Here is a 72,089-nt window from a genome sequence, read left to right on the forward strand (position 1 = left end):
CAAGGACCAAATACAACATACCTCAATTTGTCTGAAAAGATCAGATCATTCCAAGTGAAACTTCAGCTTTGGCAAAAAAAAAAAGCATGAAAATAAAATTAACATGCTGCTACCTTATCTGCTTTCTTTGAGGAACAATATGACATTGAACCAGACAAGTGGATTATGATAATTTCTGTGGAAGAACACTTGCACATGCTTGCACACAGAATTTAAACACACTTTTCAAATCTACCCAAAACCCCATTTGCATTTGCCAGAAGCCAAGTCATAGTAAAAGTTGAAGATGTTCCTGACACAGCACAAGATGAGTTCAATGAATTTATTAACAGCAATGCATTGAGAACCGATTCTGAATCAAGTGTTTGTAGTGATATTCTGTTCTGTCTGAGACTGTACTGTGCCTTATTCTTCCATTTCCAACAACATATCATTGTGAAACAGCGTTTCCCAGATTGTTGGTTATCAAGTCTCATTACAGAAGTAGACTTGCTGTGGAAGATGATCTTCGTTGTGCTCTTGCAAAGACTGCCCAAGAATTTCTGATCTGGTGAGAAAGAAGCACGCTATCTCAATCTTCACACTGATGTTGGCTTTTTACCCATATTGTGGCAAAATGTAACAATGTAGTTTACTGTTGTTATAGGAAGAGTGTTACCCATGCTACACTGTGCTTCAAGACAAAATTTCATCTACTTATAATTATAAATAAATATTTACAATATTTACATATTATTTTATGATTAATCACTAGACTTCAAATTGTAACAATAGTAATACATCCTGCATATCAGATATTTATATTATTATTCATAACAGTAACAAAATTACACTTAAGAAGTTGCTATGGAAATAATTTTATGGTTGAGGGGGTCACCACTGGAGGAACATTATCAAAGGGTAGCAGCATGAGGAAGCTGAGAACCACTGGCTAGAGGGAAGTGTGTATCAGGTATGCTTAAGGTATTCCATCTCACCTTGCAAGAAGGACTCATTTCAGATCTTTGAAGTGACTCCATGCTTTAATAAACTAGTGGTTTAATTCTTTGTTGCTGCTGCTGGTGTGTGTGTGTGTGTGTGTGTGTACAAATGTGTGCCTTATCTCTGGACCCTAACAAGCCACACGGGCTCAGAGATTGCTAGTTTCCCCTTGGAGGGCAGATGGGGGACCAAACTTCACAGTCGGGACCCAAATCACAGTTTGCTTCCACCTTCCAGTGTCCTCCCTACAATGGTGACAAATTGTTCTGCTGTCAGCCATAATCAATTTCTTTTGTTTCTCACCTTCTGAAAGCAACTATGTGGCTGTGAATCCTTTGGACACAAGCATGATTTCATACTAATGCTTTCCTTCTTTTGGGTGATAGGTTTCTCTCTGTTTCGTCTTCATCCCGGTTAAGACGTAACAAATGGGCCTCTGTAAAATATATTTTATTTTCAGTCTTTTTTCCACTAGAACAATTCCCAGATATGATAGGTGAGAGGGAAAGGCAGGGCTAAGAGGAACAGAAATGGTCTTTGGACTGTTATTTGGGATTTTGCATGCCAGTTTGGATCAATAAGAAGGAAAGCATGGCTGCTATTCTAAAATAAGTCATGCTTCACCAGAGACTGAACAAAAAGTGTTGCCAAAATGCAGAAGCCAAACTTTATGCCTTCAAGTCGCTGCTGACTCGTAGTGATCCTGTAGTCACAAAGTGGAGTTGGAAATTCTTCTGCCATGACTGTATTAGTAAAAACTATTTATCTCCCTGACTGCCTTAGGGAAATATCAATTCCTGAAAACAAAGATCAAATATTGTTAAATGGAGGTGATGCTATGGGCAATTGAATATATTTTTAGCAAGCTCACAAAGACTTAAAGTTTTCTAAGAACAATGTATTTAAGGAAACAATTTGTCTGAGAGGCGTGCTATATTTCCTTTGGGTGCTTCTGTCTGTCTGTGCTAGTGATGGACATACCTTTGTGTGCTTGCAATATTGCCTGGTTCCTTTCCTGACACCCAGCGTTCCCAATTCCCTTTCCTACCACTCCTACCCACTGTAGCAAACCCACTGTAGGCCTGGCATGGAAAGCCCTGGTGATACTGCCCTAGAGAATAGGGCCAAGAAAAGCCTATGGAGCAGTTCTACTCTGAAGTGATTTCGGAGGCTGCAGGGGAGAAGCTAATTACAGCACATTCAGTCTAACTTTCCATAGGCTTGGGGAGATGTTCTGGGATGTTTTCACTTACCCATCACGCCTTTTTTCATTCAACTTCACTGTCCCCCTCCCCACTGCCTCCCTCTCTCATGTATGAAACTAGCCCATGGGTCAAAAGCAAAGAAAGAAATGTTTCAAATATATTTTTCCTCTTTTTATAACCACTCAGACCAGTGTTTGAATGCAAGGGAGAAGGGACTTAGGGGGTGGGGAGAGGGCGGCTGTTCCGTTTGGTTTTGACTATATATATCTCATTACTATTTTCCCTTTTACTTGTGGACTGCAATCAGTATAAAGGAAAACACAGATGCCGATGCCAAGCCATCAGAGGTGGGCAACGGTGGCAGTATGCCAGCAAACCTCCCGGACTATGGCTCTCACTTCTCCTTCAAGCTCTTCTCCTCCCACGCTCCCTTCGTGACCCAACCCTCCCCTCTCCCTTCCCCACTGACCTCAGCTTTGCCAAAGTCTTCACAATCTTTTCTTTGCTGTAAAAAAACATTCTTTCTCTTTTTTATCCTTTAAAATAATGGTGCCATGAAATATTAACCTTTTTGAGAAGTTTGGCTGACCACAACATCTTCCAATTATGTCCATGTCATGAACTGCATGCAGGGCATTATTTTGTATCCAAGCAAGATACGTCCTTGACAACCTCAATCTTTCCCTGTTTATCATGACATTCCCTATTGTTTTACTTGTAGGGAATTCTGTATTTTTACATTGAGTCCACATTGAAGGTCATAATCTTTTATCTTCATCAGCAAGTGCTTCGAGTAGTCCTTGTTTTCAGTAAGCAAGGTTGTGTCATCGGCATATTGCCAGTTGTTAATAAACTTTCTCCAATGGTGATGCCACATTCTTCTTCATATAATGCAACTTCTCTGATTTGCTAAACATACCTATTGAATATGAATAGTGAATGCATACAAGAACAGTGCATTCCTTTCCTGACTTGAGACCATGCAGTATTCCTTTATTCTGACCACAGAACTGCCTCTTGATCCAGGCACAGTTTGGCTCCATAGGAGTATATGTAGGAATTCTGAAGTTCCTCTTTTTCTCAGAGTTATCCACGAATGGTTCTGATTCTCACAATTGATGTCTCTGCACAGTCAATAAAACACTGTTTTCAGTCAGGACACATCTGAACCCCAGCAGTGGCACTCCTTGTTCCTCATCCTCTCCTGAACCTGGCCTAAACCCCGGCAGCCCCTTGGCAATGCACTGCTGCGACCATTCTTGAATATCTGCAGCAAATCTGTACTTGCATATAATAGCAATGATATTGTTGAATACTTTTCATATCCTTTTCTCTTATTTCTTTGGAATATGTACAAAATGGGGTTTTTTTCAATCAGTTGGGCAGGTAGCTATCTTTCATATTTCCTGGCATAAATGAGCCCTTCCAGTACTTGATCAGTTTTTTGAAACATTTCTGTTGGCAATCCATCAATTTCTGGAGCTTTGTTTTTGAGTAATGCAGAGCAGCGCAAAGTGTGGTCTCATTGGTCCTTGAATAGGTATAACCAACTCTTTAAAAGGTTAAATGTCAACTAGGTCTTTTTATTCTCTTTCTTTCTTTCTTTCGTTTTGTATAGTGACTCTGTGTATTCTTTCCACCCTCTTTTGATGCTTCCTGCATCTTTCTTTTTTTAAAAAACATTTTATTAGGGGCTCATACAACTCTCCTCCTGCATCTTTCAGTAGAATCTTTCAACGTTGCAACAGGGTTTCTTCTTAATTTCTTTCATTTTAAAGCATTCTCAGAATGTTCTCCTTTTGGGTTTGCTAACTGTAGGTCTTTGCATGTTTTATTACAATATTTTACTTTGTCTTCTTGAACTACCCTTTGAAAACTGTTCAGCCATTTAACTTCATCATTTCTTCCATTTGCCTCAATTACTCTGTACTTAAGAGCAAATTTCAGAGTCTTTGACACCCATTATAATCTTTCCTTTCTTGTCTCTCTTTTTAATGACCTTTTACTTTCTTCACATATGATGTTTTTCATGTCAGCACAGCTCATCATGTCTTCCATTATGAGTTCAATATGTTAAATCTTTTCTTAAGATAGTCTCAAAATATAGGTGAAATATTTTCAAGGCTGTGTTTTGGCTCTTATGGGCTTGTTTAATTTTATTTAGCTTCTACCTGAACTTATGGATGAGCCATTTATGGTTTGTTCTACATTCTGCTTTTGGCATTAATATAGCTGCGGATATTGAGCTTTTCATGGTCGTTTCCAAGCAAATGCCGTCCTTTGATTCTGTGTAGTCCATCTGGGGAAGCCCAGGTATAGAGTTGCCTTTTCTGTTGTTGCCAAATGACATCTGTGATGATGAAGCAGTCTCCATGTTAATTTCTATAACATAGGCCATATTTTATAACTACTCTTCATTCCTTTTTATTTTCAACTTTTACATTCCAATCACCAATAACTATAATGTATCTTGATTGCATGTGTGATCTATTTCAGAATGAAATGTTGGTAAAATTATTTAATTTCTTCATCACTGACTTAGTGGTTAATGCATAAATTTGATTGAAAGTTATCATGGCTGGATTTTCTTGTATGTGGATAGATGGTATCCTATCACAGACAGCATTGTACTTCAAGGTGGACTTTGAATACCCTCTTTGATGATGAAGGTGGTGGCATTCTACTTGAGCATAGTAATAGTAGATGTGATATAGAGGCTGTGTGATGCTGTGGGTTAAGTAGTGGACTGTTAACTGCAAGTCAGAGGTTCAAATCTCTTAGGTGCTCTCTGGGGAAAAGAAGATGCATCTGCTCCTATACATTTTTCAGTCTTTGAAGCTCAAGAGAGGTTTAGTGCTCATTAGAATTAAACAGAGAGCAGTGGGTTGGGTTTGGCTTTATAATCATAATAATTGTTAATGCTCTTTTGTTTTAATAAGAAAATTAATATTAGGCATACATTTTTAGTATAGTCAACGCCCAAGCTCACTGTCATAGAGTCCATAATAACCCATAGTGAACCTATAGAACAGACAGAGCTTCCCCTAACAGTTTCAAAGATTGTTTACAGGAGTAGAAAGCTTCATCTTCCACCTGAGAAGTGGCTGGTGGTGATGAGTTAAATGCTGGCCTTGCAGCTAGTAACCCAGGGTTCTTTACACATCCAAAACATTTCAATATTATTTTAATTTCTGCCCAACTAATTCGGACTTGAAATAGTGATAGCATTTCTCCTTTTTGGAATGAGATTAAATTGCTTCATGACTCGGTTAATATAACTTTGAAAGCCCATTGTAGCAAGCTTACTCTCCAAACAAGAGAGTAAAATCCATTGTTGTCGTAATCATCACCATCACATTGTCATCAATCAGTTGGACCCTATGCAAGTTTTCTAAGAATGCAAATCTTGATAAGGGCAGTTAGCATCATCTTTATCCAAGGGACATCTAATGGGTTTGAGCCATCAACCTCGCAGTTCTTAGTCTAATACTTACTTAGTCTAATACTTACTCAGCAATGTGAGCAAGGTCCCTGAGTATCATGATAATTCTTTTAAATAGGGAAAATATCCCAAGTTTTGTGGTAACTATTTCCTGTAATGCAGCTTGCTTAGCTGTATTAGACATTATATCTTCTTTCACCATATCATAGCAATAATTATTCTATATATCTTCACCATCTATAATGTTTAGACATTGAATTCTTCTCTCTATTATACTTTATATCAAAATTGTTTCTGGGACTGTTCCATCTATTAACTTATCCATTCATTTATCCATCTATCATTTAAACCACAAAACCTTGATCTTATTTGGCCAACTACGCAGCCCTTTTTAAGGTCAATCTTGTCAATTGAAGACTTTTGTACTACAGATTATATGAAAGATAAATTCTTCCACTATCATCAAATCCATCTAATCGCAACCATGTAGGACAGAGTAGAATTTCCCCCTGCATGCTTCCAAGACTGTAATTCCTAATGGCAATATAAATCCTCATCTTTTTTCTTCAGAGCCGTTGGTGGCTCCGAACTGTGGACCTTATGATCAGTAACCCAGCACAACCACTACACCACCAGGTTTTCTCTAGGATAAGGTGTAAGTGTTTGCATTAGCGGTCCCTCTGGAAAGTTCCAGGGCCCATCACCTCCACGAGTGGTATTGCCAACTTTGGGAAGTACTGATTTAAACCATTTAATGCATGGTCTGTTCTATATGCACTTTATTCTTATCCATTCATTATTCACTCATATCTATTAAGGACTCACTTTGGGCTAGAGATATTCCAACTGCTGAAGGCACTACAATGAGAAAAGCAATCAGCAACATATGCTCATAACATTTATATGTAGCAGAATAATAGCTAATAAATATTACTGCTGGTTGCAACAACTGCTATAAAGAAAATAAAAACAGGTAGTGCGTACTTGTGGTAAGAGTGTAGAGGGAAAGATGATAACTGATAATTTTCCAAAAGGTGAGTTTCTTCAGTATAATATATTGCTTTCTTTAAGATCTTGGTTTGAGTTATCGTTCTAAAATACTGAGTTAATGGACTGCTGTAGAGATGAAAAAAATCCATGGTACCTATGTGACTTTCATACCCAAGAATCTATCATTGAGTATATGATAAATACATCTATTAACTTTTAGATCTTATGCATGTGCACATAAACAATAAAATATGGCCTCTGTTTAAAAAATACTCTGTTTTTAAAATCAGCCTTAAGTAGCCTGTATGTTTCTGTGAACAAAGGAATGATGATATAAAAAAGTTGAACAGATTTCAAAGGACATCTTGAGAAGACAAAATGAAATACTACACAAACTTGAGAAAATATTTGACAAGAATGTAGGCAAAATGTTGAATGATGGGGGATGCATCGAGAGGAGATGAGAGGAACACACAACGTTACTGAATTAAAAAGAACTGGTTGATATTCAGTCATTTTAGGAGACAGCACATGATCAAGAATCTATGGTATTGAATTAAAAAGTGCAAGCTACAGTGAAGGTACTGAGAAAAAATAAGAATACCAGAAATGACTGAATATCCATTGACATGTTTCAGAAAACAAAGGCATCCTGAAGTATGGACATTTGGAAGAGCTGAGAACTGAAAGAGATCCCTGTCTGTGCGCCTTCCAGAGAAAAGCAATGCAATGAAAGTGTGGACAGCGTCCAACAATAGAATTAACCACAGGAAGGCAAAATGTGCTACAGACCCTACAACAAGCAGATGCAGCAGCATATTACTGGGAGCAAGCTGCCATTATTCAGTCCATATTTGGAGCAGCATCCAGAATGAGGGACGATATTGCACATACCAGATGTTTCTAGGCTTAAAGAAGAGGATATCAGAAATACACTTGCTTTTGTTTAATTGGCTATGGAACAGCATTCATCACTGTGTATCATAACAAATTATTGATAACATTATGAAGAATTGAAATACCATAACACTTAATTATACTCATTTTAACCATTACATATCAAGAGACATTCATTTGAGGAAAACTGGGGCATGTGATATTGCTGTAAATCAGAAATATGTGCAACAGGGTTGTATCCATATACCATATTTCTTTAATCTTTATGTTGAGGAAATAATTTTAATATTTGGACTATATGAAGAAGAACATGGCATCAGAATTCTAGGAAAGCTCATCAACAATTTGTGGTATTCAGATGATACATCCATCCTGATGAAAGTAGAGAGCATATGAAACACTAAATGATGGAGATAAAAAATTACAGTATCAATTATACCTCAACATAAAACAAAATTCCTGACAACTGTCCTAAGCAGCCACATCATGATAAATGGAGCAAATAGTGAAGTTGCTAAGGATTTCATTTATTTTGGATTCACAATCAGTACCCATGGAAGCAGCAATCAAGCAACGAAAGATGTGATGCTTTGGGAAAATCTGTTGCAAAAGAGCTTTGTAAACTGTGAAGAAAGAAATGGTTCACTATGAGAACAAAAATATCAACAGGCTCAAGCTATGCCATCTTCAATTTCTTCATGCGCATGTGAGAGTTTGACAGTGAACAATGAAGACCGGAGAGAGTTGATGCTTTTAGATTGTAATGTTGGCAATGGCTATGAGTCTACCATGGGGTTCCTGAACAGTGAACATATCCATCGTGGAAGAAATTCAACCTGGATGCTTATTAGAAGGGAGGATGCTGAGACTTTCTTTCAGGCCCGGTGGACATGTGATCCAGAGAGACCACTCTTTTGAGACATTCCTCATCCTTGATAAAGCAGGAGCTGTTGGTGGGCACAATGGAGCAGCGCAGACCCATCGTCACACCCAGCACAGGAGAAAGAAACACTGTCCCTTCCTCTCCTCACAATCAACCATGCAAAACCCTACTTAAAAATGATACCGTCTCTTTTTGCCCAGGATTTTCACGAGCTGGAAATGGAATGTGAGTTCCGTTAACAAGAGTAATCTATTTTTATTTTAAAATATTTGTATTGAATGTTGTCCAAACATTGAGTCAATAATTTGGGGGATATTCTAGTCTTTAGTCATACTTACTTCATAATATTTTAGTTGATTACTTTTAAGAACACATCAGTAGTTGAGTTCTGATCAATATAGCAGGAACTCTACTTCTTTTCCTCTTCTCGCTTACTGAGAGAAACCTCGAGTCCCACGGGTGGTAAGCCAGAGTCAGAGAGTGCTTTACATGCTCCCCTGCATCCTATTACGAACACTTCAGTAATGTTTTGCCAATGGGAACTTAAAAAAATATTACTGTATGCCGCTTCCAGGAAACGTTGCTAAATAGAAAAGTATCAATAGCATCACCAACCTGTCCTCTCTGAATGCTGCAATTTGGCTAAGGTGTCTCATGCTTGAGCAACTGCCTTCAACCCTAAATTCACTGCTATCTGTTGGGGAAATTAGAACCACAAGACCAAAAGGGCGGTTGCTTCTAGTGATTATAAAGATGCCCTCTTAGCCCCTAACTTGGTTTTCATAAAATTTATTTTATACTATGTATAATCTACATTAAATTAAAGCTTTATTAAACTGTCGAGCAAAAGTGACTACTGTGTTACCTGCCTCTAAGGACACCTAGTGGAACGATGGATGTAATATGCAGACATCTATGGAACCGTTGCCCTCGTTTGATAGAAGATAGCTTTTCAATGGACACCAGTGTGAGTCCTTTCTTGGAGTGGCGCAATACGGAGGACCCATGGCCACATTGAATCTCATAACAATTAAATTATTATAATCAGTTTTTACCTTGTTAGGTAGTGACATATTAGACATCAAACAAGATTTGTTAGACTCTCTAAGAACCCATCAATCCTCTAAAATTCAGTGATTGAATTCCATGATAAAAATGACTTTGAAACTCTCTCCATTATGCGCCGTATTTCACTGTCATTACTGACCTGTTACTCTTATTAAGATACAATTTGCTCTTCTGCAATTGCCCTGGGACTTGGAATAGCCATTAGTGAATACCTTGGCATTGATATCCATCGCTTGTATTGATCTGTTGGTGGCAAGCTAATTCTACTAACAGAATAAATCACCCAGGACTTGTGTTGTGCTCATCAGTAGGAAAAGCACCAATATTTTGCTCATAAATTGCTTTGACAGAAGCTCTCTTTCCAGTATATTGGATGGCATGAATGTCAGTGATATTTTGATGATGTTGTTTTCTACTCAGCTGGTGTGAATGTGGTAAAATTTTTTAAAAAAATTCTTAAAAGAAAGAGAATCTAAACCTCTCTCTAATCCCCATGAATATAATTTTTCCAACTGGTTCACTAGGAAAATTCAGGAACATTTTAAATACATGTACTTTGTAGTTTTTATTTGCAGTTTCTGCTTAGTAGTGCTTTTAATTTATGCAATCACTGGTTATTGTGAAATGATATTTCAGTTATGTGACCTTTGCTTCTTTATTTTTATGCAAACAGCCTTTTATCAAGGATTAGATAGAAAAGAGAAAACCCACCAGTCTTTTGTTCCGTTAGAATGCTTCACAGTATATGGGATTTAGTACCTTGGAAAGTTCTTGTTATGAATTTTCTTTAGTTTTCAAATCCCTGAGAAAAGTATGCAGATGATTTTTTCAATTTTAGAAATATTTTTCTGTGTTTTCCCAGGCTCTAAAACTGAATATAGCACTTTTGATATCTTATCTAAATTTCTCTAAAATTATATTTCCTTCTCGCACGAATACTATATGTATATACCTATGCACATAGACACATAGATTCATATATATGAATATATGTTCGTATATCCATTTAATATACCTACATAAATACACTTTGCTTGTTTTATTCTACATTGCTTCATCATCAACATGGGATAGATGAAGAGAATTGCTGCTTAAAATAGATACATATGTGCTCAGGCCAATACAGCTGCCGACATTTGAATCTAGACAGCTTTTCATGTAAACCACCACACTACCCAATACAAGGAAGCCTGGGGTTTCAGGAGAGAACAAAAGGGATCTCAATTAAATTGACCTGATTTGAACAATAAATAGAATTAAACCAAAAATAAATGTAGAGTAACAGGAATGTGATAAAGAACATCATTGAATGAAAATAAATCTCATTTGAAAATCATGAAAAAGTCACATCTGTATTTTTTACATAGAAATTCAAATATTAACAGTTACCAAGTCAGTTAACAGATATCAGATAATTAAGAGTCCCTATAAGTTCCTAAAGAGTTGAATTGAACTCTGTGACAATACTTTTGTTTTATGCTGTCCCTAACCAACCACAAATGCTGTAAGAAAGTAAGAGATCCTCTGTAATACTAGACATCATAGTACAAACAACTCATAAAAGCCCTTAATTCAAGTATATGCACATATATTTAATATGTAAATTAATTCCAAGAAGTTAATAAATTAATTGTGAAAAGTTATTTAATAAACAATTCTGATCAACAATGTGGATTAACTTATTATAGAGAAGGGTTGGGAAAGTAGCTAGCTAATTGCTCCAAGTGTCGACTTTGCCTAGACTGTGAGCACATCCTTTAAGAGGGCTGCATCCTTTGAGCCAATGATTCAGGAGGGATTCACCACCTGAGAGCTGCATCAGCTGTTATGTGCATGTCTGACCGAAAATGAGTATGGCTCAGCATATAAGATCGAATCAAATTTCAATCAATTGTGGAAAAGTAAACTCTGAAGGAATATTTTAAAGGGTAGCTTTTCCTTAAGAGAAAGTGAACAAGGAAAGGAAAAACAGGAAAATCAGAAAACAAAAGCATCCATATTTTATTGTTATGTTTTAAACTGAGGTCACCTAATGCAAACTTCACCACCCACTGAATAATAACATGATAAACTTCAAAGGAAATGTAACCATTTGTTTGAGAGCTGGTACCATCAGAGGGTAATTACATTTTGTTATAAAGTTCACTCTGCTTATTGAATACTACATTTTATGGTACGGAAGCATTTTCTATTGAACTCCTAAATTTCATCTCATAAAGGTATCAACATTCTGCTATTCGTATATGTATTTCCACCACTAAATAATACGGATTGATCACTATTTACAAGTAATATGACCCTCCCCAATTCTAATGCATAATTGAGTCTTGAATTGTATTTTTTTTCCCAAAGAATTGAAAGAAATGTTACTATAGCAATACCTTTGAGGCCAACTAAAATACAAAAATGATTCTTAAAAATTACAAACTTTATTTTTGTATAGAATTTTCCCAAACCATATAGGAAAAACAAGGCTGTTGTCTAACATTATATTTATTGCTTGCAATTTAAAACCATGTCAACTAAAAAGAAATTAGTTCAGGACTTACAAAAATTTAAAACATAAATTTTACTAAAGTATCATTTTTACAACACCTACAATTTGAATTTTATTCATTTTTGAGGAACGAACAGAAACCTTTTATCTTTAAGATACAGCAGCATCAATTTAAAAAAAAGTCCTTTGTTGCTTATGTGGAAACCCAAGACAAAGTACTAGTAAGAGTTATGGAAGGGTGATTTGAAAGTACACTGCTGCTAAGTGACATCAACTTGACTCTGATTCTTAGACACATACTGTCACAGATTTGAACTCCCCCCTGCATTTCCTGGTCTGCAATCTTGACAAGAACTACCTGCCAGTGGAATGCAGTACTGGGCACAATGAATTAACTTTTGCTAACATTTAAAGATATTATAAGCAATACATATCAAAATTAATTAATCTTGATTGAAGAATGTATGTCAGCATCTTATAGTCATTTAGATTTTGTCGTTATGAGATTTCTTGGTGCTGTTTAATCCTCCCCCAGCCCCAATTTTTAAATGGCTATTATTGGGAAATGACAAGAGAGGCAAACAATCAACATGTGACTGCTACCTGTTTCTAAGGCATTTCATACACATTTATACAAATTATTCCAGTTTTATTATCCTATTCAAGATCTCATCACTTATGTTTGTAACCCTTGACTCTGTAATTCCAAGATAGTTCTTTGTATATATTACTAAGTTAGGATAATATACAGGCTGGTACTAATTCCACATTTATGATTTGAACTCATATATATATATATATATATATATATATATATATATATATATATATATACTCAACATTTTTACGTGTATATATTACTCAAAATATTTACATTAATATTTGAGTATATATACTCAAAAGTGGAAAGTCATCAAGGAAATGGTTTTTTTCTGCCACACTTTAGACACATTGTCAGGAAAGGGTGGTCCCTGGAGAAGGACATAGGCTTGATAAGGTGGAGGGGCAGCAAAAAGAAGAAGACCCTTAATGACATGGAGCAACACCATGGCTGCGACGGGGGCCCAGGTGCTAGGGTCATGCAACAGCACCTCCAGAGTCATTGAGGGTCAGAGATGCCAGTTATCCTACTTTACTTTGTGTATGCTTTGTCTTGTTTTTTTTTTACAGATTATGTTAACACAGATGCCACATTTATATGATTATTGTAAAAATCATAAAAGGCACTATATCCAAAGTAAATGTGAGAGTTGGGTTTTCGGTCAATGTGGCTGGACAGTGGCTTTCAGTGTTTTGCCAATTGAGGCTTTATAATCCATTATAATGTGACCTAAAGCAATGTAACAAGCTCTGTAGGGGAGTCTTCAGTGAGCAGCCAACAGTTGTAAGATCAGTGTGTAGTGCAGTTCATAGCCCTAATGCAATTGAAATAGAGTTCCCCCATGCCCCCATAGCCCATTTCCTATATAAGTGGACACTGAAGGAAAGTTCACTTGTTTTTTACTGGGTCTGAATCCTGAATTTGACTTATCAGTCTCTCTGGTTCTTTGAACATGAGCCAAAAGCCTGTCACTTTGCCTAACAAGCCCAGGAGCAATCTAACCCATGACCAGATCTATTGATCTTGGATTACCTTGTCTCTCCAGTAACTAGCCTGACTCATTGACCCTGGCTTCATTCATCTCTGCAGCCCATTCACAGCTGTAGTGTTCCTGCCCACCTGGCATTTATCAACCCCTGCATCTGGGATTCAGGAGAAACTTTCAGTTTAATATGCAATCTATGGAATTTAGATGCGATGTGAGATCTCTCGCTCTCTCTCTCAATAGCTTCTCTGTAACTCTGCCTAACAAAGCATATACCATGTGTCTGGCCCAAAACAAAGCAAACCCTCTATTAGCAATTACCATTACTATCATGCCTTGTAGCAGCCCTGGTGGCATAAAGGATTGTACTTTGGGCTGCTAACCACTAAGTTAGCACTTGAAACTATCAGCACCACCACAGAAGAAAGCAGACCAGAAGAAACTATGCCATTTTCTACTCCTGTAAAGAGTTAGTCTCAGAAACCCACAGGGACAGTTCTAGTCTGTCCTACAAAGTCAATATGAATCAGAAATGACTTAGTGGCTGCGAGTTTAGATTAATATGCCTTACTTTTCAATGGCTTCAATGATATCATCTCCTTTTTCTGATATGAATCTTTACTGAACATTTTCTGAAATATGAAGCTTGTGGCAGGCAATCTTGAAAATGACCCTAGTGATCCTTGCCTATTTATACTCATTCTCTTCTGTGATTTACTAGTTTAATTAATGCATGTTTATTATAGGTGTTGAGAGGCTTCATAATGTGCAACTGGGTGGTGGTTTCTATTGATAAAAGAAGATGATATCCATTTCCTGTTAACATAACAAAAACAATATATATTCAGTTCATCTTTATCAGGCTTATTTATAATATTTTGTCACATAAATCTCTGTCATGAGGAATTATTTAATTTAGCAGGCTTCTTATCCTCAGTTGGTATGCAGTTGATTTTAACTTATGGTGATCTCCTGCATGTCACTGTAGCACTTTTTCTGTCGGGTTTTAATGTTGGAATTTTCAAAAGTAGACTGTTGCCTTATTTCCATGTTCTATTATTAGCCAAGCTTGTTTACCCATGTGAGCCAGTCCTCCACTCTGCTGCTTCTCAAGAATCCCATGCCTCAACAGTCAACCAACCAACGAACCAACAAGGGTCCATATAACAATAATGTGGTACACACATCTTAGAGTAATCTGTCATCGAAGATCAAAGGGGCATTTGCTCAAGTACAAAATTCAAACTTTAAGGGGAAAATGGAGTGTAAACAGGAAACACCGGGAACAATGGAATAGATGAGAGTCCCTGGAGGGAATTGCAATAGATGAATAGAAGCAAAAAGTGCACAAATTACCAAATGTGAAATAAATGGTCTTCCTGTAAATCTGCATTCAATTCACAATTTAAAAAATAAATATTCCTAAGCTAAGGCTGAGTTTTTGTATGCATTTCTCTATGGAGTGACTCGATAAAGTGACACTACTCTGTCTTCATATTAGCTTCCAGCTTTATATACTAGTTACACATTGTCATCCCTCATCAGTTCTAAGAGACTGATTATTTGATTTCTCATCTTAACTCACTGGTGTGGACTTTCTGGGGTCTTAATTGAGTTTTTATTTTAATCTTATTTAAGGTTTACAACTATGACCTGGGTACTATTCTCTCCTTAGTAATTTTATTTATATCTATTATTGCAAGGATTATTAAACACTTTCAATTTTAAGTTAATAATCTTGTCAGTTCTCCCCTCCATTCTCCAAGTTATGCCTTTTATCTGCTTACCTGAAAACTCTGCTTGGATGTTTTCTAGACATCACAAAATGGCCATTTCATATATTTTTAATTCTTTCTTTTGATTTAGTCTTGTTCCAATGGTCCCCATCAGAGTTCAATACAGCACCATTACCTTCATGGTGAAAATTAGATCCTTGGAGTGCTCTATGTGACAGCCATCACAAAGGCACATAGTACGAGGTGTAAATAAGAGCTTAAATACCAAGCCTGCACCTCTTCTATCTGCAACATACTTCCAATGTGTTCACTCCTCTCCATCTCCACTGTCACTTCACTAGTCCAAGCAATATCAACTTTAACCTTCAACCACGGATATTTGGCTTATCACTGTTTCTCTTTCCAATGCCTTGCTCTCTTTATCCAGCAACTAAAGGACATTTTTTAATGACTTAAAACAAATTGTATAGTCTCTATGTTTACATAGCTTCCCACAGTATATTTGTGGAAAGGAAATCTTTCCCATGCTTCAAAAAATTCCCCCGAATCTGGTCTATGCTTCCGTATCTCACTCCAGCTTTTGCTCCACTTTTGCTTCAGGTACACTATCCTTCAAACAGTTCCTAGAAAACAGAAACGTTTTCCCCCCATCTCACTGATTTTTATCCTCCCCTCTCCCCATATAACTGTAATGCTCTGCCCTTATTGTTTACATAGATGGCTCCCTCTTTTCTGCAAGTCTCAGAAAGTTCTTTTGTGACATAAGACTTGATTCAAAAATAGCTCAGTATTAGATTCTTCAGGTAATGGCAAATGTACTTGTTAGTACATAACAAATTGGTAGATTTCAATTGCTTGTCTTTAATGTGTACCACCAACAATAACTCCAACACTTCATTTGAACAGATCCACGCCTTTCCCAGCATCTAACCTTTTATTTAACATGAGTTCACCATCAAGTTGATTCTGATTCAGTGACCCTATGGGACAGTCACATCATCTGCTTTATTCCGATATTTTAATATTCTGATATTTTAATATTTGTTGGAGCAGACAGCCTCTTCTTTCTCCCACAAATACACGAGGGTGTTGTTGAACCAACAGGAATCACTAAATAGTAATATCTTATAATAATTACTTTTAAAATGTCTTGTAATTATGATACTCTGGGGACCATTTAACATCCAACTTCTGCCCAGAGGGGTTTCAAAAGACTTGTGGGAATTTTTAATCCAATTTTCCCACAAACTTTTGGAAGCCACATCCTACATGCAACATATTTTGAAGTTTTAGAAAGAAGACCCACTGAATACTATTTTTATACACTGGAATTAAAACTCAATAGATATAACTAATGACATTCAGAAATTAAATTGCTAAACAGAATATGGGTTAAAAAGTATATAGTGTGATATAAGATTATATCCAAAAATTTATTATACTACTATAGTCTATATTAAAAGCAAAACAAACTCCACCAATATTTGCCCTACTTCTTGTTTTACTTTCTTCTTTTTTATGTTCTCAAAAAGAACACATAATTTTATGCTTTTTCTAATCATTGACATGGGAACCTTGTTAGAAATATATTTTAAAATGCAAAATTAGGACTTTGAATGGATTCCATGGTAAAATCTTATATTACTTTATGCTAAAATATTGTTATCTCTTGATTATCTAGAGTTTGGATGTAATTGAATGGTAATCAAATGTTCTGTTTAAATGAAAGGTTTTCATGTTGCTGTAAGTGGTTCTGTGGCTCACTGCTCTAAAACTTCAAAAATTAAATATATATATATATATATATATATATAGCTATTTATCCAAATAAATTAGTTATTTATTTATTAGTTTAAATATCATTTTTGGGTGTTCTTACAACTCTTATAACAATCCATACATCAATTGTATCTAGCATATTTGTACACATGTTGCCGTCATCATTTTCTAAACATTTACTTTTGATTGAGCCCTTGATATCTACTCCTCTTTTTTCCCTCCTCCCAACCCACCTTCATGATTCCATCATAGATTATAAGTGATCATTATTTTCATATCTTACAATGACCTCTGTCTCCCTTCCCCTACAGTTTCTGTTGTTTGTCCTCCTGGGAGGTGGTGGTGGTTATGTGTTGACCATTGCTATCAGTTTCCCTTTCCTGGCCCCCTCTCCCCACTTTCCTTCTACCCTCCTGTTATCATTACTCCCGTTCCTGCTCTTGGATTCCATGAGTCATGAGTCTTGCGCCCTAGCTTCACTCTTACCTGCAGTGAAAAGCAGTACTGGGTTCAGGATAGTTGAGGGTGAGGAAACACCAAGGAACCAGAGGAATTGTGTGTTTCATCAGTGCTGTACTGTGCCCGGTTGACTCATCCCTTCCTTCTGACCCTTCTGTGAGGGGACGTCTCATTGTCTACAGATGGGTTTTATTTCTCTGCTCTGACGCCCTCATTCTCAACAATATGTTTTGTTTGTTTCTTTGTTTTGCGTCTTCGGATGTCTGTTACTGATCCTGTCAACAGATTCTGATCACACAGACTGTGTGCTTCATCCATGTGGGCTTGTTGCTTCTCCCAGATGGCCATTTGTTGAATTTCAAGTCTTTAAAACCCCAGATACTATATCTTTTGATAGCCAGGTATCATCTGATTTCTTTGCCCCATTTGCTTGTGTACCCATTTTGTCTTCAGTGATTATCCAGGGAGTGTGAGCATCACAGAATGCCAGTTGGTTAGAACAAAGTGTTCTTATATTGAGGGAGGGCATGAGCAGAGGCCCAAAGTCCATCCACTACTTCAGTGTATTGTCATATAAATATATGTACATAGGTCAATACCTCTATTTTTGTAAATTAATGTAATTACCTATGTACACAGCTATGCTTATACCTCTATGCATAGCTTTGCTTCCTAGAACTTTCCTCTATTTCCTTTTATCCTCCTTCTGCTCCAGCATCACACTTTCCCTTTTCTGTCTCTTAGTAATTTCTCTCAGTGATATTTCTCTTGCTCCAATACTGCTAGGATCTCTACATCCTTTTATTTTTCATGGTTTAAGGAATTTTTATTAAAGCAATAATTTTATATTCCAAATTATGTTTCCCTGCTCAGTTAGCAATTCTGTCATCTAAGACAGAAGTGACACTCTGAGCTATTCCACAGTAAAGAATTACAAAATTAAAGAAAGGAATGCTTTAAATTTTTGTACTTTGCTGAAATTTTTTCCCAGGGTCTATAAAACATTAATTTGTTTTTCTATTTTACTATTTATTTGTAGTTTTTTGTTTTTAAATGAATAAGGAATCTAGGACTAGCATTGTTTGCTAGTCCTGGAATTTGCTCGGTACATAAGGTTCAAAGTTTCCTTTCCTTTTTTAAAAAAATTCATTTTATATTTTGCAATGTTTTCTCCACAATATTTAAGTTTTTCGATGTTTAAGTATTTTTCTTCGGTGAAGTATGAGTTTCTTTTTCGTGGTTCCTGATCATTTAAACAGTTGGAACACCAGTGGCTTTGTTAACTGCTTTCTGGGCAGCCTCGTTAGCTTGGTGGGCTTGTAGAACAGCCACAGCTTCATCAACCTTAGAACGAAGAGACTCTGGAGACTCCAGCATGTGAAGAAGTTCTGAATATTGATTTTGATTTTAACTCCCTTGTTGTTCCCCTGTCTATGGCACTGTTTGCACATAGTCCCCTTCTCCCGCATTTTTGTGCCCTCAAGTCCCTCCAGAACTGTCGGTCCTGCATTTTCTCCTCGAACTTGCTTTCCATGCCTATCTTATATAGGTAGGCAAACCAATAGTAACAGATACCAAACAAAAAGAAAACAAAAGATTGAATAAAAAGAGGGAAAATATAATAATAACTAACAAAATAAGTAAATAAAACAAACCATACATTATGGTTATCTCCCCACTGGTTCTGGGGGCCTTCCAGGAGCTGCCCCTCCTGGCCTGAAGTCTAATTTGGGGGCTACTCAGGTACTTTGTGTCTTTTCTTTGCTCCTATTGTTGATCTGTTATGTTCCCTGTTTGGTTTGCCCTGATGTGGGGTGTTCAGGCTGGACTCACTCCCTGCCATGTGTCCCCACTATTGTCATCTGTTGGGGTATGCTCCAGTGAGGCGACAACGTTTCTTGATCTATTGTCAGCCCTACAGTCCTCTCTTTGCCTTGGCAGCTCTGTGCAGGGACATCTCCTCCAGGCTTGGTGTGCCAGTATGGGGTCTAGACCTTCCCTCTCTCTTTTTCCTTCTAGGTTTGCTTCTATGTGGGTGTGGATGGCCTACTGTCTCTCCAACCTGAAAGGTTAGTATTGTTTTCTATAGCGCATTCTACTAGGGAGGGGGGAAATTTACCTCTGATTGGGGCCAGCTCTGCTGCCCACTCTTTCCATGGTTGCTCCATGTGGTTATACTGACCTCAAGGTTTGTTGTTCCATGGTGAGGTCGGCATGCACACTCCCAATTCTGTGGAGACATAACCAGTACTCTCCCCCTGGGTGGGTTAGTGACCTGCTCCCTAGCCCCATGCCATTGTCTCCCTCCTCCCTGTTTCTCCCTCCATCTTTTCCCATTTTCCCCTTCTTTGTGTTGGAATAACATGTAACCCCTTGGGTTTGGTCTGATCCCCACCCAGCTGCCTGTACCTCAACCCATATAGTGTGAGATAAGTCCATTTTCTTCTATACCTGCCGGGCCATAAGCTAGCTCAATTTCCGTTTGCTTTAAATATCGCCAGACACTTTCCACAGAGGCTGTGCTTTTCTGAACGACCACCAGCAACTGATGAGAGTCCCAATTTTGCCACTTTCCCTCCAACATTTGTTGCTCTCTGGTGTTCTGATTTGGGCTATACTCAATTGTGTTTTGTGGTATCTCATGGTTATTTTAAGTTGTATTTCTCTGATGGCTGATAATCAGGAGCATTTTCTCATATGTTTATTGGTCATTCAAGTCTGATCCCAAATAAAACTTATTTTCAGGTCTTTTGCCCACCTCCTCAGGGGGTAATTGATTTCCCTTTTTTTGCAGCCTAGAAGGATAGTATAGCTTTTAGTAATAATCCCTTTGTCTGTTGTGTCATTGCTTAAAATTCGCTCCTAGTCTGTGGATTCTCTTGTTACTCTCTTGGTGAAGTCTTTTGACACACACAGGTGTTTTATCCTTTGTATGCCCAATTTGTCTATTTCAGGTTCATCTATGTGTGTAATCTTCCCTATTGCAGTTAGTTTACATATTTCCTGAGCCAAAGTTGTTAGGTTTGTCCCAATTCCTTCTTTATGGTCCTGATAGTTTGGGGTTTTACTTCTAGGTCTGTGAGTTTGTTCTTGTGTATTGGGGTGAGGTAAGTATCTTGATTCATTTTTCTATAGGTGGATATTGATTGTTTCCAGCACCACGTGTTAAAGAAGGCATCTACTTCCCACTTGATTCTTTTGGACTCTTTTCAGAAATCCGTTTTCTATATGCTGATGTTTTTATTTCTGGATTTTCTGTTCTTTTCCATTGGTTTGACTAACTGTCATTTTACCAGTACCACACTGTTTTGACCACTGGAGCTGTGCAGTAAGTGTTAAAATCAGGTAAAGTGAGTTCTCCCACTTTGTCCTTCTTGAGGAGTTCTTTGCTAATTCTGGGGTTCTTCCCTCTCCACATGAAATTGGTAGTCCATTTTTCCAATTCTTTGAAGAACGTTTTTTATTTGAATTGAGATAGTCTTTATCTTATATAGTGTCTTGGGTAAGATTGACATATTTACTGTATTGAGTCTTTTGATCCATGAACATTGATATTCTTCAATTTGTGGAGGTAGCGTTTGGTTTCCAGTAATAGGGTCCTGTAGTTTTCCTTGAATAAGTCTTTTTGATTGTTTGTTTAAATATATCCCTAGATATTTCCATTTGTTCTTGGCTATTGTAGAGTACTGCCTTCTTGATCTCCTCTTCCATGGTCTTGTCTGATGTATATAGAAAACCAATAGACTTCTCCCACTCTTTCATATTCCTCTGTTGCTGTCAGTACTCCTATTGTGGAGCTTTTGGGATTTTCAATGTATAAAATCATGTTCTTTGAAAATAGTGATAGCTTCACCTCCACCTCTCCCAGTTTGACACATTTAATGTCCTTCTGCTGTCTTATGCTGTTAGCTAGGATTATCAGAACAATGTCGAATAGAAGTGGGGGCAAGAAGCATCCTGTGTTTCAGTTGGATTGTTTTCATCTTTTCTCCATTGGCTGTTGGCTTTTCATAGATAGCTTGTATTACCTAGAGGAACTTTGTTTCCCTTCCTATCTTCTTGACTGTCTTGCTTAGGAATGAGTGTTGAATGTTGTCAAATGTTTTCTCTACATCTATCAATATTGCCATGTGATTCTTACACTTTTTCTTATCTCCGTGGTGTATAGTATTTATGGAATTTCAGATGTTAAACCATCCCTGAATCAATGGAATGAATTCAATCTAATCATGGTGGATGATTTATTTTGCATACTTCTGTATTCTATTTATTGACCAATATTTTGTTAAGGATTTTTGCATCTATTTTCATTAGAGAAATTGGTCTCTAATTCTCTATTACTGTGGGATGCTTGCCCTGTTTCTGTATAGAAGTTATACTAGCTTTGTTGAATGAATTTGGGAGTTTGCCATATTTTTCTATGCTCTGGAATAATATGTTGAGGACTGGTGTCAGTTCTTCCCTGAATGCTTGGTGGAATTCTCCTGTGAAACCATCTTGACAGGAAACTTTTTTGTGTGTGTGTGATAGCTTCTTGACAGCCATATGAATGTCTTCTTTTGCTGAGTCTGTTAAGGTTCTTGACCTCTCTTTGGGATAATCTAGGAAGGGATTGTTTTTCCAACTAATTGTCTTCCACCCTTTTGAATTCATTTGAGTACAGATTTTCATCCTTCTTTGTGATTAACTTTTTAATCTCATTGGGGTCTGTTGTGATTTCTCCTTTCATCCTCCATCCTGGCTATTGATGCTTGCTCCTTCCTATCTTTAGTTAGGTTTATCAGCATTGTGTCCATTCTGTTGATCCTTTCAAAGAGCCAGCTTTTTGCTGTATTGCTTTTTTGCATTGTCCTCTTTTATTTCCACTTGTTTAACTCTGCTCTGATTTTTATGATTTCTTTTCTTTTGCTATTGGAGGGGTTGTTCTATTGACTCTGTTCTAGTTGCTGTCTGTCTCTTCCTTTTTCATATGCAGTCATAGCTATCAAGCTACCTCTGATATCTGCTTTTGCTGTATCTCACAGGTTCTGCTACATTACAGTCTCACTCTTAATCATTTCTAGAAACTTCCTAAACTCCTCTGTAATCAGAGCCAGTACCCATTCATGTGTAATAGAAGATCAGTATTCATCCTCCAATTGTTTGCCCTTATTTTCTGGTCACCCTTCGCTTGATCTCCAGCTTCATGGTGTGGTGATCTGAGAAGGTCATCTAAGTAATCTTTGAATTTGCTCAGGCTCAACTTGTGCCCCAGAATGTGGTCTATTTTCAAAAATTACCTATGTGCCCCGAAAAGAATGTGAACTTTTTTTGCATTTGGATGATGGAAACTTCTATAAATATCTGTCTGGTCAAGTTGGCTAATTGTAATGTTTAGCTTTGTAGCCTCCTTGCTGAGCTTCTTTCCCAGTGATCTGTGTTTCTTTAATAGCGATGTATTAAAGTTGCTTACTATGACTGTTGAATTTGTGATTTCCTTTTTTATTTTTGAATGACTTGTTTGATAAATTTCATGGGTCTCTAATTAGGCGTGTAAATATTTATTATGCTCACTAGTTCCTGATCTACTGACTTTTATAGTGCTCCTCCTTGTCTCTTGTTATGGTTTGTGCCTTGAGGTCAGTTTTGTCGGAGATGAGGATTGCAACCCCTGCTTTTCTTAAATTTCTGTTTTCCTGGTATACTTTCCACAAGCCCTTTATTCGTAGTCTGTTTTTGTCTGCGAGCTTAAGCTGTGTCTCTTGCAGACAACAGATTAACGGGTTATATTTTCTGAGCCAGTCTGATAACCTCTGTTTTTAATGGATTAGTTGAGGTCATTGGCATTCAGAGTTATTATCATGATCTATGAATTCATTGATGTCATCTTGTACCTTTTGTGTTGGGTGTTTTCCTGTCTCTCTTTATATAGCATTGCTGTGTTTTTGTGTGGGACTTCATGCCTTATTTCCCTCTGAGGCCATGTAATCTTGGTAATTATTATCAATGTGTTGGCTTCTGGGTGGAGTTGGACTGTATGGTGGTCTCCTGTTTGTGCTTGGTGGATGTTGGTCTTCTGACCATAGTGAGTTGGCAAGGATTTTCCACAGGGTTGAGTGTCTTATGGCATCTTTTTTGAGTTTTTCCTTGTCCTGGGAGACTTTTACCTTGCTATCTATATTAATAGATAGTTTGGCATTTTTTTGTTCAGCTTACAGAAGCTGTTACTCCACTCTCTCCTCCTCTTCACAGTAACTGCTCAGAGGTCTGAGCATATTCTTACCTGAACACCACTGTATGTGATTCCCCCTATTTTCCTCTTGCTGCTCTTAACATTTTCTATTTTTTCTCAAAGTGGGATAATTTTAGTACAATGGGCTTTGTGAAGTTTTCCTGGGGTTTAGTCAAATCAGTGTCCTCTCTGATTCCTGGATTAGTGTCTGATTCTCATTCATTCAGGGGAGGGGGGGGTTTCTTCCAGAATTCGGTCGCTAATTTAGCTGTTGACTTCTTCACTGTGTCTTATTCTGGTAGACCAATTATTTGAATATTGTTCCTATTCATAGCAGCTGTCATAATCTCTGGTTTTCTTCTGCCTCTTTCATCATCTTGTTTGACTATCTTTCCTGTTTGTTGAAGTCTGCCTAATTGTCCTCGAGATTGCGGGTACCATTTTCTGCCTTCTCTGGCTTGATGTTGTGTCCGTGATCCATTAGTCATGTATTTCACGTTGATGCATGGACTTCATCCCCTCTATCGTTGCTTTCTTATTCTGTGTTGCTTCCCTCATATTACTCCAAGCATCCTTCTGAAGATGTCTTTTTGTTTTAGATCAGTGGTTCTCACCTTTCCAATGCCACTCCCCTTTAATACAGTTCCTCATGTTGTGGTGACCCCCCAACCATAACATTATTTTTTTGCTACTTCATAACTCTAATTTTGTTACTGTTATGAATCTGAGCTGAGGGTGTCTGTGGGTATGCCGCTGGGCTGTATTGGGGTAGGACTTCAGTGTAGGCATGGGTCTGGTCTGAACTCCAGGCCAAAGTTTTCAGCCTTTCAAAAACATACTGTGGAACCCAAAACTGGTTGGTTGTGTTGGCTTTTCCAATTTTGGTATGTTAAAAACCTAGCTTGTGCTCTGGAGATTAGTGTTCTGGGTCCTTTGTTATGTTTATGTATGCTAATAGACAGAGTTCTGAAGGTTTACATTCATAGTTACACAAGGACCATAGTCTGGAATTGAAAGCAATTTTCAAAAAGAAAAAAAATTCCCCTCATTTTATAATGGGTTTTTGGTGTGACCAGATATCAGGTCTTTGTCCTGTCTCCAGAAAATGGGGACCAGCTTTGTGGGTTGGTTGGGGTCCCCCAGGATTTTCCCCTTGCTGCCCTCCTGTGTTCCTTTTGGGTCTATCTTGTGGGCACTGCCAGTTGTGCTCTGTGGAACTGTGTTCTGTCACAGGTAAATATCCCAGAGGCTTTGCAATTGCTGCAAATTATTGTCTAGTTATCTATTGTTACCCATGCTGGCAGGTGCGGAACTGGGGCAAGGTGTGATGGGGAAGCCAATGTAGTTACTCTGAGACTGGCTGTGGAAGGGGTTTGCAAAACCCTAGACTGCAGGTGTAGGGCAGATGGCATCATGAAGAACTCCACTATGAGGTCTTGTGGCTAGCCCTTGGAGACTGCGAGACTGGGATTAGGTGACAGACACCTTCCTCCTATACATCGTGAGGAGTTAGCGGAGCCAATAGGCAGATGCAGTTAGTTTAGAGTTTTTCAGGGATATCTCAAATTTCTTCATAGTTAAAATTAAAAAGGGGATGTCTGAGCTGGACCCTAGTTCACTGAATTTACTTTTAGCATCCAGGCTCTCAGTCTTGGCCTCCTTCCCTCTTAATTATTTCATTCCATAGCAGAAGTGCCAGGAAGGTGATTCTACCTGTCCACCATCTTGACTTCTCTCATAAAAATAAAATAAGTCTTTTCATATTACCAGAATATTTCCAAATTACATTTTTTCTTTAAAATCTTCAAAATATATTAATACAAGGCCAAATTTCTCAAAGCATATATCTAATAGCTATCTCTGAAAGTAATTGTCTTTGTCTTTTCCTATAAAGTACATAATCACTGCCAGATTTTATAGTGCATATCTAAACACCATATGAAACAACTTCTACTTAATCAGTGACATCTAGAGATGGATAGGATTGTAGATACTTTTGAGTTCAACCTACACCCTCTGAAAGATCCATGACAAATAATCATTCAATTTTAGCTTGAAATATTTAAATGAATAGAGATTTCACACTGAAAGCATTGAAGATATGCCCGTTTTCATTTTTCAGTCCTACATTTTGCTAAGTAGTATGCAGATGAGTTAATATATATATTTTTTCAACAAATTGTCATAATATTCAAGATAACTATGTCTAATTATATTTTGCATGCTAACTTGTCCACTTGGCAGTGCCTTCCCTTATATTTTAAATAAAATTTAGAATCCAAACTATACAAATCTTTTATTAAAGTATAGTTAAGTAAGTCAACATGCACACAAAATTCATGAAATTTCCTGTGCGAAAGAAAATAATTTAGGCATTTTTCTATTGCTGCTGCCTATTGTACATATAGGCAAATCTTGCATAATTGCAAATTTACTTATTAAATTTATGTGGTGGAAGGCCCCTGGAACACATTGCTCAAAATAAACTCAAGATTATTATTTCAAGTATTAGTAATTAAAACAAATGTTAGTGTAGTCCAGTTCAAACCCCAAACCCAACCCACTACCATCGACTCAAAAGCAACCTTAAATAGTGCTTCTGAAGGTGTGAATTTTTATGAGAGCAGTAGCCTCCATTTTCTCCTGTAGAGAATACCTGGTAGGTTTGAACCACAAAACATGTATTTGGCACTTAGTAGAAAGCAAAAATAAAGCCTACATGGAAATCTGGTCTGTCACCTGCTTTTAGACAATTTTATTGTGACAGAGACACATACGCTTTGTGTATATTATCTATGGCTGATTTTTAACTGTAAAAAATAATTGAGAACACATGACCCACCAAACCTGAAATAGCGACACTTTACGGAAAAATTTAGCCATTTTATGGAACTGGTCAGCGTGTCACAAATAAACTGTGGGCAATAAGGGGAATATTATTTATATGTGTTGCCCCATATGGTGCCACTAGCCACAGGTTTCAAATGAGCATTTGAAATGTTGCAAGTGTGACCGAGGAGTTGGATTTTTGATTTAGTGTAATTTATATTTGAATAACTCCTTGTGGCTACTAGGCAATTCTACCAGAGAGTACATGTACAGATGATATTCCACACATGCCATCTATGGTATGATATTCAAAGTAATACATTTCCAGTTATGAAATATATGTGGCTGAAAAGTGTTTTCACAAGATCACAGTTAATAAATATACTATTAATAAGAGATTAGTTCATGTTAAAATCAAACCTTAAATCAAAAGACTTTTACTATATTAATTAACACTGCTATGGATTTGTTTAAAATGTTAATGCTTTTATTGGTATGTTATTTGGACAATGCTGATGGTTACACTATTATATAGATGGTGGTTAAAAACTATGTTGAAAACATTGAAATTGATATGTCTATATTCTGAGTCAAAATGCATTATTTCAGATTACTGCAAATCTTTTAGCATTTTGTGGTGGGTAGACACACACAATCTATCAGAATGGTTTCCATGATTTTTAATAGTTGCTTCTAAGCGATCATACAAATGTATAGCGCAATTTATTTAGTTTTTGTGAAATGATTTATTTGGTAAAAATTAATCTCACTCAGTTTCCTATTCAGACATATTTTCAGAAAGAAATACAATGAATTATAATTTTGTAAGCTATGGAATTAATGATTAAATTTCAGGAAAAGTTATGATTCTCCACTCTATGAAAATGACAATATGATTCAATTTTCCACTCTCGATGAATATTTATAGTGTGAGCAAAGAACTTCAAATGGAATTTATTGAAATATAATAAAATATTATACTGGAAATTAAATATGATAATGTTGACACATTAGAACTCTACAAAAGGCTTGGATCATGTTACCATAAATATAAAATACTGTGAAATGGTTAGATCAAGTCTTAGAAACACAGAGATAAACTGCTCTATTCTACTACAAAACTTAATATAATTAAGTATCTTTTCCTGTTGAGTTATTGCGCCAACCTGGCTGATAAACATATGTGGGTTAATTGAAGGGTGGAGAGCTAAATGGTGAGGTAAATCTTCCTTTCTAGTTCTCAGGTCTCTTGCTTTGTGATGGTCGCACCAGGGTGCAGCTGCCTTAGCAGTTCCCTGCCTCAGCTTGCAAGACTGACTCCTGGAAGACATCCCCAAGAAGAAGCCACACGGACCTACCCAGATGCAGCCCTCGGTGCTAGAGCAGCCACGTGTAGACCCCTACCAGCTCTGAGATGCTTACACGTTTAGTGATTCAGCTTTCCTTCTGCAGTCGGCATCATTGTGTCTGTTTTCTGAGATGGAGGAGGACTTTGTGGATTGGTGTTGGTCATATGGGTTAATGGGTTAATGTCGGGCTTGCGGGTTTGGGCAGCACTGGGTTTGGATATTTTCTTGATTTGCACTTACCCTTTATATAAAACTCTCTCTCATACATTAGTTTCTGTGGATGGGTTTCTCTCAAGTACCCAGACTCACACACCTGTTAAAGGATTCAAAGTTGACTTCTTAGTACATGCTGCAATCCAAAATAGAAGATGGATATTGATATTTTGTGTTATTCAGATAAAGAAAGTAGGCTTGTGGAGCTAAAATAATAATTGATTTGGGGGGTGGATGTTATCTTAAAATTATTTCTATAATGATTTCTATAAGTCAGAATTGACACTATGGCAATGATTTGTTATTATATATTTTAATTAATGTAACTACTTTCAATTTTGAATATATAATCAAAGTTTCATGCCATATGCATTGTAATTATATTGTTTGTTCATAACTATGCTATTTTGCATGGTTGTGATTAGTTGCTTAAATTCCATTACATTTGGTGGCACTGGCATGTGTTCAGTGTCTGTCTGTCCCAAGGTTGGCCATGGCTTGGACGCAGATCTTGAAAGCAGGCTGCTCTTCCAAGCCACTGATAGATTGCTTTAAACTACTAGCCTTTGGCCTGACATTGAGTGCAAATGGGGTAAAGGACTTTTGTATTATTTGTTTTCCCTATGATATTTATAATATTGTGTTTATTGAATAATATTTTCCAAACATTTTTTGTTTCCTGTAGTATTTTTCCTATTCATACTCATATACTGATTATTTGTTTTGTTTGCAGCATTGCTTTTGAATATGTATTTGAATGTGTATTTCTAACAAAAATTAGATACTTTATGAAAAATACAAATTGCTTTTTTTGTCTTGAAACTTTAAGAAAACTTTTAGATTGACACTACAATGATTACTAATAAAGTTATTTTATTGTTTACATTATTGTTTATCTACTACAAAAAATAATATTGTTTTCTGTTTATATGGCTCTTCCACCCATAGCATTTGTAACTCTCACCAAGCAACGAAATAGCAACATGCAGATTGGGTCTATTTCCTCTGATTTCCTCGTGCATCTGGGTAAGAGAAGATGGGGGAAGGTGTTGATAAGATTAAATGATGCAATTGTGAGTGATGATTAACGAGATTAATTGTGAGTATAAAGTCATGGAACTCTATGAGAATAGGTCAATTTTTACATTCTGCTGAGTAGAAAACTAGAAACTGAAGACTAGAAAGAAGAGATTTCTTTTTATTATTATTATTTTTTAATCATTTTATTAGGGGCTCATACAACTCTTATCATAATCCATCCATACATCAATTGTGTAAAGCACATTTGTACATTCATTGCCCTCATCATTCTCAAAATGTTTGTTCTCCACTTAAACCACTGGCATCAGATCCTCATTTTTCCCTTCCCTCCCCACTCCCCCACCCCTCATGAACGCTTGATAATTTATAAATTGTTATTTTGTCATATCTTGCCCTGTCCGACGTCTCCCTTCACCCACTTTTCTGTTGTCCATCCCCCAGGGAGGAGGTCACATGTAGATCCTTGTAATTGGTTCCCCATTTCCAACCTACCCTTCCTCTACCCTCCCAGTATCGCCACTCACACCACTGGTCCTGAAGGTATCATCCACCCTGGATTCCCTGTGCCTCCAGCTCCTATATGTACCAGTGTACAATCTTTGCTCTATCCAGTCCTGCAAGGCAGAATTCGGATCATGATAGTGTGTGTTTGGGGGGCGGGGGGCGGCAGCATTTAGGAACTAGAGGAAAGTTGTATTTCCATCGATGCTACATTGCACCCTGAGTGACCCGTCTCCTCCCCTAGACCCCTCTGCAAGAGGATCTCCAGTGGCCGACAAATGGGCTTTGGGTCTCCACTCTGCACTCCCCCCCTCATTAACTATGGTACGATTTTTTGTTCTGATGATGCCTCATATCTGATCCCTTGAAGAGGAAATTTCATGATCAGGAGACAACAGTCAGGAAAGAAAGCTGTGATCCCACAGAAGGGGCAGAGCCATGGCAGTAGAGCAACAATAGCCGGAATAAAGGGTCTGAGCAAGAGAAAGGCTGGTTGTTTTCCAATTGCATTCATCTTGCATGTGGAGTAGGGCACCCTGCAGACACTTAATTGAGAATGCAGCTTCACTGGTCCAACAGCTAAAGCTGAGTGCCTTCTGAATGAGGTTTATAGTAAATTGGTGTGCCCCTTGCAAATGTATGAGCAACCTTAAAAGACCTTTAGCAATGCTTTAGCAGGATACAAGCCAAGAAGTCATATGACTGAGAAATAATGAACCAAAGAGAGGCTCGTGCCTTTGCCTCTGTGTTTGACTCAGATGATGCTGTCTTGACCGAAGGAACTATTTGTTTCCTTAGTATATCTCACCCTGAATTGTAATCTGTTAACTTCCTACTAAATAAAATACTTTCACGGATTATCTGTGAATTTTCTGTGGCCATTACAATTAATTGTCAAATCTACAGAGAGAAGAAAGAAGAGATCAAAGTCGATGTCAGGAGACTCTGAGACTTGCTCTTAACACGGAGTAGCTAAAGAAAATGGAAGAAAGGATGAAGTCAAAGGGCTGAATAGAAAATTTCAAAGGGCAGTTCAGATAGACAAAGTCAAATATTACAATGAAATGTGCAAAGACAGATTTAGAAAGATAATAGGAAGGACATGCTCAGCATATCTGAAATGGAAAGAACTTACAAAAAATTCAAGCAATTTTTTAAAAGATTCTATAGGGAAAATACTGATCGATGCAGGAAGCTTTAAAAGAAAATAGACAGAATACACATTGACACCGTACTACAAAGAACCAGTCAACATCCCACCATTTCAGGAGGGAGCACATGAGCAAGAATCAATGGTGCTGAAGGAAAACAATCAAGCTGCACTGAAACTTTAGCCAGAAACAAGGCTCTGGGAGTTGAGGGAATACTAATCAAAACGTTTCAACAAGTTGAAGCCCTGAAAGCATTTTCTTGTCTATGGTGGGAAATTTGGAAGACAGCTATTTGACCAATTGATTGGAAGAGATCCATATTTGTATACATTCCAAAGAAAGGTATTCAATGGAATGTTCAAATTTAATAACAATATTGCTGATATCACATGAAGTCAAATTTTACTGAAAATCATCCAACCAAGTGTGGAGCACTGCATTGATAGGAAACTGCCTATGAATTGTTCAGAAGAAGACATGAAAAAGGGATAATATTGCTGATGCCACATGGACCTTGGCTCCTAGCAGAGAAGACCAGAAAGAGGTTTACTTTTGTTTTATTGAGCATACTATGGCCTTCAACTGTGGATCATAAAAACAAACCAACAACACCTATGGATAATCTTGAGAATGACAATTCCAGAACACTTCATTGTGCCCCTGCAAAACCTATGCATCGATCAAGATGCAGTTGTGCAAACGGAACAAGGTTGATAGTATAAGTTGCAAAAGTAGGACAGGTGTGCATCAAGTTGTATCTTCTCACCAGACTTGTTCACTCGGTATGCTGAGCATATCATCAGGGAATATATACTATATGAAGAAGAATGTGACAGCCGGATCAGAAGAAAGCTTGTAAACAAATATGATATGCAGATGACACAACCTTCCTCTTTGAAGCTGAGGATGATGTGAAATATTTGCTGATGAAGATCTAGGAGTGCAGCCTTCAGAATGGATTGTAATTCATAATCAAGAAGATCAGAATCCTCAGACCTGGACCAGTAAGAAACATCATGATAAAGAGAACTAAAGGTTACATTGTCAAGGATTTTGTTTTGCTTTGATCCACAATCAATGTTTATGGAAGTAACAGTAAAGTTATCAAAAGATAAGTTGCGTTAGGTAAATCGACTGCTCAAGAATTCTTTAGACTATTAAAAAGCAAGGAAGCTACTTTGAGGACTAAGGTGAGTCAGACCCAATTTGTGGGATTTTCCAGTGTCTTGCAAGCATGTGAAAATTGAACTCCGAATTAAGAAGACTGAAGAGGAATCAATGCATTTGAATAGATTTTAGTGCTGGAGAAAAATACTGAAAGTGCCGCGCCTTGCTGAAATGACAATCTCTCTTAGAAGAAGCACGGACAGAGTGCTCCTGGAGGCAAGGCTGGTGAGACTTTGTTTAACATACTTCAGGCATGTTTTCCGGAGAGACTGGACTCTGGAGAAGAACATTATGTTTGGGAGTGAAAAAGAGAGGAAAGTCCCCAAGCAGCTGGATTGACAGCTTGCTGCAGCAAAGGGCTCAAGCATGGAAACAATGTTGAAGATGTCATGGGACTGAACAATGTGTCGCACTGTTGTACGTAGGGTCATTATAGGTCAGAGCTGACTGGATGGCATCTATCAATAGCAACATGTGTTATCCTGGGTAGGCTAGAGAAACCAATTCATAGACACTCATATATACACAAGAAAGAGGATAGTATACAAGAGCAATCAAACATTGAAAAAATGTCCCAGCCTATGCTAGATCAAATCCATAAGTCCAAAATTAGCCCATATGCCTAATACCAAACTATAAAGTCCTCTTCAGACTCACGAAAAATATGCAATGATGTCGAATGGATCACAGGCCACTGGGTTGGAAGTCTAGTGGATCCAGTGGCGTTGTAAGCATCTCAGTGCTGGCAGGGGAATCAACATGGCTTCTGCAGCTCCAGGGGTCTGGTTGCATCAGAGTATGTCCATGTGACTTCTCTAGCTTTCAGGGTGTAGTGTCATGTGTCTTGTCAGCAGAGTGTCTCTCAGGGAATGAGGGGAGGGAGAGAGAGAGGAAACACAGGAGTTCCCAGAAATCTCAGGAGAAGGCCATTCCCACACAGAGGCCTCATTGGTTAAATCTTGGTTGGCAGGCCAGACTCCACCCTTCACTCACAATCCTCTCAAACTGACCCAAGATTATGAAACGGCCATACAACAGCACAGACTTAGTGAGGTAAGAAGGTCAGACAGCTGATGTCAGAATGGGTAAGGAGGGAAAAGCTCATAGGAATATATCCTTAGCTCATGTGATGTTTATTTCTCATCCCCTTTGTGAAGTCAAGGGAAGTCAGATGTGGCCCCCCACACCATTTATTTACACTCCTATGTTACCATAATAAGGAGGCCTGGTAGTATAATGATTACATCTTAAACAGCTAACTAAAAGGTTGGCTTTTGAAAATTACCAGCTGCTCCCCAATAGAGACCGGCCATAGCGAGTGGCGGTCTCAGGAACTCACAGCGGCAGTTCTACAATGTCCTTCAGGGTTGCTGTGAATTGGAATTACATGATGGCAGTGAGAAAAATTTTTTTTAAAAACAATAATACAACCTTCAAACAGGAAGTCAGCTTTGATACTGTACTACACCGACTCCTCAGACCATATGAATCTTATGCCAATTGTTCTATTAATGCTTCCGGAAGAAAGTTCATCCAGTATTAAACTACACAGAGAAATAGATTCTGCTGTGTTCAGAATCTCCCTGAGATTGGACCAGTTATCTTTTTCTTTGGCTTTAATGACCTTACCATTTTTGAAGATTTGATACTAGTTATTTTTTTGATTGCCACTCTTTTGGGGATTGTTGGATAATTTCTCCTGATTTGATTCAGACTATTCAGCTTTTGTAGGAATGTTACAGAAATAACATCACATGTATTTTATTTCATTATATCAGATATAACATAATTTTCATATGTCCCATTTCAATGGTGTTCGCTTTGATAAATTGATTAAGGTAGTGTTATCATGTCATTATTATGTATTGGGTGGAAAGTTCATCATAATTTCAGTTCTTTATATTTGAATAAATATTGTTATACATACTTTTCTATTTTATCTAGTGGATGATATCTTGCTAATACCATGATTTATTTTCATATCCAATTTATCACTGATTTATCCAGTGGAGATTTTTGAAGTTGGCCTCTCTGTTTCTCTGACATTCCCAAATAATTCATTGAGCATTTTATTTTCTTAGACAATATTATCTTCAAAATCTGTCTTGTATTCCCATAGCACAATCTTAAAATCAGCCATTTTTCCAAGAGACCTTTATCTCAATGAAAATAAGGTTTAGAAGACAAGAGCCACCTTCTATGTGTGTTCAGAGGTTTTATTAGTAACAGGCCTTCTTGGCGAACAGTTGTAGTGAAGATATATAGCCACATGCATGCACATACACACTGTTAAACCCATGTTTATATCTCTATGTATCTATTAAAAACACACTTTCATGTTGAGAAACCAATTTAGCATTTATAACGGGTCTATTACCAATTTCTCCCTTCTGGCACCTTTGTATCTTTCTCTATACCTAAGAAACTTGCCAACCATTATCTTTAATGCACAGATCTACTTGATTAGGACTTATATGTCTAACCAATCTTCCATGTCCTTTCACACACAGGTATACTGGATTCTGTGCTTTCCCCTTGGATGTGCTCCTCAGACCGCTCAGGCACTCCCTCTACACCAGAGGCTACTCCACAATTCCCATTGCGGTTTTCGTACCCATTACATCCAAGTTTTTGCTTTTCTGCTTTATTTTTCTCTATATATGTATAGATATATTATGTGGATTTAATTAGATAATGTTTTGCTTTTGGCATATAAATGCTATATCTGTGCATTTCTGACTGTTACCGTAGACTGAATGGACTCAGAACTTTTTATTTGATTTTCTCTTTGTAATTGTTGATTTTATATCTACAATTTTTTGTAGAATAAATAGAATGCATTATTAATATATTGTAGACATTGCTATTAATGCATACCACTATAGTGGCACTATAAGACCATTCTGATCCCCATCCCAGAGATATTGTATTAGAAAAGAAAGCATACAGAGATAGAATTTTCCCACCAGGAGAATACAGAGACAATTTATGTTATAATTAAAGATAGAGCTTACATATTTAAATATATTTTAAAGGTTAATTTGATTACTTTGGGTTCAATCAGAATACACACAATTCTTAAATGTTAGTAATACATTTGATCCTGAAAAGCTCACACCAGTTTACTTTCCTGTGTATATATATGCATATACACAATATTGAATTAGTGTACATATGGATGTGTTCCTATTTAGCACTGAGGGGTAAAGGAATAAGACTTGTATAAAGATTACTTTAGTGAGATCATTACTGCTTGTAGGCAACCACTTATCTGTAACCTTGTCACAGTGTACGGGCTCTGATGTAGAACACCATACCACAGGGCCGCACAGGATGTGCATGTTCAGCAGCACGGCCTTACTGAGACAGACTAAGACAGAGGCCTGGGGACTTACTACTGAAAAGTAGCCAGTAAAAATCTGATGGATCAGGTTGCCCAACTCACTTGTTTAAGACACATTATAGGGGAGAATCACTTGTTCGAACAGGACATCATTTTTGGTAAAAAAAAAAAAAAGAGGCAAACGGGGTGAAGTATACAGACATTCAATGAGGTAATTTGACATAATAAATCCAACAATGTACTTGAACATCCTGGCAAATAAGAGCATGGCGAACACCCAGCAAGGATTCCTCTACTGTATGTAGGGTCACCTCAAGTCAAAGTTGAGTGGCCAGTATTTAATAACACTAATTAGTTATAGAAATTCAGCAATCAGAGAAGAAGCATGTGAGCATCTTGTTTTGAATCTCTATTGTTTTATGTGTTTTAGAAAAATAGCAGTTTGTGACTTGCTCCCATATCTATTGAGTGAGACTCAGTAATGTCTACCTCACTGGTTTACACTGAAAATTAAGTGAATTAATATGTACTAAATAGCTTGTCATATAATACGCATTGTGCAGTGTTAACTATTATTATTACAATATCATAATAATACACTCTCATAGGTGATATTAATACTATATATTCTCAAGGAATATATATGTATTATATATCCCTTTATTAAATGTTCAACTTTTATTGGAAATCTGTTTATGACTGAGTATTTGGAAACAAAAATTGTTCATTCCCAACTGATTTGCTTATACATGCTAGAACATATGAATACTTTATAATTTGATTTCTCTCCCCTATGTCCCCTTTCTCTCTTTAATGACTCTCCCTCCAGCCAACTTGAATAAGGAAATTGTTCAGTGGCAAATATTTCCGAGAATTTAGTGAAGGAAACATGTCGCAGTGGATATCTGGGGAGAACAGCTTGTACTTGCCAGCAAACCAGCCGGAAGGCACACTGAACAATTTTTCTTCAATCTTTTCACTTTTGACCAGGAAAGAATACCCATGTTTTCCGGTTGTTGTTATTTTACCAAAGGAAGCATCCACTTTTATGCACTTTGTCCACTCTTGTTTACTCTCCGTGGCTGTGTAAACACCTGAGCGATATTTTCTCCTTTTCCTGTCTTGTTTGAACAGCTCATCCATATCTATTTTCCCTCTTCTGTTTGGGAGGAGAGATGTTCTTGAATTAGGTATGCCAGCAAGATTTCTAGTATCAAAGTCTATTCCATGATTTATCACCTTCAGAGCCAATCCAAAGTAACCCCGTGTCCCTCTTCCTTGGGGAGCATCATTACTGACTCTTGCATTTTTAATGCTTCAGTCCTGCTGACCAGCATATCTACACCTGCAGGAACGGTGGCAGATGCAAAATTCAATCCTACTGTTCTTTCTGTTCAACCTCCTTGCGTGTGGCACAGACCCATTTCACAATAGCCTGGGGTTTGATGCCTCACTTTGAGTGCAAGTGTTGTTATTTCACACCAGGAAAGAAAAACTCAGAGAGAAACGTTAGTTTGTAAAGTTGGAGAATATTAAGACAGTCAACTAAAAGAAATAGAAGCTGTGTCCCCAACATGCTGCAAGCAAGTACTCCTGGGTTTGCCTGCTGGGGGTGAGGATATAGTGAAAGTTTTGATGTAATGCATTTGATGAATCTCCAAGCCTTAGATGTGTTGGACTCAATTTACATTATTGAAGTATCTTAAAATTTTTAAAAACCAATTAATTGATTAGAGTTCATTTTCAGACCTGTGGCACCTGACCTAACCAGAAGAAATCAGCATTGGAATAATATCAATGCATTATTTCATTAAGACCTTTTAAAGGTTTCTAAAAAGATAAATGTCTCCTTAACTAAGTGTATATTTATTATACCGCACAGCAAATAAGAATTCATTAATTTTATCAGGTGCAGATTAAAGAAACATTTGGGAAGTTAGATACAATTCTCAAATTCAGATACTTAGCTAATGTTAACAATGGTATATGTGTTAGTCCAGGTAGACAAGAGAAACACATTCATAGACAGTAATATATGTATAAGAAAGAACTTTATATACAAGATCAGGTGAATATTGAGAAGCATCCTAGCCCAGTCCAGATCAAGTCCGTAAGTCCGATATTAGCCCATATGTCTGATACAAATCTATAAAGTCATTTTCAGACTCACTAAAAACATGCAATGATGCCCAAATGCAGGAAGATCACAGGTTGGAAGTCTTTGGAGCCAGTAGTGTTATAGGCATCTCAACACTGGCAGGAGTTTCCACGTGGCTCCTTCAGCTCTGAAACTCTGACTGCCTCAGGGTAGCTTCCTGTGGTTTCTCCCCAGAAGGGAGTCTTGCAGGGAGTGAGGAGAGAAAGAGTGTCTCTTGCCTCCAGGGAGGAATAAAGGAGTTCCCAGATCCTCGGGAGAAGGCCATGCCCACACAGAAGAGGCCTCGTTGGCTATCACATGATTGACAGGCCATACAACACCCCTTCACTCTGAATCCTCGAAATGACAAATGATCATCTAACTACTACAGTATATGCAAAGGCACCTTGAAAGCTATCAAGAATGCTTTTGGCGAACAATGATGGAAGACGGAATCAGTAAAGGGATGATGATAAGCACAATACTATTTTCTTCTTATGTGGAAACTTTAAAGTCATACCAACCTTGAAAATATTTTCTAGTGAGCATAAATCCAAATTCTGTGTAAGATACCCTTTAATGATTATAAAAGGAACCCTGATTGATCGAAAGTTAAGTAGTTCTAATCCACCAACCACTCCATGTGCAAAACAAAAGAACTTTTCCAATATTTTACAATCTCTGAAATCATGTGGGTCAGCTCTATTCAGTCTTATTGGTGAGTCAGACTAGGCCTGATGGGAACGGATGTGAGTTTGGGTTTACTGCTTATGAAGAAATATATAGCCTACGAGTTCAAAGCAAAGGGTAAACTAAAACAGGAAAAATCAAACAAGATTGAATGCGGTTAGGAATGCATTTGGTGTTCATCTAATCAATGAATCTTATTGGGAATCTACAATGTACTATGCCAGGTACCCTGATCCAATAGTAACTTTTTACAATGCTCTCAATAGGAAGAATTTAAGCTCATGCTTGATGTTGAATATGAATTTACTTAAACTCTGAAAGTCGCAGTCTCTGCCAGTGTAAACTACAGCTGCAAATAGTACCCTATCTGGTGTTCCTAGAACATTTCTTTGTCTAGCCTCAATAGTCCATAAGCGTTACCTATAATTGTCACCATCCTTGAATAAAAATATTGTCGATTCGATCTGAGTCATTGGTGTTTCTCGGCTGTATTTTTACAGAAGCAAATCCCCAGGTCCTTTTGCATAATGCCACTGGGTAGATATTAACCACCACAGGCCAGATTGATGGTTCAGAGCAAACCATATGCCCAGGCAATTGCCATCCATTTCAATGGAGTCTAAGGCAATTGATATCACCCTCGTCATAATCAGGGAATCCTATTTCAAATGGAAAAAACTTAAATTTTTAAAAATCCAAACTCATAGTGACCCATGTGGCTCAGAGGCCTGTGCATAGACTTTTCTTCGCCTCTTCTCCTTTCACGGTTTACTGTGATCGGAGGGGCTACAGAACAAAAGAGTGTTCTACTCCACAATGCATATCCATTTTATGTCATGTAAGTGATGGTACTTGCCACTTCTCATGCCTCCCTGTGTTTCCCATTTCCACTCCTCCTTCTTTCTTAACCTTTCTTGCATTCTAAACTTTGTCCTTGGGCAAATGCTGCCTCCTTGATCCTCAACATTTTGATTATTCTAAGAAGTGTGTCTCTCCTTAATATCGCCGTTCACCTTATTACTTGTCTGCTGCTTGGATGAGAGTCGCGCGATGAGGGTGAGTTCAGTTCGGGCCTGAAGGAGTGACTAAGAGTCATATTCTCATGGGTCCTTCCAGTCCCGCTCAGTCCAGTAAATGGGCCTTCTTTTGATTTTGAGTATTGCTCTACAATATTTTCCTCTGCTATCCGCAGACTTCCACACTATCCCTGTCAGAACCATCCATAGTGATCGTGAGGTACCGTTATTTCTTCTCATCCCAGAGCCATGAAGGCTGAACTTTGTGTTGTCAATTAATTTATTGAACTGTTTCCATGCCTCTTTTTTCTTCTCACTCGTCTTTGCTTCTGACAGGGAGAGAGCAATAGTTGTACCATAGATGGCCACTCACAAGATCTGAAGGCACACAATATATCTATAGCATAGAAAAATATATAAACATGAAGGTGCTTCAAAAACTTTGTGGAAAAGTTTTGTGTTAGTCCAGGTTGAAACAAATCCAGAGACACTCATATATGTGTAAGAGTGAGTTTTATATCAAAGAGTAACTGTATATTAAGAAAACATCCCAGCCCAGTCCAGATCAAGTCCATATGTTTGACATTAGCCCACAAATTCCTCTTCAGACTTACACAGCACATACAGTGATGCAAAATGCAGGATTACAAGCCAGTGAGCACAACGTCTTTTGGATCCAGTGGCAGTGGCAGCATTTCAGTGCTGAGGCGAGTCTCCATGTGGCTCCTCCAGATTTCTGAATGTGGCTCCTCCACAGCAAGGCAATGCAGAGAGAGAGGGTGTGGCCCTACTGTAGAGAGCAAGAGAGGAAGTTCCCAGAATCTTAATGAGAAGGACACAACCACAAGGAAGCATCATCAGTCTATGACCTGATTGATAGACTAGACTCCACCCCTACACTCTTAATATCCTCAAGTTGACATGACATTATGTAACTACCACAATTGTATTATCTTTTAATCCTATTATTTCATGAACTTTTTGAATCTCACTCTTGTGTAGAATACACGTATATGTAGAACCTCTCCTGTAAATATATGTATATGCATATATATATATTCACAACTATAGTCCAATTTCCTTTTCTAACTTGTAGAGATTACAGGTCTACTTGAGTCTCCACTTGTAGATTACTCTTATTGTAGAATTGTATATGTAATAGTATTGATCTCTGCTGACTTATTAGGTATTTTGATTGCCAACGTTTTAGAGTTGTGTCATGCCATTTTCCACAATGGTTGTATCATGTTAAATTCCCACCAACATTTTGTGAGAATTCTAGTCTCTCTCACCAAATTTTTGTTTGGTTTGGTTTTACTTTCCTGGGGTTTATTTGAACGTTCCTATTAATACTGTCGTGTTATGATATGTCACTGCTGATTTATTTGCATCTTTCTAATGAGTAATGATAGTATTTGTTCATGTGTTTGTTGTCTGTCTGCATGTCTCTTATGGATAAGTATCTTTTCACATCATTTGCCCATTTTGTAATAGGATTGTTTGCCTTTTAGTTGCTGATGTGTTCAAGTTTTCTATATATTTTAGAAATGAGTATCTTATTTGATGTATCATTGAAACACTTCCCCAGTCTGTGGACTATCTTTTTACTGTTTTGCTAAAATATTTTAGTGGAAATAAATGCATAAGAGGTCCCAGGCTTCTATTTTATTTTCTGCTATGTGAATCTTTCTGTTATGTGTAATTGTGTATTTATGCCATGTATTAGGCCCTGGTGGTGCTGTGAAGTAAGATTTGGACTGCTAAACTCAGGAAAGTGATTCTAACCTATGAGCCACTCAGCAGGAGAAAAATAAGGTTTTCTACTCCCATAAAAATTCATAGTACCAGAAACTCGAAATATTCATTCTGAGTCAAAACTGACACAGTAGCATTGGACTGGGGTTTGGGATTAGGGTCCCTAAAATTGTCCTATTTTTTTCTGTGATATTCTTAATAGTTTTAGGTTTTGCTTTTAGGTCTTAGGTACAACTAGCTTTTGTTTTTATTTATGATGTAATATACAAGTCCTGTTCCATTTTTCTTCAAATTGAAGTTTTGCTAGCACCATTTGTTAAAGAGGCGACTTTGTGACATTTAAAGCTTACTGGGTCTTTGCCAAAATCAACTGTCTTTAGGTGACTTGATTTACTTAAGGGTTCTCAATTCTATGTCATTGATCTATGTGTCTGTTATTGTTGAAGTCCTAGGCGGTTTTATCAAAAGGATAGAGACCTGCAGGAGAGATGCACAGGGAAGACATACATGTTGCCGAGTCTCTTTGAACTTACAGAGTAAATATTTTTTGGTAGTCTGCTGTGTTGGTTAGTCAAGAATCCCTATGGGTTTCTTGGGATTAGGTTTCTGATTTATGAGGGTTTTTTTTTCGCCCCCCTTTTCAATGGATGTGTGTGCAGCATTGGGATGAGTTTGTCCGATATTCAGAATTAGTTCTGTGTGAGGGGATCTGGGGCAGGAGCACAAGTAGTAGGACATTCTTTTGGTATTCCTCCGGACTCCAGGCTAACAGTTAGTCATCACAAGTGTCCTGTGTGTGCATGCTTCTTAAACAGTTGAACCCGGTCTTTTATGAGGAAGAACTTTGTGATCTGAAGGACAACTGAGGCGTAGACTTCACAGTTTTCACAAGCTATTTTCTCTTGTAACTGTGTCTGACCTGCTTCTGTAACTACCTCTTGTGCTCCTCTCAACCTGCTTCCAGGGATAATTTAATTTTCAGAGCCATTATTTACACTGTATCCTGTATAATATCCCTAACAGCTCCTATTCCGAGAAACTATGTACTAAAAATCAATTTGAGGAAGTTTCTGTAACTGCTTCCTGCTGAGAAAGGGCTGTCTGGGCTCATTTTAGTAAGTGTTTCCTTAGCTAATTCTTGGTCCTTCAGAGGAAAGTCAGACGCAGGAATATGCTGGAATCTTTGAAGGATCACGGTTTTACTTAAAAATTGTTAGAGACGGCAATGAAGGAAGAGTGCAAACAGTGAAAAGCTCCAGGGACAACCAGTGACACTGTTTAATGACAAAGAGAAATAAGTGACTACAGCCAGGAAGACTAGAACAGGCCACCTGCGTTATTAATGACACTTGGCAATAACTGATTAATTATAATTTGCAGAATATAATTTGCCAAAACAAGTTCAAGAACATCTGCATTTTTAAGGCCCCTCAGCGCCTCAGGAGAAAGAATGGGATTCCTACTCCAGGCACCAATCACAGAAATGGAAACCCAGAGGTGGTTGCGGGAGCCAGGCCTGCCTCGATGGCAGTGAGTATGGTTTCAATTCTCCGGCTTCATTAGATAAAAATAAGCTCAGTGGTAACGTTGGGAATAATAAATTCATGTTCAGTGTATCCTACACACGGAACAGTGAACGCAACCTTAAAAAAATGTTTTCTGTTATTCTTAGCAAGTAACTCTATTTCTTTTGAGCACTCAGAGTTGAAGACATTCTGAACTTCACTCAGAAACCCATGTAATTTAGGGATCTGACCGCATTGACTTTCTTCTAAATAACAAAGGAAATCATGTTTGTGCATTGCCTTATCTACATTAGGCACATGTTCCCTGTTAATAAAATGTGCACTTCTGGTTGGGACAACAAAACATGGAGACAATTTGGCATTTAGACAAAGGCCTGAAGGAAGCCCTTCTTTGGGAATATGCAAGATAAGGGCTGAGTTTATACCTTAACCCCCTGCTAGTCTGTTGTGGACAGTCGTGCCAGGTGTTCTTGGCTACCATATAAGTGTACTCGATTTCGAGATTGGGAAATGTAAGCCAGCTTAAATTTTTCTCTTATAGTGCTTTCTTTTTATGGGATCTTTTATTTCCTGTGAACTTGGGGATTCTTTCTTTTATACTCTTTAAGGAATGATGGAGGAGTCTGGATTAGGATTGCCTTATATCTGCAGATTGTTTTGGATAATATCGACATTTTGACAATGTTAAATCTTCATATGTGTGAGTAAGGCATGTTTCCATTTACATGGGTCTCTTGGATTTTCACAGTAGTGATTTATTGTTTTCTTGGTGTAAGTTTTTAATCTACCTGGTAACATTTAATTATGAGTATTTAATACTTTGGGTGGTTATGGTAAATTTTTAGCATTCTCTTTGGTAGCAGTCAGGATTCTGATGTTTATGTGGTGGTGTCATATAGTGATTGTATGTTGATGTGCTCTTAGGCAGTCACAGGATGTCTATGGGTAGATGTAATAGAAAATAGGAGTGTGTACACACTTCCATCTCTGTTCACTTTCATGTAATGCGATTGAGTGTGGGTATGGTTGGTGTTGGTCACCTTTTCTCACTGCTCAGGTAGTACAGGAACAGGTACATATCCTTGCCAAGTTAATTAGACTGGAGGAGAGGTGTTTAGGGCCACGTGGGCACAGATGCCATTCTTCATTGGCTGAGACAAGGAAGAAAAAACCCACCAATGTTGTTTTAAAGCAACGACAACATAAAAAAGGAAAATAATAAAATATATTAAGTGAAAAGAAAAGCAGGAGAAAACTAGCAAGCCACAGGAAAAGAAAGAAAATTGCATAGCTAAGAAAAAAGGAACAAAATCTGGAACAAGAGATGAAGGGGAGAAAAAAAATATATAAGTATAACCAAAACTGGGTGGGGAGGAGGAGAGAAAGAAAAGATTATTGTAATAAGCAAACAAACAAAAACAAATCAAAAGATAGATAAAGTAAAAAGCACAATGTAGATAAGAATGGAAGGATAGAAGGGGAAAAAGAACAAATTCCAAGAAATAAGAAACTTTGGGTGGCAAGGATAAGAGAGAAGAAAGATGATGGGACGGGCACTAATTTCAGGTTAGGCCCCTCCACAAGGCAGACAGAATGACCAGAGAGACAACAGGTACAATCTTGGGGGACATTTCTATCTGTCTACAAAGTGCCTGATTATAGGCCCAGTTCCAGAATATATTGTATTCACTCAGAGTAGGAGAGTGGGTGGGAGAACATCATTTATGAAGAAAGCAAAAGGTCATTAAAAAGACAAGAAACAAAAGATCAAAGTAGATGCCAGAAGAGATTCTGAAACTTACACTGAATTGTGGAGAAGTTAAAGACAATGGAAGAAATGATGACAGAAAAGACCTGAACATCACATTTCAAAGGGCTGCTTCAGAAGACGTTGTATAAGATAATAGAATACTGAAAGACCTAGAATGAGAAAGACTAAAAGGAAGAACACGCTTAGAGCCTATCACGAACTGAAAGAACTCAAGCACAAATTCAACCCTCAAATTGAAATATTGACAGATTCTATGGGCAAATTATTGAATGATGCAGGAAGCATCAAAGGAAGATGCAAAGAGTACACAAAGTCTCTACCATGAAGCACAAGTGGACATTCAGCCTTTTCAAGAGGTAGAATATGTGCAGGATCCAGCGGCACTGAAGGAAGATATCCAAGCAGAAGGTGGGGTAGAAAGGGGGAACCGATGACAAGGATCTACATATAACCTCCTCCAACGGGGATGGACAACAGAAAAGTGTAGGAAGGGAGACATTTGGCAGTGTAAGATATGACAAAAGAATGATAATTTGTAAATTATCAAGGGTTCACGAGGGAAGGGGAAGCTGGGAGGCTGGGGGGAAATGAAGAGCTGATCCCAAGAGCTTAAGTGGAAAGCAAATTTTTTGAGAATGATGAGGGCAACACATGGACAAATGTGCTTGACACACAATGGATGTATATATTGATTGTGAAAAGAGTTGTACGAACCCCCCCAAAATGATTTTTTTTAAAAAGAAAGAAAAGATTAACCCAAAACAAAGCTGATGGAACACTAATTCATGTATTTCAAAAAGCTCATGAAACATTGGAAGCACCATTTATCTATACCAAGACATTTGGAAGAGAATTATTTGACCAATTCAAGATATCTGTCCAAAGATAGATAACCCAACAGAATTCTCAAATTATAGAACATTATTATTAATACCATAAGCAAGTAAAATTCCACTGCAGATCATTCAACAGCGGGTCTAGCAGTATGTTGATAGGGAGCTACTAGAGGCTCAGGTCAAATTCAGAAGGGGATGGGGAACACAAATATCCTTGCTGATGTCAGATGAAACTTGGCTGAAAGTAGAGAATACCAAAAAAACAAAACAAAAAAAAACTTGTATTTTATCGACTATGTTAAGGAATTTGACTTAATGAATCATAACCAAATATGGATAGCTTTGAAAGAATTGGAATTCTAGAACACTTCATTGTGCTTGTGGGAAACTTGTTCATGGTCAAGAAGCAGTTGTGGGAACAGAAAAGGGAACAGCACTTCATAGTTGAACATCAGGAAAGGTGTATGAAGACAATGCACCCATTCTGTATGTCTCCGTCTTGGCACTTCTCTTTAAATTCTAGTCAGTATTCACTCCGTTTCACTATACTTGCCTCTAATTCACTTCATTTCACTACACTTGCCCCTACACAATGCCTATACTTGCAGAGAGTTCCGGCATTGTTGTTCACATTCGTTACACTGGATCTCTCATCTTTTTGTTGCCGTTCAGGAGTGGGGGACCTTTTTTCTACCAAGGACATTTTGTATATTTATAACATCATTCCCGGACCATCCTGGTAAAAGTTTCATGAACTCATCCCTGAAGTGATGGATGGGATGACTTTTCTTTTGTGAGACTTGTGATGTTGGCTATTACTAAGGATTTTGTTGGCCACCAGATGCTCCCCATCGCTTATAGAAAAACTGTGTAGCATGTCAGTCTAATCCACCAATTTGCCCGAAATCTATCTGTTGCTTTACACCACTTTGGAAAACCATTCTGGGTTTCCAAGGCTGTAAATCTACTTGGAAGTAAATAACTTCATCTTTCTCAATAAAAATAGCTTCATCCCCTTTTAATGTCTTAAATATAGTTCCCTTAATGATTGTGTAGCAAAAATATATATATAAGAAAAAAATGTATGGAGAATTTCTCTTTTAAAAAAACTATTTTATGGAAAACATTTTTATTTTTGCTGTTTTGCATTGAAATTCAAGTTTACAACAAGGCATCTGCAACTGATCATACCTCTGCTTATATATCTATACTTTGCTATGTTGTTTCAGTCATTTAATAAATGCCATGTGAAGAAGGCAGATGCTTTGCTCTGATAAAACAAACCAGCACAATGTCATCCAGTTTATATATTGGAAACAGAGTTACTATAAATAGACTTGTGACTTGTATAAAATATATTTTTGAAGCATCTGATACTTATTTGGTAATAAGATGAAATCCCTAACAGACATACATAGGAGGTAAAAGACAAATATGATACCTTTGTGTGAAAAGGGTGCGTCTCTATTATTTCTGTTGTTGGAAGTAGAAGCAAGTGTTTCATCAGCCAACTTCGGAAAGGTGAGAGTGAGGTCACCAGTGAAAGTAAAACAGCAGTGTCTCAAAATGCAAAAAGTGCCCTTCGTACACACATGGCCAAAGGAAAGTGGCTGCCATAGCATTACAGAAGAGAAACCTTAAAGGCAAAAAATCCCATCTTTATATGTCACCAAGGAGAGCACAGACTGGATGAGTTTTCCATTTGTTTTTCCTGAAGATCCCAATCTTTTAGCAGTTAACTTCATATCCTTAAGCAGCTCAGGGTGGGTTGTTAAATTTCAGGGGGCATGCTGTGTTTGACAGATCTTGGTATTCTGAATGCCACTCTCAATACTGCTGAAACCACCTGATTATCAGTCTCCTTGCTGTCTCATTAGGTCTCCATGCTAATCTGTGGTTGGAGACAGATGAGTGTAACGGAGAAGAATAGTTATTGATGGGGGTTGTTTGTTTGCTGCAACTTGACAGAAACCTTCCTTCTGCATACATGCTTGCTTATTCACAGCATCACATTGCCACGCTCTAAAAAATGAATCATTTTTACTACTAATGAAAATACTTAATAACTACCAAGTGACCTGATCTAACAGACAGTTTCTGTTCCTTACAAGATAGCAAAGTAGTTGGAGCTGAAAGAAATACCATGCCAAACATATGCTTATGCTATGTTGAAATAATAGCTAAAGAAGGATTCAGTATTAACTGTGTTTTCTCCCTGATTCACTGAATGCATTACAGAGCTGACTTTAAACTCATAGAACAGCTAATTTTTTCTTTGAACTAGTCATTTGATATATATTTTGAAAAGGAAACATTTTTCTTGTTAGTTTAAAAATTTCATATAATAAAATATTAGATTATGACGTATATTGTACAAACATACAATTATAACATGATTCATGAAAACAAACGAGAAAAATTAAGGTAAAACAAAAATGTTTATCATATAGAGTCCGCAAGAATGTCACTTTCATTATCTTTTAATTTTATTTTTGAAGAAGTTTTAAACCGTATCATCCACATACATTTGAGAATGGCTATTTTTTTCTCTTATGTGATGTATGACAATCTCAATTTATACTCATTATGTATATATATTAGTTTGGGAACTTGAGAGAAACAAATTGACAGCAACTTTTGCATAAGAGATAGTTTTATAAATAGGTTAAGTGTGCATAAAAAAAAATTCCAACCCAGAGCAGCCCAAGCCCACAAGCCCGACGTTAACCCATTAGCCCATATGACCAACACCAGCCCACATAGTCCTCCTCCATCTCACAAAAACAGAGGCAATGATGCCGACTGCAGGAGGAAAGCCGAGTCAGTGAATGTGTAAGCATCTCAGCACTGGCAGGAGTCTCTACACGGCTACTCCAGCAGCAAGGCTGAATCAGGGTAGGTCCATCTGGCTTCTCCTTGGGGGTGCCTTACAGGAAATCTGCCTTAAAAGCTGAAGCAGGGAACTGCTAAGGCAGCAGCACCCTGGTGCAGGCCATCCATAAATTGAGCAACAATATGCACCAATTCACAGGCTCAAAATTCTCCAGCGGGTCGTTTCTGGTCAACTCAATGTGGGCTACCTCGCTCAGCCACCACAGGGTGCCCATTGGTCACCTTGTTTTTAGACCATGGGATTTCACCCATACTCCATAAGCCTAGCCCTCTCATGCAAGGTCATGAACCTCAGACCAGTCAACCCACTATTGTCTTCTCGGTTTCCTGTAAACCAAGTCCACAGGTGTCAGTGACCAAACTCAACCTGTCTCTTTATTGATGCTTCCTGCATCCCTATATATTTTGCTTATGTAATCTTTCAAAATTGCAATTGGTGGTGAAATTAGATAGGGCCAGGCTATCAGGTAAAATACCATCTGAGGTCTTAAAGGTTTGTTTCAAAACAATCAGTTATTTAAGTGAGATGTCAACTGAGACCACATGAAAGAAGCACCCAACATCACTCACCAAAGGATTGTAAATCATAATCTGATGTCAAAGAATGGAAGAGTATAAAGCTCTAAATTACGAGATGCTGGTTTGTAGAAGGCTATGGATGACAGTGGGAGCCCAAGATACATTAGTGAGATCGACACAGGACATAAGCCTTCAGTGAGTTCCTTCTATCAATAATAGAGGGACAGGTTACCAAACAGAGTGCATTAGAGAGATGACCATAGGAGATCAACATGATCAACCTGATTTGAATGGTTAAAACCATGTCGGTTTATCCCCCCTCTGATGTATCTTGGGCCTGGTTTTCAATATTTTCTGTTCATTTTTTTAATTTTGATTTCACACAGGGGTTTATCTCGGATGTGTTCTTCTTGGAGTGACCCTCTTTCATTTCGTTTTATATTTTGCAGTATATGAAACTCAGGATTGATGAACCTATTGAGACATCAAGTAGAACAAGAGTTTCTGCAGGTTACAGTGCAGTGGGGCACGGTGTAGAATGGAGCTGATGTCAAGGAGTTCAAGAAGGAAGAGAAAGTCTTGAAACTGATTTTGAAATTGTTTGGTACTGCTTGATGGGATTGAACTATGGAACATTATATCTGAATTAACTCCCCAAAATATACATAAACAAAAGACTTGAACTTTGGACATGCCAGCATGTAATACCAGTCGCTAGAAGAGGACTTCCTGTTTGGTAGAGGGCAAACCAAAATAGGAAATTCTCATGAGATGGATTGACACCATCACCACAATGGGCACAATCAGACCCCAAAAAGTGACTGAGCAACATTTCATTCTGTTTTACATAAGGTTGACATATAAGTCAGATCTTAGATGGCAAAGGGCAATAACAAGAAAATTGAAAAATATTGAATAAGAAATAGGAGGGTTGCAACAATTTTAAAATAACACTGTGGTAGTGGTCAAAAGGATATTCAAAGATATCAAGGTACCTTTGTCCAAATTGCTGACTAGTTACATAGGGAGGAAAACAGGTCTGGTGGGCTGAGCTGTTACCAAATCTTTAAATCTAACATTTGGATAAACTGCTTTTACACAATTTTAGTATCTTGTTCCTCAAGAACACATTTGGTATTTTATAATATTACTAACAAAAGTGATTCTAATACAAGTAATATAATCAGGCTAATTCAAAGGACAGACCAATCTATGCAATACTTGGCATGCATGCTAGATAAATAATCCAAGAAGTTGGAATACATGAAGACGGGTTGGAGAAAAACTCATCAACTACTTCCAGTACTCCGATGATACAGACTTGCTAGCTAAAAAGAAGACTAATTGATGCTTTTGACCTAAAGTGTTGACACAAATACAAGAAAATATGAAAAATTATTCAAAACCATTTAGCAGTGAGTGTTTCATTCTGTTGTACAAAGGATTGCTATGAGCCAGTACTGACTTGCAAGTATCTAAAACACATATGTAAATATAAAAAGATAGACTGGTGAACTAAAAGTCAGAACATTTTCAAATGGCCAAATTTGCATGAGAAGTTAATGTAAAGTATGAGGAGTTCATTCCTCATAATTACTGCTTTTTATTTTTTTTGTATTTTTCTGTTAAGTTAGACTTATCAAATTTTAATTTTCAAAATAAGTAAAGGATATTGTTAGAACCAAAAAAATGAAACAAAAACACACAGACATAGTGTCAAGATAATGGTGGTGCCTACTTTTAAAATCTCATGCGACCTCAGCACTACATGTTTCACAGCTTTCACATATATTCTATCTATCTATCTATCTATCTATCTATCTATCTATCTATCTATCTATCTATATTTGGGTTTCCAGGCTGTGAATATTTTCCAGGGCAGAAAGTCTCATCTTTCTCCCAGAGAGTGACAGGTAGAGTCAAACTGCTGACCTTGCTGTTACCAGTTCAATGCTTCAGCCACTGTGTCTTCAGGATCCTTGTGAACCAATGCTAGATTCATCATTTGAAACTTCTTGCTAATGATCTCCATTGTAATAATTACCATAGCAATGAGTCAGGTGTTGTGACACAAAACAAAAATAGGGAGAAACTGAGTAATTTTAATCTTCAGATGTAGGGACCTGACATTTCTGTCTAGGTGCCCTGATATTCTCAGGTCTGAAAGGTAATTCCCAATATCTCAGATATTCACCCATTTTTTCTAGTATGGTAGTTTCGTTTCTCAGTGGTCTGATCTGAAAAAAATCACATTTGAAATATATATTTGTATTATCTGACAATTATTTTTTTCTTTACAGTGCCCCAACTCATTCATTAATCAGTGAAAATCATTTGTCTTTGTCTTTACTTTTATAGTTCAATACTATTTAGCTTCACTGAACAGCTAATAAGAGCAATAACAAAAGGCGACTTTCACACTATAACTCACTTTAATACACCGATTAATTGCCATGAAGTTATTGGTTATTTTATGTTATTGGAATTGCGATAGCATTGCCATATAATAATAGTTAACTGGAAACAAACCTGGAATTAATCTACTAATATTAAGATTTGAAATTGATGATTTTTGAAATTCTGTCTTGAGTTATTTTGGCCATTGACTTTAAAGGAGAGAATATTTTCAATGATTTCAGCTTGATAAATGTCTTGGGTCTCTGTGTCTGCCTTGTTTATGGCTCATAAAGAGCTCTTCACCGTCCAAAGTTTTATGTCCTGGGATTTATGGTGAACTTTGTGTTAGACTCTTGACTTTATTGATTGATAAAATCAAACCAAAACCAGTCATTATCTTCCTTACTTCCACAGTTGCCATTTAAGCACAAGAAATGTTATATACAATTGTGTATATGTATATATAAGTATATAAATATACAGAGATGTAGTGAATTTATAAGAATTAATTCAATTTTAATAAATAAATAATGTTTTTTTAAATGCTTAACTGGAAGCAATTGAAAGTAAGTTTTTTTATTTTTCCATTTTGAACCATATCATAATAAAGTTATTTTACCTGAATTAGCACACTCCCTCGCTTTGGGCCCTATATAGCTAAAATATAAGTTGGAACTTACTATTACAAGTAAGTAGCAATTTTAATCAAATCAACTGTAGCAAAATAACATAACTATAAATATAGGTAAAGTATAGGGTACTGAAAGTTTCTTTCAAATGTTCCCTAATGTTTTGTAATGTCAAAAATGTCAACAGCATATATCAAATAGTTTGTGCAGATGATCATTGCAAATATTGTGCTTTCTACCAAACTAGTATTTCAACATGAGATAAGACAGCTAATTTAAATTTCCAAGATTATAATTTGTAAAACAGAACTTGAGGCATATATATATATATATATATATATATATGAAAATTAAATTATAAGAAGAAATAATTGAAAGATATTTTAGAACATACTTCATTTTTTATTTAGGAAAATTAGTTCAAAAGTTTATTAAAACTTCTTCATCTTTGTTATGTTCCTATTTTAGGTAAATAAATATGATAGTTAACTTGTTTTAGTAATTATTTGAAAAACAACTGATTGAAAAATATAAATTCTATTTAAATATTCCCTCAAGTCAATTTTTTCATCTCACCAGAGTGACTAGTTTCATGGTGTTGGAGAGGATATGGAGAGTATTTTGGCTTGCCAGAACAAACAAATCTGAACTTGAATAGCTACAGCAGACAACCCCTCAGAAAGGAGGATGGCAGGACTTTGTCTTCTGTCCTTTGGATATGTCAGGAGATACCAGTTCTTGAAAAAAAGATCTCGTGTGTGGTAAAGTAAATAAAGGGTCAAATAAAAAAGAGGACAGCCCTCAGAAAGATGGATTGACACATGCTTGCATCAGTGAGGCCACACAGAGCAACAATTGCGAGGATGGCACAAGACCAGACATGAGTGTCTCATTGCGTTGTACAAAGGACCCTTATGAGTTGAAATCAACTCCATAGCACCTATTATAACTCTGAACACATATATATCCACTATCCGTTAAGATTATGACATTGCATTCAGGTTAGTGGTCATATTCAAATAACTGATATTTACACTGTCATCAGATTAGGGTCCAGCAGATGCGAGGGGCTTGAAATGGTTCTTGGAAAAGACTTCTGGGAAGATGGCGGGCCAGGGGACCCGGATACTCTGAGAGCTCCTTCGAACAAGGCAGGTTTGGTGTCCAGGTAGCTGAGTGGTAGGAGTCTGGTGAGTGGACAACACCCCACCCCCCACCCCACGCACTTGTCCTGAGCTAGGGCCTCGGTGATCCAGAACCCAATTCATGGGACATCTCAGGTCAGTAGGCTACAGCCATGATGACCACGACTAGCTATACCCCCACTCCACCCCAAGACCAGGACCCTGCGACCAGGATCGCTTGCCTGTTCTGCCGAGACAGGTACAGTAGTGGCGGTCCCGCCCTACAGCTGTTGCCCACTCGCAGGACCCCACTAGAAGAGAAGCTTCCCTTTCCCACGGTTCCCCTCTCACCACATGGCAGCAATCTGCCCTTGGGCCTGCGTCCCTCCCTCCATTCATCAAAGGCCTGGGTAACTGACCTGGAATCTACCAGGGCTGCTTGGGCGACCCCCCTAGAGGACCATCCACCTCCATTGCTGCCTGAGACCTCTGCACCGGCATCCTGCTTCTATCCCCTACACTGTGTTTCCGTGGAACCACTTCAGGCTGGCCTGTGCCCCCGAGGAGCCCTGTGTCCATGGCCTGGAGAGCTAAACCTGCCTGTCGTGGGAGCCCCTACCAGCGATGATATCGCCGAGCGTAACACTGGGCGCTCCTGCCTATTGGGAGCACGAGCAACAGGGCTTTGCACCCCAGATTGAGCGGCTTTGCCCTCCCTGGTGTGCTATGGGGATTCCAACAGCTGGCGGCTCCGAGCTCTGAGCCTGCCATGGCGTAATCCTCCCAGGGCAGAGGGCAGGCGACATGGCCTGCTGTTACCCCCTGAACTGCTGCTGTCCGAACCGTCTTGGACCACGTCACTGAGGAGCCTGCACCACTTACAAGGCTGGCAGCTCAAGCGATAAGCGCCGCCTGCTAGGGAGCCTAGGACACGACTTTGCGGTCCCCATCAGAGCCGTCCGTGCCATCCAGGCAGCTCTCACCACCACGGTGTCCTGCGGGGTCCCAGCACCAGCTTCTACGCCTGCCCCAGCCCTTCCCAGCCGGCATAGGAGGCAGGCGCTACAGCCTGTGCCTCTCTCAGCACCCCTTGCTTCCCCAGAATTTTCCGGCTGGTGCAGGAGCCTCGCCCCTATGGGGCTTCTCCCGTCTGTGTAGCCTCTCCCCACAGACTTAACTCTACAGGCCTGCAGCGTCCTGGGAGTGCTTGCTGATCTGAAGATCATTTTCCCCTCACATAGCCCGGCTCTGGAGCCCAGATCAGCACCGCATACAGTGGCAGCGAGGCCTTGCCCACCTCCACCTACTATTAGGCATCGCTAGATCTTGGAGGGAAAAGAAGGGGGGGGGAAATATCTTACCTCGTGCTGGTTTTTCTCTTTTTTTCTTTTACTTTCTGTGTTTTCTCTCTTTTTTCTTCTTCTTTTTTCATTATTGCTATTACTTCTATTCTGCCCCTTTTCTATAGGTTTTCCTTCATTTCTTTTTTCTCCTTCCACTTTCACTATTATCCCTTCTTTTCGCTTGTCTTTTATAGCTTCCCCTTCTTTCTCTCTCCATTTTTCTTTTTTCTTCCAAAATTAAAAAAAATTATTTTTAAATTTTTAACTTTAAAAATTTTTTTGTTTATTACTAAAAAAAAGGCTACTAAGTGGACCCTGACAGACTAGTTCAAAGCATCCTGGGGGAACTCAGTGAGGCTCCAGTCCCCACTCCAGTTGCTGAAACATCTCACCAGTGCGGGTCAGTAAGCCTTTGGAACTCTTCCTACACGGCAGACTGATCCATACTTATAGTAGGTCAAAGTCAGCTGCCTGAAAGAATCCTTAGCAGTACACAGATAAGATTCCCGTGCCCTCCCAGAAACACGGGTCCTATGAAAGGATCCAGGGAAAATCACCAGACCACATCACTCCCAACAACAACAACAACAAAAAGCCAGAGACAAAACCTAGCAGCAGAGCTAACGTCTCTCATAGAAGAAACACATACAGATCTACTACAGAAGGAAACCTTCAGACGTCTGCTCGCAGTAATACAGGACCTGAAGGAAGCAACCCAGAATAAGTGTGCAATGATAGAGGGGATGAGGTCCACAATAGAGGGGATGAAGTCCACAATAGGGGGGATAAAGTCCACAATAGGGGGGACAAAGTCCACCCACCAAAGGGAACTGCAGTAGCTAACAGAGGAGGTAGCAGAAGCCATACACAAGATCACAGAAGCTACGATTAGGCTCGGGGAATCAGAGAACCGTATCAGTGACCCCCGAGGACACTCAAACAGACCTAAGCAATTGAGAATGACAGATAGGAAAATTAAAGAAACAGAAGATAGCTTGAGATCAATAAAAGATGCTATGAAGAGGAATACTATGTGAATAATTGGTCTACCAGAGCACAACACAACACACAAGTCGACAGTCAAGACAACAAAGGAATATCTGGAAGAAAATTTCCCCACCCTAACAAGGGAGAACCAGGCACTCATACAGGAAGCAGAAAGGACCCTGGCTAAACTAGACCCCAACAAGAACACGCCAAGACATATAATAGTAAAAATATACAACTTCAAGGAAAATGAGAAAGTTTTATGAGCAGCAAGAAGAAGGAAGACAGTCACATACAAAGGAGCGCAGGTAAGAATATGCTCAGACCATCAGCAGATAACATGAAGAAGAGGACAGAAAAGAGCAACATCTTCCAAAAGCTGAAAAAAAGCCCTAAAAGGCATCCCCCAGAATCTTGTACCCTGCCAAGTTATCCATTAAGATAAATGGTAAGATAAGGGTCTTCCAGGACAAGGAAAGACTCATTAAATATGCTGCCACAACTAGAAGAGTCAGCAGAACAAACCCTCCAATAGCAAGAGAAAATAAATAATGAAACCCAGGGCAGAGTTAAACCAGTGGAAATACAAAAGAACAATGCTAAAGATAAATGCAGCTATAAGCTGGTTTTATGAAAGAATTAACAAAATTGACAGTCCTCTGGCAAAGCTTACCAGGGATAGAAAGGAGCAAACATCAATAGCCAGGATGATGGATGAAACAGGGGCAATAACATCAGACCCAATGAGATTTAAAGGATAATCACAAAGTACTATGAAGTTCTGTATTCTAATGAATTCAGAAACATGGAAGACATAGCTAAATATTTGTAAATACAGTCTTTTCCTGGATAATCTCGGCAAGAGATCAAGAACCTCAATAAACCCATAGCGAGAGAAGAAATAGAGAGGGTCATCAAAAACCTACTTAAAAAAACCAAAACCAACCCATGGCCAGATGGCTTCACAGCAGAATTCTACCAAGCATTCAGGGAAGAGTTGACACCTTTCCTCCACAAAGTATCCCATAACATAGAAGAGGATGGCAAACTCCCAAACTCATTTTATGAAGCCAGAAGTACTTTGATACCCAAACAGGGCAAAGACCCCATAGGTATAGAGAATTATAGACCAATATCTCTAATGAAAATAGATGCAAAAATCATTAGCAAAATATTGTCTAATAGAAATCAAAAGTATATAAAACATATCATCCACCATGACCATGTAGGATTCATCCTAGGGATGCAGGAATGGTTTAACATCAGAAAATTAATCAATATTATATACCACATCGAGAAGAAAAAGGATAAAAAGCATATGATAATATGCATAGATGCAAAAAAAGCATTGGACAATACCTAATCAAGACACTCATGAAGATAGGATTGGAAGGTAAATTCCTCAAGCTTATACAAGCCATCTATGAAACACCAATGGCCAACATCATAGTCAATGGAGAAAAGACAAGAACAATCCCACTGAAAAAGGGTACAAGACAAGGATTCCCTCTGTCACCACTTCTATTCAATATCATTTTGGAGGTTCTGGCTAACAACATAAGACAGCGGAAGCACATCAAAGGGATCCAAGTGGGAGAGGAGAAGGTGAAATTATCGCTATTTGAAGACGACGTGATCCTGTACATTGAAAAACCCCAAAGCTCCACAGTTGGAGTACTTACAGCAATAGAGGAAACTGGAAGAATGCCAGGATACAAGATCAATAAACAGAATTTGGTAGGAGTTCGATGCACATTGGACAGGATCAAGGAAGAGAGTAAAATCATCAGCATATAGACAACTAATCTTCAACACAGGTCCCAAAACTATCAAGTGGGAAGCTGATGCCCTTTTTAGCAATTGTCTCTGGAAACAATGCATATCTACATGTAGAAAGATGAAACAAGACGTTTATTTCACCCCATGCACAAGAATAAATTCAAGAAGTCAAACACCAAACCATCAGGACCATAAAGGAGGGAATAGGTACTAACCTCAGAGCACTGGCTCAGGGAACTCATAGGATCACTGCAATAGAAAAAGTACACGCACAGGTTAACTGGAAATCAACAAGTGGGATTTAATAAGAATAAAGCACCACACCTGTGCACCTCAAAAGACTACATCAAGAGGGTGACAAGACAACCCACAGACTGCGGAGCATTTTTGGTAATGACACATCAGACAAAGGGCTCCTTACTAAAATCTACAACACTATCATGATCTGCAAAAAAGAGGAAAACCGTTAACCCCCTAAGGAAGTGGGCAAAAGAACTGAAGAGAACTTTCACTAGGGAGGAGACACTTATGGCCAATAAGCACATGAGAAAGTGTTCCAGGTCATTAGCCATAAGAGAAATGCAAATCAAAACAACCGTGAGATACCACCTAACAACCTTGAGGCTAGCCCACATCAGCAAATCAGAGAGCAACATGTGTGGGAGGGCTGTGGTGAAGTAAGAGCCCTTCTCCACTGCTGGTGGTCGTGTAGATTTGTACAGCCACTGTGGAAAGCAATCTGGATATACTTAGAGAAAATGTAAATTGATCTACCCTAGACCCAGTCATCCCTCTACTGGTTATATACCCGGTGGACACAAAAAAATAAAACACGACCAGTCATCTGCGCTCCAATGTTTATTGCGGCACAACTCACATTCTCAAATACTTGGAAACAGTCTAAGTTTCGATAGATAGATGAGTGGATTAGTAAACTCTGGTACATACACACAGTGGAGTACTATGTAGCACTGAAAAGCAGGGATGATCACATGAAATACATAGTTTTGTGGGAAGAGCTGGAAAGAATCAAGTTAAGCGAGGTAAACCAAACTCAAAAGCATGGGTATAACATGAGTCCTCTGAGGTAAGTACAATCAGCACGCAAGGAATAAAAAAATAAACATCTATCTCGCAATAAATGGGTGGAAGCATAGATTGTTGGAGGGAGGGAGGGTACACCTAGGGAGGTACATGAGAGTCCAACATAAAGAAGGGGAAGGGGGTCAGGGAGAAGGAGAAGTGAGGTGGGGAGAAACTGAGTTGATGGCACGAGGGGAACAGGACACTAACCCACCCAGGGGGAGAGTATTGGTTGTGTCTCCACAGAACTGGAATGCGTATACGGATCTCACCATGACACAACAAACCAGGAGGGTAACATAATGCGTGGAGGAATCCACAAAGAGACTGAACCATACACTGGCCCCTAACCAGCATTACCCCACCCCCACCATCAAAGGGAGTACCACAGAAAATGAAAATAGATTGTCTTGTGTGGAAAGGAACTGACCTACCACACCACACCCAGAAGGAAGCTGAAATAAAGAAAGAGGAAGAATAGAGTGGAGCACACCTGGCTCACCAAGCTCAGAGGACAATAGCCCAGCTCAAAGGGCCCAATGAACAGAGAGGACCATATAGCTGGCCCCCACGGTGAGACGCGGCATCCTGCACTGACTCCTGATCCTACATGGACAGCACCGGAGACACATTGTGGGATATGCGACTGAGCTGACCCCACCAAACTGAGGCAAAACACCGGGGAAGTGCAATGGAGTGGCGGGAGAAGCAGAGCAAGGAGGTCCGGAGGGAGTATAAAGGATGGGCTTTGGGGCCAGGACATGACACCCCATCAGACTCGTCTGGAAAACACTCCTAAAGTTCAACAAACAGACCTTGAACTAATAACACGCTTTTTTTCTTCTTTTTTTCCTCTTCTTTTAAATTCTGTATGTCAGTGTTATTTTTTGTTTGTTAGCTTGTTGGTGTTGCTGCCATCATCATCATGTTGTTATGTGCCACTTTGGTGCTATCAAAGTCATCGCAATTTTATGCACATATTATTTTATCTGCTGGACCACCTATATAAGATAGGCTGGAGTAACACTGCAAGAAGAAAATAATGGGACCTATGGTCCCGGAGGGACATGAGAGTGTGGGAAGTAGGGGAAGGGAGGAGGTGTTGGCCAACCCAGGGACAAGGCAACGAGTGGTTCAAAACCAGTGGAGGGAAGGGTTGGGAGGACTGGTAGGGAGGGACCAAGGGCAAGGTAAATGAGAGGAATTAATGAAACCAGAACGAAGGCTGAACATGATATTGGAACAGGAGGAAAGCGATAGGAAATGGAGGAAAGGAGTAGGAGGCAAAGGGCATACATAGAAGCCTAAATACTGACATGTACATATGTAAATATATTTATGATTATGGGGGAATAGACCTATGTGCACATATTTATAGGTTCAGTAGTAGGGTAGCAGGTGGACAATGGGCCTCCTTGCACGCATACCCTTAATACAAGAGCACCTTGCTCATCTAAACGGTCATTTTATGATACCTACCTTCCTGACATGATTGCTGAAGACAGACGTGTGCATAAGAAAACGTGGTAAAGAAAGCTGATGGTGCCCAGCTATCAAAAGATATAGCATCTGGTGTCTGAAAGGCTTGAAGGCAAACAAGGGACCATCTAGCTTAGAAGAAACAAAGCCCACAGAGAAGAAGCACACAAGCCTAAGTAAACACAAGGTGTTGAAGGGATCAGGTAGCAGACACCAAAGAACAGAAACCATCATTGTGTGATCACCTTCCCCACATAAATGCTGAAGAGGAATGTGTGCATAAGTAAGTGTGGTGAAGAAAGTTGATGGTGCCTGGCTATTGAGAGATATAGTTTCTGGGGTCTTAATGGCTTGAAAGTAAACAAGCGACCATCTAGCCCAGAAGCAACAAAGTCCACATGGAAGCAGCACACCAGTATTTGTGATCATGAAGGGCTGAAGGGACCAGGTTTCAAGCAACAAAGGCAGGGGGTGGGGGGATCATATAATCATGAATGAGGGAAGTGCATGATGGGGACCCAATGCCCATCTATAGACAACTTGACATCCCTTGCAGAGGGGTAGTGAGGAGGAGATGAGTCACTCAGGATTCAGTGTAGCAATAATAAAACTCACAACCTTCCTCTAGTTCTTAAACGCTTCCTCCTCCCAACTGTTATGATCCCAATTCTACCTTGCAAACCTTGTGAGACCAGAGGATGCATAGCAGTACAGATGGGAACTGGAAAAAAGGAATCCAGGACAGATGAACCCCTCAGGACCAGCGGTGAGAGTGGTGATACCTGGAGGGAAGGGGGGATAGAAATGGGGAACCGATCAGGAGGATCTAAATATAACCTCCTCTCTGGGGGATGGGCAACAGAAAAGTGGGTGAAGGGAGATGCTAGGCAGTGTAAGATAAGGTAAAATAATAATTTATAAATTATTAACAGTTAATGAGGGAGGGGGGAATGGGGAGTGAGTGGGAGGTATAAAAGGAAAATGAAGAACTGATTCCAGGAACCCAAGTGGAATGTGAATTTTGAGAATGCTGAGGGCAACGAATGTGTAAGTGTGTATGTATGTATTGTGATAAGAGTTGTATGAGCCCCAATAAAATGATTAAAAAATTGAAGTTGTTCTTGGGAATAATTTTATTATGTTTTAATTATATTTGATCATGAACATTTTGAAGTCCCCTCCTATATGTTACTAATAATTATATACGAAAACTTTCCAACCTTTCTCCTCCTCACCTCTTCTTTTCTTTCTCCTCCCATGTCCACACTCTCCCTTCCCTTTTGCTCCTTTCATGTGTGTGTGTGTGTGTGTGTGTGTATGAGTGTTTGTGTTTACAAGTGTGCATGTGTGCAGTCTGCTATTCTGAGTGCCACTCAGATTGTTGTTGTTTGATTGACTAACTGAAGCATGTAACTCAATTGAGTGAAGCAAGTTCAGGAATGAGACTAAGACTGAAATTCAGATGTTTTATTTTCAAGTAACTCGTGAGTTCGTTTTCAGCCAGTTCTTCTCAGAAATCATCATATTTTCCCACACAATTTTATCTAAAATGCAAAACATGATATAATTGTTTATATTAAGAAAAAATCACTAATAGAAACAATAACAACACAACCTAAAGAGACTGTGAATCAAAGACAATAGATTTTGAGTAAATGCTTTATGATACAGTTACATATATACAAGCAGACCTCCAAAAGCTTATGGAAAACATTTATTAATTTTAATTCTATTTTTTATGCATGTTCTGAAGTCCTCATATAAATTCTTATAAAACTGTATAGTATATAATGATGGGGATTTTTATATCTACTGCTATTCAAATAATAAAAATAAAGAGTAAACTATGTGTGAGTAGTTTCAAATTATAACTTCCATCAACAGAAAGTCTAGAAGTCAGTCAGTAGCCTCCTTGTCCATGACTGTCTCTAGGGATGCTTGAGAAGTCAGAGGTTGATTTTTGAATCCTCATTTAAAATATTATAGTGCATCATAGAGAACAAGAAAAAATATTTGTTAAGCCTTTAAAAAAGATGGAGTTGTTTCTTCTATATATGTATTTTATTTTATCCTATGAGGAAGCAGGTACAAGGAATTTAAATTAATTTCTCACATGATGGATTTGTTACTCAGATAAGACCCCAAAGAATTAGCTTTCCCAGGCTCTATGAGCAGTCTCATTGCCTTGAAACTCCATTAGACTAGAAAGAAATCTGGTAAGCATTCAAGGACAGTAAGGAACTAGCATGCCCTAATTACCTGGACAGGTGTTGTCTCTTTCCACAGGTGACCCTAACCAAGTTTCATTTCTTAGAAGACAGATTAAAAGATGCTCAAATTTGGAAGCTGATTGACAGAACAAAATCTTATGAAATATGGGCCATAACACTGTTTCAGAATTCTATGTTCTCTTTAAAAATTTAAAGTAATGTTTCATTACACTAAAATAATCATTTCTGAAAAGTCAACATAATATGAAAAATATACTATATTTTTAGAGGTCAAATTTTTAAAACTTTTAAATATATTTTTAAAATTTTATTATTTTATTGACATACTTTACACAATCCAATATATCCATTCACATATAATTCTGTTCCAATACCATCAAGTTGTACAATCATCAATGCTATTAGCTCCCCATTCTCCCCTTTCCCCACCCCACCCCACCTCTACCAGAACCCTCAGGGAACCATTACTCTTGTTACTGTTTCTGCAGGGTTATCTATCTTGGCTTTCATGTACTTAAAAATCTAAAATATAAAAATGAACATAGACCAATTTAACATGATCAATGAGGTAAAATAAATAACATTCATAATAATAAGGGGAAAATGTTAAAGAATTAGCGGAAAATTATGTGCTTTATCAGTACCATGCCACACCCTGGATTTATCATCCTTTCTATGTGGCCCTTTGAGAGGGACTGCATTTTTGCTCTTGATAAACTATAACCATAGTATTTTACAAAGGGAAATTGATTTTTTGCTTTAATAAAAACAGGGAAAAACTGTCTGAGACCCTTAAACATGTTGGCAATCATTTTAACCTGGTAGTGATTCCTCGGGTCATTTTGGTGTTTCTATTTCATTAAGAGAAAAAATGCTTGATTATGACAGTGCTGTTTAACTTTCAGATCTAGACAGATCAAATGGTGACACGGATAGACATTAGAGTATCCATCTGCTTTGTCAGTTTGAGTCATTCTCATGTCAAAAACAGTCAATTAGAATGACGATGCTGGTGACAAATAATGAAACCTCCTTCTTAGGTTGTGATGTGAAAACACATAGAGAATGATTCAAGAACAATGTATTAAAACCTCCTATGTACCAGTTTAGTAGACTCATAGGTGTGATGATTACACATGTCACTACTGACTATAAAGCCAGCAGTTTGAACCCACGAGCTGACAGACAGGAGAAAGATGAAACTGTTGACTTCTGTCAAGATTTTAAATCTGGGAAACCGAAGGGGGCAGTTCTACTCTGTCCTATGAGGTTCAAGTATGAGTCAGAATGATTTGAATGGCAATGTGTTTGGTGTCCAATTTGCTGTATCAGGTATCATTTATATAGTTTTGTTTGGTTTGCTACTGTAAGCAGTCTACAGACAAAGATCTATTTGTATTTTGGTTTTGGATTAAAATATACTTTTAAAATATTGTATCGTCAATAGGATGAAGGTTTAGAAAGCAGTTCAGAGCAATTCGTACACATTTTGTCTGAGGTCATTGATTGCAAGCCAAACAATGTAACATCCTTGCGATAGTTTATTGTGCCAGCCTGGCCGATAAACACAAATAGGATTAACTGAAGAGCAGAGGGATAAATGGCTCGGTGAGCCTCACCTTGCTTGTTCTGTGCCTCAATTTAAAGGGGGTACACTACCTGTGGGACGCCTAGCCTGTGGATTGTGTCGCTGTAAATTGAGGTCCCTTTAAGCCCACATGATTGGAATGTTCGTCTCTGTAGCTGGGGTCCGACAGTTGATGACAGTTGGTGACCTGCCTTGCTGTTTGCTGTCTGGATATATATATCCCCGCTCTCTCTATAGGAAGAGATTGGCAACTGGTGGCTCTCAGGCCTTAAAGGACTGCTAGTGTCTCACTGCTTTATAATTTAACTGTTAATTTCTTGTATTATCTATCTGTATATAATTTAATGATTCATTTCTTGTATTATATATCTATCTTTATAAATATATTTATATATAATTACTAGCAATCTGGTCTTGTCTCTCTAGAGAACCCGGTCCAACCCAATCCTTTATCTCATTTTCTCCATGTGTGCTGTTTCTGTGCTTGCTTTCCTGACCCTTCTCCTCCCTGTCCTTGGGTAAATACTGTGCTTTTGATCTCAAATGGTTGATGATGTTAGGGTTTCCTGCTTTCCTTGTGTTTTGGTTCACTGTTATGCACCTGCCTGTTGTTAGTTGAAAACTGAGCCATAGAGTTGAATCCATTCCCAGATCTGAAAGGTGGCTGAGGGCCCTGGTTTTCACTATTCTCTCTCAAACCAGTCAGTCTGCCTTTCTTTTCTTTTTAAAAAATGATTTTTGTCTTTGTCTTTGTTTTATTAAATCATTTTATTGGGGGCTTGTACACCTCTTATCATAATCCATACATCCATGCATTGCGTCAAGCACATTTGTACATTTTTTGCCATCATCATTCTCAAAACATTTGCTTTCCACTTGAGCCCTTGGTATCAGCTCCTCATTTCCCCCCTTACTTCCCCATGAACCCTTGATCATTTATAAATTATTATTATTTTGTCATATCTTACACTGTTGATGTCTCCCTTCACCCACTTTTCTGTTGTCCATCCCCCAGGGAGGAGGTTATATGTAGATCCTTGTAATCGGCTCCCCCTTGCCACCCCACCCTCCCAGTATCGCCACTCTCACCACTGGTCCTGAAGGGATCATCTGTTCTGGATTCTCTGTGTTTCCAGTTCCTATCTCTACCAGTGTACATCATCTGTTCTAGCCAGATTTGTAGGGTAGAATTGGGATCACGATAGTGGGCGGAGGAAGCATTTAAGAACTTGAGGAAACTTGAATGTTTCATCTTTGCTACCCTGAACCCTGACTGGCTTGTCTACTCCCTGTGACCCATCTGTAAGGGGGTGTCCAGCTGTATACAGATGGGCTTTGGGTCTCCACCTTGCACTACCCCTCATTCACAATGATATGATTTTTTGTTCTTTGATGCCTGATACTGATCCCTTCGACACCTTATGATCACACAGGCTGGTGTGCTTCTTCCATGTGGGCTTTATTGCTTCTGAGCTTGTTTATCTTCAAGCCTTTATGACCCCTGACTCCATATCTTTTCATAGCCGGGATTTTTCTTTGGTCTCCATTTCTTCTAGTCTATCCAAGAACTTCTAACCTGATCTCTCACAGTAATTAATAGAGGCCACTACCTGATATTTCTGGTTTCATGTCTGTGAAGGCTGATTGTCTTCCTGGTCAATTTTGCTTGTGGAAAAACTGTTTCCAAGTATCTTGAATTTTCATCACTTTTCTTTTCTCTCAATAGAGAGAGATCAATAATTACAGCTCAGATGACTACTCACTAGCTTTTGACTACACAAATAGCTACTCACCAAAGAAGGTTCTAGATTTTGTGTACTAAGCTATGCTTATTGACCTTAGTGGCTAGTGAGCTAATAGTCCTGGGTCTCAAAAACCACTAAACTAAACTTTTAAGAATTATAAACTAATTTACAAAGACACTAAAGGAGATGTCACTTTTTTTCACTGGTAATTAAAAAAAATGATCCATGGAGAAATAACAGGAAAATAAAGGAATAAAAATAAATGCCTCAGGAAGATAAGAGCAATAAATAAATTAGGAATATAGATTTATCCATGCTTATAAAATGAAAAAAAGTGCTGAGAATCAGGCTAGCCAGACATTATTCCAATGATATTCTACCCCTGCTTATCCATTCACTCTTCATTATTATACCCAAATGGGTGACAACTTCTGTTCCTTCTCTCAGGCATATGCAATTAACTTGTTATAATATTTTAAAATATAGCTGCATAAACACTTCTGCTATTAAGAATAACAGCGAACATTTATTCTGCTGCTTATTAGGCACTGTTTTACCACTTGGAAAGTATTAACATTTTTTTCTCTTTAGATATCATCTTGATATTATTCTTTCTGAAGTTCAGGGAAAATATGGAGCTGTGTGTGCTTCATATGTATTTTATTCCAGGTCAAATATAAGCTTATACATTATCAATAAGTAGCAGTTCACATAGAACTTATTGAGTATGACTCATAAAAAGATAAAACTTGTAAAATTTTATCTTAAAGGTAAAACCTAGAGATCTTTATCTGAAATAGTCTTTAAAGAAAACCCATAGTTACCACTGTTATATAAATCTTAGAGTATGAAATATTTAACAAAGTTTGAACTGACTTATTTTAATCTGCTACAATTTAAAGAATACTAGTAGAAATTGTATGTTACAAATAATTGCAAGCCAAGCACATAGTTGCATAATAATCTTATTATAGATTTCATTTGCAATTATAATGATTAGTTGTAACTCGATTAAACAGACAAATAAATTGGTGAGGTATTCGCCTAGGGATTGAGGAGTGAACAGCATAAGAATGAAGCTTAAAGAAAGTGTCGTGCTCTGTGAGAGAAATGCTAACTCTCTTGTTCTCATCTGCTAAAATGAGTGGCTGTGAAGAGATGTTCACTATTTACATATTGCCAATTTGTGACCAAGAGTTCAAATATTACAATTGATAAATTATCATTGATGCTGAAGAGCTAGTCACTATACTAGTTAGTCATGAGGCTACTTAACAAACTGAATTCCTGAGAGAGTCAGGACACTGTAGACCCCTAAGTATGGGAAGGTACCACTAGGAAAAAAGGCCTCTGCATTTCAAGAACATGATCTAAGTGTTCAATAATGTAACACTTCCTATTTTTATACAATCGTAATAGCAGCCCCAAGTGCTCTGATCTCCATGTTGAGGTTAGTGGGTAATTGAGTATTTCAAAATCTTAACGACCTTAATTGACAACAGAATCAAGCACCACCAGGTTCTGCACTATCTTCAAAATTGTCATGCTTGTGCCCAATTGTTGCATCCATTGTATAAACCTGTCTTCTTCCACTTTGTACTGTCCCTCTACCAAATACAATATCTTTTTGTAGGAACTAACTCTTCTGCTAACATGTTCAAGGTATCAGATAAAATTTCGCCATCTTCAATTCTAAGGAATATTGTGGTTATATTTCTTCCAAGACAGATTGGTTTGTTCTTTGGGCAGTTATACATTCCTTTCAAGATTCTTCACCAGAAGCATAATTTAAATACATCCATTCTTATGTGATCGTCTTTATTCATTGTCCAGCTTTCACAAGCAAATTAACCCTACTGCCCTGTATAACAGGAGAAGAGCAAGTGTTTCTATCCACTCAATATGGTTAAATGATCAACAAATACACTTCTATTTTGTTTGCCACACTATGTATTTTACAAGATATTTATTATACGTACTCTTGGCATCAATTTTGATTGCTTATTTTCTGTTTTAATGGCCTTTTGATTTCCTTATATTTGACGTCTCTGTCATTCTCCAGCTCATCTGATTTTCAGTCTTTCACGTGCAGTGTGTCACACATATCTGTGAGATGGTCTTTAAGTTCAGGTTGGATATACTAAAGGCCATAGGTTGATTATCATGAATTTTAAAAGAATAACTTCTTCAACTTTAACTTGACTTGTTCATGGGCATTTAGTGTTCTCACTGGTGATATTGAACTTCTCTGTTGTCTCTTTACACATATGTGTATTACATGATTCCCATGGATTCCACCCAGTGTGGTCCACATATATAGTCCACGCATATTTATATTTTCAGAAAAAAGTTATTCTCAGTGAAGAAGTAATTGTCTTGCTCAACTCTACCAAGTGATTTCCAGTGTGGTTTCTATCATCAAGTTGATATTTTTTAAATTAGCTGTTCTTAATTTCCAATTTTTTTCATTTTATCATCAATACTGATCTTTAAGAATCTTAATTGTTTGGTTGATCAATTTCAAACTGAAGAAGTTGATAGAATTCTTCAATTTCTTCATCAGTGGATTTCATGTTTGGTTATTCTGTTAGGTACCATCCAGTTGATTCCAACCCAGAGTAACACACATGCAACAGAATGAAGCAACATGGTCCTGTGCCGTGCTCACAAATGGTCCTACCTGAACACATTGTTGCTGCAACTGTGTCAATCCATCTCATTGAGGGTCTATCTTTGTTTTTTGCTGCCCCTCCACTTTATCGATTATCATTTCCTCTCCAGGGACTGGTCTCTCCAGACAACATTAAGTAAGTAAGACAAAGTCTTGCCATCCTAGTCTCTAAGAGACACTCTTGCCATACTTCTTCCGAGACAGACTAGTATGTAAATATGTATAATATTGAATAGGTAATTGTAGGTACAGAAATAAATAAAGCATGTGGGAATGAAATAATGAAATAAATGAAATAAATGAAGCTAAAGTAATTTTAAATGACTTTCAGAACTTACTTATTCTAAAGGTATAAAAACAAGGTATATAACACATTGATAGCAAATTTAATTTATGAAAACAATGGACAATGTATGGAGGGGAGGAATTAGCAAATGGCTTATAAATTACTAATCATGTATATGAAGTGTTAAAAGTTTATTTTAATGTAGATTTTGAGTAATTAGCAGTGCCCATGAAAACACTAATACAACTATTAAAATTTACATAAATAAAATATCCACAGAATAGATGCAATGGTTAATGCTGTAGGTCAATTTCTCTTGGCTATACTTCCCAGTGCTTTGGGAAACACCATAAACAGATATTTAATTTTGTGATATGGTGTGTGATGCACATCAGCTGAATGGAGAGCTCCCTTAAGAGTCAGGCTTGTCTGTGGTTGATATTCTGGCAAACATTGCCACCTGTAAATTGGGCACTCCTTTCCTTTATGGACTAGATGAAAACATTTCTTAAAGCCATGGAAATGGGAATAAAGAAAAAGAAAAACACACAACTTCAGGACAGTTACATAAATAGAAGAGAAACCAGTTCAATAATGACATACTATTGATTGAAACGTTCATAATAAGTATAGCATATTGTCATGGAATCCAAGAAAGAAGAGGGTAACATATTTGAGATTTCATACTTTAAATAATGGAAACTGCTTATTGACCATTCTGAAATCCATGGTGATTCTCATAACAGTATTTCAATATACCCTACAAAATCTAAACAGACTCGATAATAAGACAGCATATACTGCACAAGTTAATGATTTGATATTAAAATGAAAGAAATAAAAAGAACAAAATAATGCAACAGTTACTCTTAGAATTTATTAAAGCTTTAACAAAAAGTTTACCTTTTAATGTTAAAGTTTAATTAAATTGTTTCCAAAACAAAGCTCTCCATGTATATATGAACACAGGTGATATGGAACTTTGGGGGAATTGACAGAAAGTGAACACTCCTGAAGAATGTCAGTCATATGAGATGGATATTATAAACAATTTGGTTGAAGAAGCAGGTGTCTACTCTTCAGTAAAAATCAATTTAAAAAACAAACTCATTGCCATTGAGTCACTTCCAGCTAATAGTGACCTGGTAAGACAGAGAAATGCCCTTTGGGTTTTTTCAACTGTAAATGCTTCTGGAAGCAGGCAGCCTCCTTCTTCTTCTGTGGAAGGCAATGGGGTTTTGAACTGCTATCCCTGTGGATAGCAGCCCACTGTGTAACCTACCAAGCCCCTTATTCCTCATAGGGAATAAAGAGACATCTTATTAAGCAGACCATAAATTCTAAGATCAAGGCACAAAAACAAACAACACATGTCTAATAACTGTTATTTCATTAAATTCTAAAAATATGCTTCATTTACTGAAAGAATTAGAGGATAATTATTTTTTAGGAAAATAATTTTCGAGGAAACTTAAATGTTTTAGAATTTTCAAGTTGGGTTAGCAAAAAGCATGAAAAGAATAAAATCATTCTCTAAAGTAGTGAGAGTTCACTGAGTTTGTTTTAGAGGAGACCAGATCAACAAGTTTTACAAATGTATCTCCAATGATTCATAGTTCACTGAAGGTATATTTCATACTGTATATGAAATATAAAATATCTGATCTAATTCTGTTTATTTAATTGGAGTAAGTTTAGGAAACAGTTACTTATATATCTTTTTGCTTTCTGGAGAATGGAATTTGGGATAAAATAAATGTACTATTTTAGCAAAAGAAAATAATTAATTGTTTTTACTTTAATTTTAAGACTGAAGTAAACCTGTGCATGAGATTTGAATTATCTATCTCTTGAAGAGAGAGAATTGTCAATGTTAAGCCCTATACCTTTCATGTCTACAAATCCATTCTATTGTGAATTTAATAAAATTGATATCTATAAGCATTTAAATGAAATTAACACTCTGTTTATTAAATTATATTGCATTTGCTCTTCTCCAAATTATCTGAACTATTTTGGGGGAAGGTACCGAGGAACAAGCTTACTACACAAACTCACCCTTGTAGCAGAACCCACTGAAGACGTGAATGTCAAACAGTGAGTATTCACATGTGTTGTATGTATTCAAATTATTTTGTCTGTATATTCAGTTTTGAAAAAAAATGACTTGCCCAATGTGTTGGAACTTTTCTTTTGTCTGATTGTGAGGCAGATGGATGATTTAACAACATCTTCAGACGCTAGCCCACTGTAGTCTTAGCTAACAACACTCATAATGAGGGATAATTAGGATAATATTGGATTGCATCACTGATACGACAACCCACAGCTTAAGTTTTCCTTCCTAATCAATGCACCAGTAAGGGAACAGAAACTGTGTATTATCACCTAAGTGATTCAGAAATGTTTCATGCAGTTGTGATAAATTATCCTTCTCTTTCTGAAACACTGCCTTGTTAGCTAGCAGCTAAAACGCTCCCTGTGTTAATATCTCACACTCAATTCTACAGCCTTTCTCAGAGAATTTATTTCATTGGCTTTTGTTATGATTGAGCAAAGGACTATTGATTCAGACCCCAAAGGCTTAAGGTAATAACTTTTCTCAGACCTTATAACTAATTGCATTGTCCCTATTCATTACGCTGTACTACTGAACCTTTGTAATAAAGATTTGTTCATGGCATATAATGGGTGTTGTTTTATGTTGCCCAGTATAGATCTAGATTAATGTGCATCTACAAATCCATTTGAGGTCCCTGGAATAATGTAAATCCTTTGGCAAATCGGTATCATATGTTCAGGGACCTCTAGGCTACCCATTTCCACTGTTGGCAGTCCGTAGTCTGCAACACCAAAACCCAGGGTCATTATGTTTTTAATTGGAACAGCAACAAGCATATTAAAGTCACTGCCTTGCTGTCAGTTTATGGTATTGTGTTTGGCTTGTGCATTGCTGTTGCACCAGTGTTTCAAATACCAGCCGGGTTGCTTCATGGTGAACAGGTTTCAGTAAAAATTTCAAACTAAGATATCTTAGAAACAAAGGCTTGGTGACCTACTTTTTAATGTTGGTCAATGCAAACCATATCGATTATGGCAGAATATCATTGTTCATTACAGCAGAGAAAGATGAGCCCACTTAGATTCTAAGCTTCTCAAAAAGCATGTGGCCACAACACTAAGCTTAATTATATGATTGTGAAGGGGGTGCTGGATCAGCTGTACATGGGTAACTGAATCCGAGAGCCTATTCAATTGCACCTAGCAGCCACAAATAGGTTGAACAGAGAAAAGAAAAAGTTGAAGCCAAAAGATGCTTAGATAACACCCTAAATTGGATGTAAATTTCTTAAACAGGTCTAGAAAATGTATTACTTTTCATATCTTTATATTAAAATGGCTTTTTATATTCTAAATTAATATCAGACCCAAAGACTAGCTGAATATTGGAACTGGCTCACTTAGCTAGGTCAAGAATATTGCTATGAAATATATGTATAATTTTGCTGGATCAAAAATGTCTTCTTCTTAGATTTATCACAGTCTCCTTTCCAAATGATTTAGGACCAACATATTAAATCAGTGGAAGAATGATTTCTCCAGTGTGAGCACAATAAACAATCCTAAGTACTGGATAACTATTAATTACCATTCTCAACCACCTGCTTTTTTTAATAGAACTTCTGTTTTGTCTTCAAATTTTCTGTTTCTATAAAAAGTCACCCTTGAAATATTAGTCAGGATAGATTTGGTCACACAACAAATAATTCCAGTGAAAGTTAAAATAATGAAGACGTTTTCGGGGGTTATGTTGCCCACTAAGGTTTGCCGTGGGCCTAACTGCAAATCCAGTTTCCCTGAATAACTTCCACAATTTACTTACAGTATCGTTAACCAATTTTATAAGGAGTTTTATTTTCTAAGCACCCCAAGTAATGTTCCCTCATCTTAAAAAACATCCCCTGTTTTTCTTCTACCAGGCTATACCCATTTCCTCAGAATACATACAGGTGGTGAATAAAATGAAATGTATTTTTTGACCACTCATCTGCCATTAATTTCCTGCCACTGGATAGTGGCCATTTATAAAGCTACAGTTTTCTAAATAATCAGCACTATTCTTTCTGGAGTTGCCAAAAGGAGCCTTTGAATTCAAAGACCATCTAGCAAAATCTTGCTTAGCTGTGAAAATAAGCCTGAGGATGCTCCACCAAGCATACAGCCAGCTAGCTAAAGCATTCACTATAATCCACAGCAAAGAAGCTTTTAAATAGAAA

This window comes from Tenrec ecaudatus, chromosome 11 (genome assembly GCF_050624435.1).
Source record: "Tenrec ecaudatus isolate mTenEca1 chromosome 11, mTenEca1.hap1, whole genome shotgun sequence".
In the NCBI taxonomy this organism is placed as follows: Eukaryota; Metazoa; Chordata; class Mammalia; order Afrosoricida; family Tenrecidae; genus Tenrec; species Tenrec ecaudatus.